The sequence below is a fragment of the Numida meleagris genome, chromosome 4 (assembly GCF_002078875.1).
Source record: "Numida meleagris isolate 19003 breed g44 Domestic line chromosome 4, NumMel1.0, whole genome shotgun sequence".
Taxonomy (NCBI): Eukaryota; Metazoa; Chordata; class Aves; order Galliformes; family Numididae; genus Numida; species Numida meleagris.
Genome location: NC_034412.1, coordinates 44,713,257 through 44,768,415, shown reverse-complemented (window position 1 = coordinate 44,768,415; position 55,159 = coordinate 44,713,257). Strand labels below are relative to the sequence as shown.

The 55,159-nt window shown below is 45.1% G+C and overlaps 1 protein-coding gene across 10 annotated transcripts; it reads right to left on the bottom strand.

Moving 5' to 3' along the window:
• Positions 6,894-50,465, bottom strand: IRF2 (interferon regulatory factor 2). Of its 10 annotated transcripts, XM_021393736.1 has the most exons (12): positions 49,126-49,658; positions 45,915-46,096; positions 35,405-35,551; positions 33,818-33,944; positions 32,789-32,886; positions 26,651-26,750; positions 25,858-26,034; positions 23,292-23,338; positions 19,362-19,473; positions 15,381-15,545; positions 9,516-9,562; positions 6,894-8,263 (listed from the first exon to the last, which is right to left on the bottom strand). In XM_021393736.1, the coding sequence occupies exons 5-12, from the start codon at positions 32,873-32,875 to the stop codon at positions 7,952-7,954; spliced, it is 1,047 nt and encodes a 348-aa protein (XP_021249411.1). In that variant the 5' UTR covers positions 32,876-32,886; positions 33,818-33,944; positions 35,405-35,551; positions 45,915-46,096; positions 49,126-49,658; the 3' UTR covers positions 6,894-7,951. The 10 variants fall into 10 exon arrangements, with proteins under 10 accessions (XP_021249411.1, XP_021249410.1, XP_021249415.1 ...); XM_021393735.1 differs by lacking the exons at positions 45,915-46,096; positions 49,126-49,658 and adding an exon at positions 50,215-50,464; XM_021393740.1 differs by lacking the exon at positions 35,405-35,551.

The window sequence follows — 55,159 nt, the reverse complement described above, 5'->3', positions numbered from 1 at the left end:
CACAGGATGGGAACAGCTCCCTGTAAGATTAGCATGCTCGCTCTACTTCACTAAAAGCCATCTTTTTCAGTCCCAATTTCGCTTCTTCTCTCAGTTTTGTGATGATACGGTCCCAAAAAGCAGTTCCTGTTTCCGTTCTTCTCTGCCTCCTGCTCAGTAGGGCCTGTGCCAGGTCTCAGCAAGCAGCCATGCCAAGGGCTTAAATTGCCTGAACCCGTGGCCGCTTCCATCCAAGCTGCAAAGAAGGAACAGAATTACCTCTATGAAGAGAGAAGGGAAGAGAAACAGCCAGTGTCACCTCCAGTTTGCTGTTCAGAAACTAAGGGTCAACTTAGCAACTGCGAGGACAGCCTGCATGCGTGCCCGTGTGTGTGCACACCTGTTTGTCACAGCGAGGCAGGGCTGTCACAGCCCACGAGCCCTCTATGCCCGGCTTCAGCAGGGAGCTCAGCACCAGCTGCTTTCTGAGCAAGGAAAAGCGGGTGCTGAGCAAAGCCAACCCCTCCTGCCACCTCCTCCGCCCAGTGGCACGCCCGCAAAAACAAATCCTTTCTGTGCACCTGCTTCCTCTTCAGAAGAAGGCAGTGCTGCTCTTCAACAAAAACCAGACAGAGGGGTGGGGAGCTTTAGAAAAGAAATACAAGCTCCAGCACAGGTTTGCTCGCTGCACACAACGGGCTCTTTTGTCGGTGTGGTCGGAAATACAGTTGCAGCAGGCATTTGCATGTGCTGCCTGTTTGATGGTGCCTGCTGGGCTCCCCTAAGCAAGCAGCTGTCTCTATCTAGCACCCGGGTGACCTGCAAACCCAGTGCTCATAGGTGTCAGCTGGCCCCCTGCAGGCTTGGGCCTGTTCTGTGTGCTAAGTGAGTGCAGCTGAGGACTTTCACTTGATAAGGGTTTGCAGAGCAGGGCTGAGGTTTACGGTGTGCACAAACCACACACATGGTTCTGGGGAATGTGAGCACGATGGCACGTTTTCACTTTCACGGCCTTCGTATCTGAAGATCTCTGAGCGCTTCTTTGATCGTTAAATGATCAGGGAGTTGCTCTGGGGCAGGCGAAGAGCAAAGTTTTTCCATACAACATGTAGCTGGATGGCAAAACTCATTGCCGTGGGATATTTTGTTGACTGAAAGCATGAACGGGATCAAGAAGGAATTGGAGAAACTCACACAAAGTATATCCATAAGGACTCTTGAAACCAGTCAAGATACATCCTCCAGCTCACAAATTCTCAAAACCGTTGGTCAATAAATGCTCAGAGGAAACAATTTCCCCCCACCTTGCCCTGGCTTTGACAGTCCTTCCCCAGATGCCTGTTCCAGGCCATCACAGGACGCAGGATACCGGTCCGGCCAGGCCACTGGTCTGACGCACATCCCCGTTGTGAAAATCACCAGTCCCTGCATGGCTGTAATAATTAATCACCTGGAAACAGCCCAAAACCAAAGAACAATACCACAGCACTGAGCACATATTTACTCAGTGAGGGGAAGCAGTGAGAGAACAGGTTCTGCTCCTAGAGAGGGCTCTGGGGAGACCTCATTGCAGCCTTTTGGTACTGCAAGGGAGCTTACAACCAGGAGGGAGACCGACTTTTTAGACAGCCTAATAGTGATAGTACAAGGGGGAATGGTTTTAAACTACCAGAAGGGAGATGTAGGTTAGATAGCAGGAGGAAATTCTTTACTCAGAGGGCGGTGAGGCGCTGGCACTGCTGCCCAGAGCTGTGGGTGCCGCATCCCTGGAGGTGCCCAAGGCCAGGTTGGATGGGCCCTGGGCAGCCTGAGCTGGTGGGGGGCACCCAGCCCACGGCAGGGGTTGGGGCTGGGGGGCTTTAAGGTCCCTTCCAGCTCAAACCATTCTGTGACTCTGATACACCTGTACAGGAACACCCAAGAGAGTTAAGTGAGAAGGGTGGGAGTGCGGTGCCAGGCTGAGGGCCAGAGGCACTCCTAACAGGCAGCTCTTCACCCAGTCATCCAGAGGAGCTGGTCTCACCCAAAGGATGACAAAAACAAGCAGCGCCCTGGGCTCTCCATGGCTAGGCAGCCTGTGCCCCTCACTGCATGGCACCAGGACAAACCCCTCTGTTGACACCGTGCCACTGTTGGACAGACAGTGCATCTGGCAGCAAGGCCAGTTTCCTGGTGAGGCACTGAGGCTGTTTTTGCCATTGACGGAAGGGAAGTCAGTGCACATCCTGTTGGCTTTACCTGGAGCAACCCATTTGGGAGGCTGTTTTGGCACGGGGTGTGTTTACGTGCCTGGATGGTGAGAGGGACAGTGGCCATGGCCATGGGGAGGGTGAGCACTGAGCCCCAGCACCCCGCTGCAGCCTGCAGCTGTGTGCACAGGGAGATGCTGTCACTTAATTAAAGCTTCAACATACAAACACCACCGCTCCAGATGTTCCTTCAGCTAATTCTCTTTGCAGCTTTTTTTTTCCCTTTCATCAAGGCTGCACTGCATTACCCCAAATTAGCATTTGCTGCAGACGGTTGGAGCGGGACAGTGAGATGGGGCAGTCGGTTCCAGCTCCACCTCAGCGATGCCTGCTTCTGACGTCCTTATTCAAAGGGAAGCTTCACAGGTTTAAGCAACCTTGTATCAGCTTTGCTTGTGCCCATCCCTTACCTTTTCCCTATACATTTTGCTTCATCAACCCAGAAGAAGAAACACTTGTAAAGTCTTTCTGTAGTACCAAGAAACTTGTGTTTCCACACAGCAGTCACCAGAGACACAGCAATGCTCTCCCCAAACTAACTGCACCATGGCGCTACAAGGCCTTCCAGCAAAACACGCATTATCTCATTTTCCTCCAGCAAACTTTGGCAAAGGCGAAAGGCAGCTGCAAGAAGTGAGTGCCCTTCCACACAGAAGGACGAGCCATGCTGCAGGCTCTGGGGCACTGAGCGGGCCATCACGGCGGCTCGGGGGTGGTTTGGTCAATGTACTTCCCGTGCTTGTGCTTTGGGACACCAAGATGCAAACTTCATGGCTTCCTGCTGGCTCCAGTAGTGCTGCTCTGTGGGTTTGAGGCCAGGCAGAGTGGCCGAGCAGGGAGAATGGCTCAATTTACTGCTAGAGTAAACAGATTTTAACTTCTCTGAGCTCTCTGGGGCTCACACCGGAGAGTACTGCAGCAGTATTTGTGTGTCAATATTTTCCTGCCCTCAAGAGAAAGGTGTTCAGGAAGGCAGCTTGCCTGCTGCACCCAGCAGGCTGTCAGCAGTGGACTTGGTGTGTTGGGTTTTTTATTCCTTTGGGGGAAAAAAAAATTGCAAATTTGCCTGAGTGTAAAAATACTAACGAAAACTGAAACTTGACAGCGCTGACTGCAAGAGATAACATCTTTAAATGGGCACATGCAAAAGCCCGTGTTACAGCAAACGTGCTCAGCACCCAGCCAGCTTTCTGCTGCTGTGCTAGATCTGACAGCAGGAATGGTGAGGGATTAATAATGCAGCACCTTACAGCCTGGATCTGATGTGTTAAAGCTGATGCTCTCCAAAGAAACAGCCTGAAAAAATCATATGCAGAGGCACGAAGTTTTCAAAACCTGGCTGTATTTTAAAGGACATGATCGGCTGGGAAACCATACATTGAAGAAAAGCATGGAAATGAACCCAAACCTACGAGTTACCTTCCAGAGAGGAGTTGTGGCACTGAGGTCTGAGAGATGTAGTCACAAGGAAATTCAATTAAAATAGCTAGATCAATTATTATTGCTTTATGAAAAGCAGAGCTCTCGCCTCCTTCTGCAGCCCCAGTGGCAGCCAGGGAGTCCCAAGGGACAGAGGGAGGGCCGGGGACAGCCAGGCAGGATGCACAACCAGGAGCCATGGCCACTGCCACGTGCCGGGCAGAAAACTAGGGCCTGGCCCTGGGTGGGCTGAGCTGACTCCGCTATCATTATTTTGAATGAAATTGGAATACTTTTGTGCACAAGGATCTTGCTGTACTCCAGGTGGAAGGCAGTAGTGGCAGCCCCAGACAGCTGCAAGAATCTAGGTTAACACTGTATGACTCATAAACACACCTGGATAAATTTAGGCTTGGGGCTATAGTTTCATTTTTTTCATTCCATTTTTTCGGTAGAGTTTCAGAAAGGATCATCCTGCCTTCACAAGAGTCTTCAAGCAGATCCCTCTTGAAAACTGCAAGAAACAAGCCCAGGAGGGGGATGTTCACAATAGCTGAGGGCAAAGGCTCCTGCAGTAAAAGGGGACCGAGTCCCCTTCTGCTGAATCCACAAATGCAGGAGCAGTCTCTGCTCCCTCTATCCTTTTTCTTAAATGCCACTACTCCTCTTTCTGAGATTCAGAGCAGTCCTCCCCGTGACTGCAGTATTTCATGCAGACAGGACTCCAGCCTTCAGCAACAAGGACAAAATCCTTGGTTTCCTAAGGATCTGAGACTCGTGCTGTCATGCTGCGAACATGACCATGTCAGCCTGTGCCCTTCAAACACTTGTCGCTTCAAAACCACTGGGCACTGCAGCAGAGCCTCCATCCATGGGGATGCTCAAAATTTGATCTAACAAGATTCTGAGCAACCTGACCTGACTTTGCAGTTAGCTCTATTTAGACTCGGCGGTGGTCCAGGTGACCTCCAGAGGTCCCATCCAACCTGAATTATTCTGCAATTCCACAGTTACTGTCAATCAGCTCTGAGAGAAGGAGAGGTGTCGTAGAGGCAAGAAGATCCTACAGGTCTGAGATAGAAGACTGCTTTCAGGAGCTCCTTGCTGAAGAGGCTGCTGTGTAGGTTAACCTTTCACTAGAGACTAGAAAGCTCATAAGGAGCCTAGACCAGGAGGAGAAGGCCATACACATGCCCTAACAAACTGCAACGTCCCCAGAGCAAGCAGCAAGCATGCTGCCACATCCCAGCCATCGTGGATGCTCCAAGGGATCAGTGCTATTGCTACGTTCAGCAACTCCCATGTGTGGACATCTCTTGGAAGAGCTTCAAACACCTAAGCCCTGGGAAGAGGAGAATTTAGCAAGTATGCACGCCCTTCCCAGGCACACGTCTATCTCCTATTGCGCAGCTGCTCAAGCAGGGCGAGGGCTGCTGTTTTTGGAGCTTAGCTGCCTTCCTTGCTTCTTTGAGAGGAACCGGAGTTGCCTGCCTTTCTCCATCGACTAGTCCTACTTTTCAGATGGCTGAAGAGCAGCAAAGCCTTCTCCTTGCAAGTGCGAGTTTACTTTGGAAACAAAGATTTATCTACCTAGAAAAACTCTGGCAGCCCTTCTGGCAATAGCTCCTTGCTTACCAAGCGCACAGCGGAGCTTGTTGAAGCCAGACTCTCACCCACAGCCATGCACGACATGCTGAAAGGCAGAAGCTCAGGAATAGAAAGGGACTTTGCAAGCAGAAGCTATTGCTGAATGGTACAAAGCCTCCGAGACACTTCGTCAATGCCATGGGTGAGGGGTAGGGAGCTTAAAGCACAGGTGGAAACGATAGCCCACTGCAGCTTTCAGTATGTAATGCACAGGGCGCTGCCATCGCCTGGAGGCCTGCAGAGATGTGCCAGCATCTAACGCAGCCAATATGACCCCAGAGAGAGCAGGCCATCACTGGCGTAAACAGAAGCCCTGTTTTTGGAAAAACAGAAGCCCAGAGTCAGCTCTGTTTACTTTGGGAAATGCTTTCCTGTCCCCACACCACTGCATCTCTAGGCTTTCAGCTGTAACTCTAGCGCTAAGCCCAGGCTAAGCCAGAGGCAGGAGAACCTCTCCATCCACAGACTAAATACTCCTCAGAGGAGAATGAGAGCACCAGCACTGAGTTCATGTTACGTGATGCTTTCCAGCCCTGTGCAACTGGGCTGTTCCTTTCCCTCAGCCCTGACGCAGACTCAGTCTCAGCCCACGCAACGCAGCCCTTCCTTTCCCACAGGACGCCTTCCCTAGAGGAGAACTCAAGCCATCAGCCCCCCATTTAGCCTGGCAGCCCTTTCCTAGCCCCAGGAAAACTGCAGCTCTTGGCTCACCATTGTACGCAGCTCTAACCCAAAGCTTAGTTTTGAACAAAGCACCCAATTCTTCCTTGTCCACGATAAAAATTCATCAGATGATGATTCTTCCAGCCCCAAGTTTTTCCTGATGGCCCCTTTCCAGCCACTGTCCCCCTGCAGCTCCCAGACCCAACCACAGCCCTGCCCTGGGCGTGGGCCGCAGGTCAGGGAGCTTGGCACGTGAGAAGTTGAAGCAAAGAGGTTTGTGCAGCTTACAGAAGAGAAGCTCAGAGGGAGTTAATCACAGTCTCCTGGTGCCTAAAAGTTGGTTGCAGAGAAGATGGAGGCAGGGGGACTTGGAACTAGATGGTCTTTGAGCTCCCTTCCAACCCAAGCCATTCTATGATTCACCCAAACCAGAGAAATCAGAATTTGCCATTATGCAAAAGATGTTGAAAGTCTTGGAGAATGTTTGCTTCGAGTGTGTTTACTTGACTTCTGATTCATTCCACTAATATGAAACTACTGTTGAAACAAGAAAACTGAGAGCAGACTAAATAGTTATCTACCAGGAATGGGGCAAGCTCAGCTGAGCCCGCACTGGGCTGCAGATGAACATCCCCAAGTTCCCTTCCATGAGGTGCCTTCCTCAAAGCTAAACCATGGAATAGCACCAGGAGAGGTTCCACGGTTCCCAACCTGTGCACGTGAGGCCAAACTTAAGCTGGTTGCCATTAAGCTCCAGTTCCTCTTTCCACCTCAAGAAGTTTCGAGCAGAGAACTTCCCACTGTCAGATGAGCACTGCAGAAATTGTAAAGGTGGTTCATGCTAATAGTTCCCTCTGAGCGGTCACATCCACCTATCAAACACCCATGCCACGTGGGGCTTCTGGAAGACTAAAAAAAGAGAGACAAACAAGAGGATTATTAAAAATTTAACTATATACCATATTTATTATCAATCCACAGGATAATCTGATTGCTACATGAGCTCATAAAAGCTATTTCACCTTTACAAAATTAAAAAAAAAATGTGCCACAAGGATGTAATAACTGCTGATAACCAAGGATTGAATCTTAAAATTATAAATTTGCTGTAGAAAAGATTAAAAAAAATTATATTCACTTTAGAATTTTATTTTGAATAAAATATTCCCCTGTATAAAAAATAAAAAAGCTTGCTCTGGTTAGAATTAGAGTATTCTTCTTCTTTTTTTTAAATCTGGGAATTTGCATAACACCTCTGTAATAGTTGTTTTTTTTTTTCCCCTATTGTACCACGCGGCATTCAAGCATAGCAGATTAGAAAACAAACACGAGAAAAGCAGTCTTAAAATGTATGAAATCCACATGGGAAGTTTTAACTTTCTTTCCTTTCCACTATTCTTTAAAGACACTTTAGCAAGAATAGCCTTGGAAAAGAATACAGGTGGGGAGGGACCTTCAATGTGCCATTAAGTAGAGCAAGGTAATAAAAGGCCTTTTGTAAGTGCTTTCTTAATAAGGTGCAGAAGCAGACTGCAACGTTGCTAGTACTGCACTATGTACAATATTCACAATAGACTTTTTTTTTTTATTTAAAAATATTCCAGCTAGTTCACATTTTCTCTTCCATTCTGAGGCTTTCAGTTCCATCACAGCCTTGACAGCAAGAAGCGCAGCAGCACCACTTCCCTTGTGGTCAGTTGGTCCTCTTATGAAACACTGGAACCTGCAAGTGGGCCAAAGTTCTTGTGTTTTGGTTTTTTTTTTTCCTACGTAGCAACCTTGCAAGTCCACCTGGGTTCAGATGTACATACTGACGGCTGGAGTCCTGAGTTAAAAACACTCCGGCACTGGAGTCAGACACAGCAATGTTTTATATTGCCAAGGCTTTCTTTACCTTAGATTTGTCTAATGTGCGTCAAGGGATGAACCTCTCCTAGAGAAACATAAGATACAAAACCAAACAAAACAAAGCTAAAAAACACACTGTCAGAGGCTTAGCAGCTCTTGACTCTTGACTGGGTGATGTCTGACGTTTTCTTGATGACGCTAGCCCGTGTCTCGCGGTCTGGCCGGCTGCTGCTCGTGGAGGCTGTGGACACTACTTGTGGCAGAGGGATATCTGGGAAGGGGGGCCAGGAGCTGTTGTAAGGCAGCGGGCAGCTTTCTTCTTTGATGGTGACCTGGAGGTCAGGCTTGTTGGCTACAAAAGTAGCCATGCTGGGAAGCATATGAGAAGTGTTCCGCATTCCCAGATTGCTGAGATACTGTTTGCCTTCAATGTTTTTCTTCTGCCAATGAAGTCGTCCCTATGAAGGGAAAAGAACGAGAAAAGACTGCATGAGTGAATGCACTTTGCAAACTGCTCCCAGTAATAAGATGGAGACAGGAATATCCACAAATTGCACAGGAGTTACCCCATCTCTAAAAGCCTGAGTCACCGGCAGCTGGCTTTGAATGTCTTTGCTCTCTGTCACTTCTCCCTTTGTAAGTCCTCTATCTTAACATTGGTGGCTCTCCAGCACTCAAGACACTCTGCCCATTCTTCCGATGGAAAATAAAGACCTCATACTCAGTATGCCATAGACAAAATTGGACACAGATGACCTAAAACTCAAGAGCTTCAAATGGAAGCCTCCATTACTGGGTAAAGCTGGCATGGAGACTCAAAAGCTCTGTCATCAGAGGTAAGGGTGCCATGAAAATCCCTTGGTAGCATGTCCACCCAACAGAGGGATGAGGTTTGATAAAGAAAAATGAGCATCCTGTTCTTTCCCCATCACACATGCTGCTGTGGCACATCCTGTCAAAGGAAGGTCCTCACTGGATTTGGAGGGACAGGGAGCCCCCACCTCAGCCACAATTGGTGAAGCAGTTGGGGCATTTCCACACTTTTCTCTCTTCCTTGTGACACAAACTCTCACAGGTAGCTTGTTTTCCACCTGCTCATGGGAGCAGGAACAGCTCTCTAGTCCAGGGCAGAGTAAGAAACTGTTACAACCATGATGACAGAAGGTAGCCCCTGCTGTGTGCTAACTCAGCCTTGGCTGCTGGGGAAAGCTTTTTGCCTCACACACCTCAAACATTGAAGTTGCATTTCTATCGCACGTGGAAGCACTTCCTCCAATTGTATGAGTTCACACATGCCATTCAAGGAAAACAAAGCGGGTATGTTTTCAGCTGAGATAAAACACTCACTACCCAGCAATGTCAATGCAGCATACACATGCGCACATGCACATGACAAAGTCCACTGGTTTGCTCCATATTAACAAACTAGCTGGCACTGCTGATGGCTCTGCAGAGCATTTTCTCATGAAAATCAATCTCCTCATAGTTTTGACACGATGAGGAAGAACAAACTTGCAGAGATATCTGTTCTGCTTGAAAATCATCCCAACATTTGTCTGCCCCGAAGCTTCCTAGTTTTCCTTTCTCCCTCAGCTATTAAACACAAATGCTCCACTAGCAGAAAGTTGCAAATGAAGAAGTGGAAAGAATACCTCAGGACACTATTTTGAGATCTTGCTCCAAAGAGTTAAAAATCCAGAAAACACTTACCTCTGCATTTTCTTCATCGCTTGGAACGCTGTCAGTTGTTTCACTTTCTGTCAAACAAAACAGAAGCAAAAATGAAACCCAAGTTATTTTATCTACAGTAGCAAACTCCAGTTCAAGAGGCCTGATCCACTTCAAAAAAGTACAAGCAAACAGAGCCAGGCCAAACAATCAGAAAAGAACAGTAAACCATGGACCCCCTGTGAAGTAATTGAAGGGCTAGACAACAGCATCATTGAACCATGGAATAAATTCATGTGGTTATCATGGTTAACATGGATACACTCCAGAAAAGACTGCAGCAGAGGTGGAAGCAGCAGGTCGGTGTTACTGCTCATACTTCTGGGCAGAGAGACTCCTGCTGGTGGGGAATGCCCCCTCTTCCCTTTCCTGCTCTTGGCAGCTTGAGGCCAGTTATGAGCAAAGTCCTCTGCAAATCCTTATTTTTATCTCCCTGCAAAACCATCAACAACTCCACCCTAGATGAGATAAGTGTAGTTTTGTTTCATAAACTGTTATCTCAGTTTGCCACCTCAAGGCTTCGTTGTCAGTTCTTGAACTTTATTACTGCTGTTACACTTTGCTCTTATTTCAGTACTGCCCTGCCCCCCACCCTATTCCTCAGCCCTCTGCCTACCACTCCAGCAAGAAAAGCAATTACCTCCTGCACTGCAGCAGGGCAGCCCCAGCACATCCCACCTCCAAACAGAGCACAGAGACATACACGCACCAGCTGACACCCCTCTGCACTGGGGGACAGGGCAGCAGCTCCGGGAGGATGGCCACCCTCCTGCAGCTCAGCCCTTGCTTGCATAAGAGCCTAAGCCCCATTGTATTCTCAAGCCCTCTAGGTGGCCCTGCTAGAGGAGGGCATAGGACCAGATGACCTCCCTGCACGTCTCCAGAAAGACTGGCAACTCCCTGCTCTTCTCCAGAGGCTCAGCTAAGGACCAGGTTTAGGCAAATCATAGAATCATAGAATTGCTCAGGTTGGAAAAGACCTTCAAGATCATCAAAACCAACCCCAACCTAACCATACAACCCTAACTCTAACAACCCACCACTAAATCATGTCCCTGAACACCACATCCAAATGGTTTTTAAACACATTCAGGGATGGTGACTCAACCACCTCCCTGGGGAGCCTGTTCCAGTGCTTAACAACCCTTTCTGCAAAGAAGCTTTTTCTGATATCCAACCTAAACCTCCCCTGGCACAGCTTGAGGCCATTTCCCCTTGTCCTGTCACCAGTGAGAAGAGACCAGCCCCGCTCTCACTGCAGTCACCTTTCAGGTGTTTGAAGAGAGCAATGAGGTCTCCCCTCAGCCTCCTCTTCCCCAGACTAAACAGCCCCAGTTCCTTCAGTCTCTCCTCAGAGGGCATATTCTCCAAGCCCTTCAGAAGCCTTGTTGCCCTTCTTTGGGCCTGCTCCAGCACCTCCATGTCCTTTCTGTACTGAGACACCCAAAACTGAACACAGTACTTGAGGTGGGGCCTCACCAATGCTGAGTACAGGGGCAGGATGACTTCCCTTGTCCTGCTCACCACTCCATTCCTCATACAAGCCAGGATGCCATTGGCCTTCTTGGCCACCTGGGCACACTGCTGGCTCATGTTCAGCCAACTGTCCATCAGCACACCAAGGTTCCTTTCCAACAGGCAGCTTTCCAGCCACTCCTCCCCAAGCCTGTAAGGTTGTCTGGGATTGCTGTGACCAAAGTGCAGGACCCGACACTTGGCCCTGTTGAAACTCATATGGTTTACCTTGGCCCATCCATGCAGTCTATCCAGCTCCTTCTGTAGTGCCTTTCTACCTTCTGGCAGATCAACACTCCCTCCCAACTTGGTGTCATCTGCAAACTTACTGAGGGTGCGCTCAATCCCCTCATCAAGATCATTAATAAAGATGTTGAATAGAAGCAGCCTCAGCACCGAGCCCTGGGAGACACTGCTCATGACTGGCCACCAACTGGATTTAACTCCACTGACCACAACTCTCTGGGCCCGGCCATCCAGCCAGTGTTTCACCCAGCAGAGCATATGCCCATCCAAACCATGGGTGGCCAGCTTCTCCACAAGGATGCTGTGGGGGACAGTGTCAAAGGCTCTACTGAAGTCCAGGCAGACCACATCAACAGCCTTACCTTCATCCACTAAGCAGGTCACCTTGTCATAGAATGAAATCAGGTTTGTCAAGCAGGATCTACCATTCATGAACCCAGGCTGACTGGGCCTGATCCCCTGGTTGACCTTTAATTGATCCATGATGGCTCCCGAGATCATCTGTTCCATAACCTTTCCTGGCACTGAGGTGAGACTGATAGGTCTATAAAGGGCCATAAACTCATGGACTCAGTTGCTCTTTCAGACTCAAGGATCTACACTGCATTCAAAGTCCTTCTGAAACAAGTAAGCAGGCAGCTCAGCTACTAAACACCGTTAACTTCCATAGCTGGCACCTTGCCTACTCCAGAGTCCCAGTCACAACATGCAGCAAGGCAGAGGATTGAACTGTGAAGCCCTATGAAGTTAACACTCTGCAGGGCTCCTCATTCACTGGCATAGGTAAAGAGAGATGTGACAACGTGATAAAGTTGGCTAATTAAGCCAGACTGGGAAGGAGGGAAAGGGGAAGGAGAGGCAGAAAGTAATCTGTACAAAAGGAGAAATGGCCCTGGAGACAGTCAATAGGAGGAATCCACACAGAGACAAGAAACAGATATTCCTTGACATGAAGAAGCATGTGGCAACAAAAAACAGTGATGCAGATAAAAAGGAATCCATCCTTGATGTTTATACATAACAAAATGCTGAGCAAGAGAGAGCACTATAGTTAGGAAAAGCCATGGAAGCTAGCCACTCTGTTATGGAAAGTTAGAGAGGTCATTTGAATCAAGAAGGTTATTTGAATCAGTGTCAAACAAGATGAGGTTGACAAGAACAGCCTTGGTACTAAAAAAAATGGATTTCATAGACGTCAGTGGAAATATGAGGAAACTCATAAGGGCCAGAAATATCATTTGCCTGTGTAACCTCAGAAAGGAACTAGAGGTGTTTTTGAAATAAAGCAGATTTATGTAGGACAGCTGATACCTATGGCTACTTTTTTTGTTGTTATTTCAGAAGAGCTAAACTGAGTGCTCCTGTGCAGCTGTTATGGTCATCCTCTTTCCTGCCACTCAGTGGTACCACCTGACAGAGTAGGCAACTGTACTCAGCAGAGCCACAAGGGCAGGTTTAGGCTCCATATCTATATGGTTTTGGGCATAACAAGATAAAGCTAGAAATAGTCACAAGACCCCAAAATTTCAGGGTTCTGAAAAACTCTTTGGTGAAAAATGTAACATTTTTTCTTATATCCACTTGGACCAAGTTCTATTGCTTCAGTTGATGCCTGTTACTTCTCATTACGCACCACTATGAAAGACAGGCTGCCATGAGGTTACCAAAACCATCTCTTCTTCACGCTGAACAAGCCCCGTCCCTCAGCATCTCCTCATAGGATGAGTGCTTCGACTCCTGACCATCCCAGCAGCCTTTTCCTGCATTTGCTCCTGCTTGTTTGTGTCCTTCTTTGACTAGAGACTCAAAACTTGACCCAATACACTGGAAGCAGTGTGACTTAGCACTGAGTAGAGGGAGATAATCACTTGCCTAGATCTACTAGCCATGCTCCTGATGGCTGCAGCTTTCTCTGTAGCCAGAGTGCTCTGCTGGCTCACGTTCATCTCACCGTCACCCAATTTCTGCAGCGCTGCTCCCGATCCCACTGGCCCCAGACTGAATCACTGCAAAGGGCTCTTTCTTCTCAGGCATGAGACTTCATATCTGTCCTTGCTGAACTGCTTGGAATTGGTGATCTCAAAGGTCTTTTCCAGACTAGGCGACTTTATGATTTTGCAAACTTTGTAAGGTTCCTGTTGGCCCATTCCTGCAGCTTCTCTAGGTCTCTCCGGATGGTGGCCCTACCCTCAGGCATATTGACTGGTGTCACCTATTTGGTATCTACTATAAATTTTGCAAGCGTGCATTCCACCACCTCTTCTGCTCACCGATGAAGGTATTAAAAAGGACTTATCCCAGGACAGATCCTAGCAGCACTCTACATCTTACTGGCCTCCAGGTAGAGAAACCAGGATCCTCATCCTGTCTCGGGATGCATTCGAAGGCATGCTGGTGGCATGAAATAATACCCTGTGCTATCTCAGTTATGGTTTATTAGGCCCTGATACAAGTTAGGAAAGCTGAAATCCACAAGGATACTAAGACAACATAAGGGGATAGCAGAAGTACTTCAGTAATGCTTCATTCATGTAGACTTCTCACACTGACTTTTGGAGAGGTAACTCAGGACTTGCTCATGTCCCGGCAATTCTCCTGTCACAGGATCATCCCTCTCTCTTGTCACAGCCCAAGCAATTACAATGACTTTCAGACCTAGATGGTGACTTCTGTCTGCATTCCAAGAGCTTAGATCCTTTAGCTGAGGTCAAAAAAAAGCATCACTGTTGCTTTCACACAGCCAGGAAAAGTTTTGCAAGAAGCATTTGGAACAAGGACAAGTGTTTCAAAGGCCCTGTCTCCCACCGCCAGTAAATTAAAGCACCCCTCCTTATGCTTTGCAAAGCCCTTTTAAATGCTCTGACCATTACAGACTAAACACATGGGGAAGCATGACCGTATATCAATGTTTGAGGCTAATGTTGGAGGCTATTCAATGGAACATCGTAATATTCACCCAGACCCAAAGATAAAAATTCCTACATATATATTTTATAAAAATGCATCTGGAAGTAATTCAGCTTAATGAGTCAAAGGCAAAACCATGTATAAAATAATAAATTGCAGTGGGTACAATTAATACTCAAGTTTGCCTAAAAAGATTACATTTCTGTTTTTGCCTCTGTCTCCTGAGGCTTGCAAGTTAGTAACACATTAAAAAAGGAAGGGCAGGTTGGATATGAAACTTCTACATTCAAACGCGGTTTTGCCCTGTTTCCTACGGAAATAAGGCTTGTATGATTGCAGGAACTCTATAGCATGCCCATGTGCGTCTTTGTGACTGTTCTCCCCTAACAGCTTCTGAACATACTGTCAGTCTTGGATAAGGAATAAATAAGGGCCAAGACTCTTAACTTCCTACCAGTTTTATGAAAATAAGGGGCTGGATAACAACAAGAAACCATTAGCACCCTGACTCTGGGGAAAGCTTGTTATCTCACTCTTTTTAGATATCAGAGAATCCAGATGGGAGACAGACGTTGGAAGCCAGACTTCCACAGACCCCTTCTTATCAGTCACTACATGGCTGTTCTGGTCTGCAGACTATTTGTAACAAGATATACCTACTCCCCCAGGGCCTTCAGATTCACATTTGCATTATATATAATTAATGCAGTCCTTAGCACTCTGTATCCACTATGGCAAGCACCATGGAAACATACAGCAGAGATTATGACCTTTTATCTTTAAAAGATCAGGCTGCCAGGGGGACACAATATATTTGCAGCGCATCGCTTGTACCATTGAAAATGTCCCTCTAATGAGAGATGAAAAGGCCTCTCTACGTTACATCCAAAAAGGTTCTTTTTCCATTAGTCACAGGCTAAAAACTGCAGCTTTTATTTCCATCCTCAGTTCTGCTGAGCTGTTTCCCAATGTAGAATTAATATACAGGACTATGAGTTTTTGAGTTAAAAATACAGAAGCCAGCAGAACAGACATTACTGAATCCATATCTGTGCCAGCTGCCCTTAAAGAGCCTGCTTTTCCCTGGTGACCCTGCCCCTGGGCCTGGCACTCCCTAACAAGGCCAGTGTTTTCCAAACATTTCTTAAAAAGAGCATGAAGAAACATGAGGATGCTTACCTGCATAGGACGAGACAGGGGAGATCTGTAGGGGGTACAGCTGGCTCATGCTGAGAGGCTGTTCATCACTTTCTGTTGTCACCTCTACTACCTGGCAAACGTCCGGAGGATTGGCAACTATCACCTGCTCCTCACTGCTGCCATCAAGGTGCGGCTGTCCTACAACTTACAGTTAGAAGAAAAAAATCGATTATCCATAATATGTCAACTCTGCTGAATCTCTAAGAGCTTGTCCTTGGAGCATACTTGGTATTTGAATGAACTGGAGTCTTTGAAACAGTCTCAGCACTTTCTTCCACATCCACCACTTGCTTTCAATGGGACTTCTTCAGGAAAACTATATGATTTATTTAGTTTCCATCATCTTCAAAGGAATTTCTTTTCCACTTGTGACAACTGAGAATGCCTAACTCTTTCCTGGCTCTCACTCAAAATACCCTTGAACCCGCCCCAACACACAAGCTACCCTGACGCTTTCCAAGGGAACACCATAGCCACACTCTTTCCTCACCAGGACATATAGACCATGGCAATGTCTCTTAACCTGGGAAAGCACCCTCACCTAGCAAGCTGCCAGTACCCCATAGCATCTGGGTGCTCTCACACTGATTATGCACATGAGAGCAAATAAGTCAGAACTGGCACCCAAAAAACTGGCCTCACAGTCACGTAAAATATGGTGAAAAGCCAATTGATACATGACATGAATCTGTCAAAAAAAATGTTTCTCCAATTAGATGCTTATTCTCACCGATATTTGAAATGCCAGTGATGGCAGGTAGAAAATCATAGCTGAACCTATACTCTGTAGGCCCCGTGGTCCACGACTGACAGCTACTGTCTGGTTAGTTATTGATATGTTTTCCTACTCCTGCAGGCAAGTAATATTTAATTCCAAAGTAACATTTTTACTTCTACAAAGTAAAGGTACCACAGATGCTTTACAAGCACCGCAAAGCGCTCTGCAGGCACTAGCTGTGCTACAGAACACTCTTCTGAAATGGAAGAATAAACTTAGAAGTTACTCAGCCAAGAAGTACTGTGCCAAAAGCCAAAATCGCAGTTCTCTGGAGCTGCTAGAGAAATTCCCCATCTTGTACAACTCCCCTTTTGGTCCCAGCAATATGAACGCATGACAACTGCTTTAATCTGGCACTGAGCTAAAAGCCACTAGCCAGATCAGAACAGCAAGCAGGTGAGGAACCACATTAGGGGATGGCTAACCTGAATCCTCAGCTGTCCGAGAGAAAGGGAAAGACTACTGATATTCTTTCACTGCACCATAAAGCATCAAAAGGAACAAGTTGCATGCAACAAATTCCTACCAATTTCAACAACAGTTTGGGAAGATTTTATGCCAGAGGAACTGGTCCAGATTTATCTGCATGTTGTGAACTGTTGTTAGTCTTAAACACACCATACTGCAATAAATGCCTGTTTTAAGTTTTACGTAGCAACATGTCTCAGTCCTTTCGGGCATTGGCAGCCCATCCCACTTGGCACTCTAGAAGTGGCCAGTACTGGATGTTTCAAAGAACAGTCATGATTAATTCACCAAGCTATACTGTACTGAATTATTAGAAATTCAGACAGCACTTTTTTTCTTTTTTTACCAGAACCCATGACGAAGAAAAATGTAGTAAATGAAGCATAGCACATCTTGAAATTCTTCAGTTAAGTGACCTAAGCACTCTAATTATTAATTTAAAAAAGGACAGATGCATCTTTTCCTGGATGAACTCAAATAAATATGCATGAAAACTCAATCCACTCCTGTCTTCTATCTTTTGGGCAAGGTTAGAACATTACTCTTTCAAAAAGAAAAGTGACACGGTTTTCTCCCAGGGAAAAGCTTTGTGAAGTGCCAGCCAACTACTGGAATTTCCCCTGAACCTGGCTGTGCAGTCTATGAGACAATTCCAGCATACAGAAAATGACATACATACCTGATAGCCCTTTTTACAGTTGAATGACTACAATTACTACCATTTTGGTCCAGATATTTTGTTGCCCCTTTTCCTGGTTTTGAAACCATCTGCTTTACATTGCGGGGCAGGAGCACACTCACAAACACACACACACACACAGAGTTAATTTTTATCCAGGAGAAGCCAGTATTGTGCAACCTTTTCAGGATAAGAGCAGGCCATCTGCACTGTTTTATCTTTCTCCTCAGTACCTGGAGAATTCTTACCCATCCCAAGAGATAAGTTTAGCGCAGCAAAATATACTGCTCATTTGGGCAATATGCCACCACTCTCCTTTGAGCTGCACGTATGTCAGAAACAGTGCAGGTGCTGTTTGTCTTTTCTCCCCTCCAGCTGACTTCTGTCCTTTCTGCAGAATATATCTATTTTACCCTTTCTCCCCTGTTTATATTAAATACTGGCTTGGAGCACTAAATAAGGACTTCTCTCTTCAGCTTGGATAAGCAGCACACTTCCCTAGCCATTAATTAAACAACACTGGATCACAGTTATCCACCCAAACCTTGCTGTCATACCTCTGAAAATGGATACTGGGCCTACCCATAGGAGCAAAGGGGAAAAAAAAAAATGCTAACCGGAGATCTCCCTTGTGAGCCTAAAGGAAAATGAAACCCCATCAGGGGCAATTCAGTTCTGCTCCTCTCTTGGTTTCCACGTTAGACGTTTCAACAACTCTTATATCAGTGTATGGGTCCTGTTCTGTAAATTACTGATTTTCCAAGGTGCAGCATGGATTCATCTCATACTAAAATTTAACAGGAGTTCAGGATATGCTGCACTGAAGAAAAGTGAGCTGTTCCAGTAAAATGACTCTCTTGTATGTTTGTGGACTTCGGGGACACCAGGTACATTGCAAAGGCTGCTGTTAATTGATCTCTGTTTAACCTGAAGGTTTTAAAATAAAGCTGAAGTGTAGGAAGCTTCCTCCTCAGGGCTGCATATCAGCCTTAGTGTATTTCTGATTTGGATTTGAGTCAGTCAGTATATATAATTCATTATAGCGTAATTCCTTCAATTTAGAAAGCTCTCTGTAACAGTATGAACAAATTCATGTCCTGATACTCTTACAAAGCAAGAACTAATTAAATAAACTGTAATAAAAAGAACAAAACACTCATGAACTCCTCAACCATGGAAGTATTTGCGGGAATGACTTAACACAGAGCCCTGTGACGTAAAAAATGGTAGAAAAGAATAGTCACTGCATGCAATTTCTGCCACCTTCGCAAAAAGAAGATCAACATTTTTCAAGCACTTTTTTCTCGTATACAGAAGCAGAACTCCAGAGAAAATAGTATATGGGTCACATTTCTTGGAGCCCTCACTGCAGTGACAACCTTAGCCCCAAAAGAGCTGTCAAAACCAGCCCAGTTATTCTACCGAGGACCAATCATTCACATTCTGAGAAGACATCTAATTCCTAATGTACCTGCTTCTAAGACTTCACTGATCTTTCTTGTTAGCTCTGTAATGTTAAGAATTAACTCTGCTACTGAGGCAAAAAAAAAAAGTTCTTCTATTTCATCTTTTTGTATAAATTCACAAACAGAATGTTATCCTATATAAAACTGTTATTTGTGCAAAGGGAAACCATCTTCCAGCTTCAGCATAACTTCCCATGGACACTGACTACGATCTCCTTTACAGCAGAGGACTATACTGTCCAGAAAGCTGATGTCAGGAAAAGCCACCTGAAAAAGTTCCTACATGTTTTGCTCTCAGAGAAACAGCCATGCTGCAGTGGTGCTGCTTGCCATCACTGCAAAGTGGTGGGGCTGGCCTGCAGGCAGGACCTTGCATGGCCTTGGCTAACAAAAAATAAACAAAATCGTAGACACGATTATACCTGGGATCTTCTCCAAATTGCACAGTGCTGCTGGAAAGGTGAGTTTGAAACAGTCAAAAGTTTTTTTTTTCTGGCATCACCCATTTCATGTATTTGTCTTTTAATGCACCTGTATGCTTAGCATATATGAAAAGCATAAGTACTTACCTACAATGTTCACTGTACTGTCAACTTCATTTTTTATACTGGAGGACAGGAAATAGTCAGAAGAAACGTCATTTAGCCCATTAATCCCAAAAGATGATTCAACTGGCTCTTGCTAGAATGAAAACAGTACATTTGGGTCAGGTTTGATTTATTTTAGGAGCCTGGACTAAGTTCATCTCATTGTTCAGAGATGGTAATAAATCAAATTGCTTCTGCCTGCCACATCCCCACTGCTCCCTGTTAGACACAATATCCGAACAAGTACTTTGGTTCTCTGACAGAGAACCAGAGAAGTCAGAGTTTACTTCCAAATCTTCAGCTTTGAAACTCCAGCTATTTTTAATTTTCAGATTTAGAGTGAGCCTTCTGGGAGCAAGAAATTAGAGTGCTATTTATTACAGGAGATCAACATTCAGAACAAACAAGGGAGAAACATTGCTTTCAAATGTATTCTATTTCATTTTCACCCTCATTCTCTTCCAAACACACTCTATCTCTCAGCACTCTCTGAACGGAAGCCCTAGCTTCAGTTTAATAATTACTTAATTCTAGCCTTAATTTTTCTCTGCAGCAAATCAAAGTGTTCACACTAAATACAGTCTTTTAGACCACATCATAAACATTATCATAGGCAATAGCATTGGGAAAACACCACCTGCACTATAAATACTGAGCTGCCCACAAGATGCATACTCTATAGGTCTGGTACATTTGAATGGGAATTGAAAAAATCTCCCTTCAGACTAGACACCAAAAAATGTTAATTCCACAAACTCAGGATTTCTTACAAAAGCTATAAACACTTTTAAAGAACTAACTACATGCCCAACCTCCTCCCTGGTATTGGCACCCATACAAGGTTATCAGATAGAAAGTCTAAAGGCTTCAGCTCTCATTCTGGGCTGGCAGTGCCACTACTGAAAGCCAAGTTCTGCGTCACTGTCGCATTGATGGCATCTGCAGAGAGGTGCAGAACTGCTGGTCTGACCCGTTGCCTTTGCATGCCCATTTTCACTGCTCTAAAACACCTCAGTAAGTGCAGGGCAAAGGCGAGCCTCAGGATTTGTGGCGCCAGCCTTTCGCAGCACTAACTGTATGAAGGGTTATCGTGGGGACACCAGGGACAGGATGACATGCAGTTTTTGGATGCCACATGCAGTGACTGAGACCCACTCATTACGATCTGCCCCTTGGACACACATCTCTGCTTTCCTAGCCCTGCAGCAAGGCCAGAGTGCAGACATGCAGCCTGTTCCCAGGCCCCTTTTTGCATATCAGAGGAGCATAAGGCAGCTTCAGTGCTAATGGCACCAGGTCTTTGATGAACCGTGCTGGTGGTGTCAGCCCACATGTCAAAGACCCAGAAAGCAGGAAAAGATAAAATTAGCTGCTATTGATCCATCCAGGCTCACTGACTGCAGACAGATGAGGACTCTGCACCGGAGCCCCAGTGCCGTGCAATGCCCCGGCAAACACAACAGCCCCCATAGGAAAGCTGCTGACACTATAACTTGCTCAGATTTGCTGAGGCTTCATTACAGGAGAGTTTATTTAGCTGTCCTTTTGAGTTGCAGAAACAAATGTACATCCTAGAACCTGAGTGATGGGGCCAAGTCCACAAACGGACATGGACATCAGCACAGTCAGTGTTACATCACTTTTCAGTGTCTGGATGCCTAGAGGAAGCTGAGCTAAAAGGATGGGGACAGGTGTCACTTAGACTTAAAAATTACCCCAGTGGGGAGCTGCATGCATAGTCAAAATTATGGATCTACCATAAGGTAGAGACTACATCTCACACAGGCAGTTCAACCTTCACCTTTGTTTCAAAGGGAAGAGCCTATTCATGTCTCTTTGGACTACTCAGATACTTTTGGCCTCTTTCCAATTTGCCTAAGAGCCCAGTGACCAGGAGACGCATCTGCAAGGTGGGAGATGTGCCCTATTAACTAGGGATTAAGTACAGGCCAGGTGTCTCACATCCCCAGGAGGGTCAAGGAAGGGAAGAGTCCTGTCTGGGCACCCTGCTCAAGTTCAGCCTCACCAGTCAGGCACGAGCAGGCACTGAGGTTTGACCAGTGGGGTCTGGCAGTGCTCTTCACTCACATCAGCAGTCACCTTAGAAACTTGGGCACCCACAGGGTCTGGCAGCGGTGACATGGGGGAGCTCCATGTGAGGTTCTGTTACACTGAGGTCCCTTTTCTCTGACTCTTAGCTTCTCCCTCTCTTGGTCAGCAGGCAGGTCATGGAGTAGCCACCCACCCATCATCACTAAGTAGAGGTTTTCAAGATGGCTGCAAGGCTTTTAACAAAAAACCATGCAGCTGAGAATTCACATCACCAAGCAAAGAAATTCAAGCATCTTTTAGTGTTCAAAAATGTGCACTTGCATTAACTCATCTGCCATCTTTCTTCACAACGATCGCCTTCAACATTCAATAGCCTACCTAACAGCAGCTGAGCAGGGAGTGAGTATCTACTCTAAAATCCAGGTATATTTGGAAGTCAACTCATCTACATATTTCTCAGAAAAAGGGACAGCAGTCAGAAACAGCACTTGGTCCCAGCTCAAAGCCTACAAGAGCTAAGAGGCCATGTCATAATCAGTGGCTGGTATGCTTGTAGGTATCAGTGCTGGCAGCACAGCCAGATCTGCCTGCTGTGGCTGCTGCCTAACACTTCTGCACAGTTCAGGGTAACCAAGCTGGAAGAAAGCACCCCCAAAAGCTGCAAACATCCTCCTGCAGACACCTTCTCACAGGGATAGCACTGCATGTAATAATCTCCCAGACATCTCACTGTGATACCCTCAGCAACCAGTATTTGTGAGATTCATCTGAATGAAGAGGAAAAGATTGTGCAGGCATCTCTACAGCTTTTCAGATACTTAATGTTTTGACTAAAAGAAAAGTTACAAAGAAGAGGCACAGCAAAGTGCTGCTGCCAGCTTTGGAAGGCATCATGTGCTGCCCAGCTCTGATCAAAGGAGTTTTCTGGATCCCTTGGAATCAGTCACAAGATAACAATCACACATGGCTGCATAATAGAAGAGTTTTTTGCCTTCCAAATCCAACTTTAATAAAGGAATTTTCCCAGCCCTCAGTATTCACCTCTCTGCTTCACCGAGACATGAGAGTCGCAGCCCTTAGCAAGCAAGCAGCAGAGCCCGAGCTGTTGTTCTGTTACAGACACTGCTGCCGCATGCCAGCACGGGCTGTGCTTTCAGCACTCAGATCCTCAATTTCAATGAAGGAACAAAAACTTCTGTGAAGCCTGAAAGCCTGGAAACTTTGCAATTTGCTTTATGGAAACACTGAAGTTGGACTAAATCCTGTGAGTATACTACACCGACCATCTCAGAGGGGCCTCAGCATAACTGCAAATTGTAGGAAATACCATGTTTTGCAGGGAAAGTAAATGTGAGTTTGGGTCTGTGTTCTGAACAAGAAGAAATCTCATGCTGGCTGATGAGCTTTATAGCTTTCTTCTATCTTACAAAGCATGAGCAGAACATAAGGCATTGACAGACTCCTCCCTCTTTCCTAAACAAAAATGTATTTCCAATGTCTTCTGCACAAAAAAACTAATTGCTCCAAAAGGTACTTCTATTGTTCGCAAGCATTCCTTCCATAATTACTGTATTTCTACTTACACAGACAAATGGCAAACGTATTGCCAAAGCTGCCAGTTTTCCAACCTCCGGGCATTGCAACACAAGGGCTGTGTCAACTGATGACGTCAGCCATGGCTCTAACAAGCCTCACATTTTAAAAAAAAAAAAACTACACCAAAGTAACTGTAGCTCCTTAACCAAACCAAAAGCAAGGGAGATTTGCAAATGTCCACCACAAGACACTACTGGGAATATTAAAAAAACAACTGCAACAGATTGTTTTCACACACTCTCAAACTACCAAACAGCTACTTACCTTAATTTGTTTGAACTTGTCATCCTTCTCAGACTTCGTTTTTTTTCCTGCAAGAACAGAAGGAAGATTTCTTAAAGTTCTCTGTGCCATCAATTGTCCTCCATGACTTCTATATTCACTAAGAAACAGCCTTCAAATGTGACTCAAAATAGCAGCAACTCCTAGGAAAGGGAGAACTCCTTTTGCTTAGTTTTAAACCCACTTTAAAGACTGGGCAGTCAAAATTCACCTTGAGCACAGGGTTTTGTGTTTCATTTCTGAAGGACTACAGAAAAGAACTACTAAAGGACCAAAAAAAAGCAATCTCAGTTAAAAAAAGCAAGGTGAAAAATACGAAAGAGTGATAAAGAACCAAGGATTGTTAAAGGAGAAGGAAAGGGAAGGAAAAAATCTCAAAGAAAAAGAATCCAAGCATCTATCTTGGCCCACTTGAGATACCCTCACTGTATGTAGCAACAGGAAAAGGGAGATTGTTCTTTTATTTAACATGTGAAAAGAGATCACAGGAAATTTCAACACATATTTTTGAAAATAGTTGCAACATGGGGGGAGGAATATATATTATAATTTATGCCAAAGTGATCTATGCAATCATGCTGGATTGGAGAACCCAGAATAAAACCCAGAGCATATGGCCCTCACCAAATCTCCCATGCCTTGGAAGACCTCAGCACTGCTATCCCTGCTTTGTCCCGAGGAGACCCTAACGTGGAAGCTCAGAGATGCTGATGAAAGCTCTGCTCTACTCGCTCTTTGCACAGATGTGTCCCAGGAATTCCTCCCATCCCTACTACAAGATATGGCTTAGAATTAAAAATGTTTGCAGACAAATTCTTTTGCCATCACTCATACATAAATTTAGTCACACGTCATGTAGAAAGGACAAATGAGAAGATACACAAGGGCCAAAAGATGTCAGTCACATAGTAGCTGGATTTACAGTGGAATTTTCTCCTGCTATGACACAGAGCTCCAGAATCTCAGTTTTCATTATAAACTGTTCTGGTTCTTACAGCTATGAGAGGAATCTGCCACAGTGGGTCAGGTTATGGTTCATGGATATATGCCTGCATGTACAAAACACAGCACAGATGAGGGATGCAAAACAGTTTCAAAGTGAATATTCTACTTTTTCCAGATTGATCTTCTTTTCATAGTATGATTCTGCCCCAAAAATGCCAAAATTATTCATTTCCATTCACGTCTTAAAATCAAGATGAGCTTTATATGTCACAATTTAAGAAAATAACAAATTGAGCTGTACCAAATTTGATTTTAGAGGAACACCAAGCAGAGAGGTACAATGTTTGGATGGGAGATTATCTTTTCAACCAATACACTTAGGCACTAGAAGATATCAGAGGAATAAGGAAGCCTATTTTCTACTCCATAAGCCAATAACAAAGCTAAAAAAATGCCTATGTTTCTATTCAACAAGAAACCAAATAATCCTTAGACTGGTCTGGTGCTTAGGTCCTCTCCTGGCCTGTAGGAGACCCAACACCTAAACCAAATCTGGGGAATTTAAACAGTTTCCCATTTCACCACTACCATGCTGTGGGGGAAAAGAGCACAGCCTTCTTCCTGTTTTTTCCTGGCCTAGGTTACCTACCTAACTAAAGAAGTGCCTCTATGGTTTAAATAAAGTGTTCCTCCAGGACGCCAAACTTGCAAGTTTGTTCCATGTATAAGAAACCCAGATGCTGAGTTTGCGCTCCCAGTTCCAAGTGGCAGCTGAATTTGGTTCCTATGTCCTACAGAAACAGATCTTCAATGTAGGCAACAGCTATACCTAAGAGTGTACTCTTTCTACTCAGCTGAAAAGAGTGCGAGTTTATTTCTATCCTTGCTTGAAAAAAGATAACAAAATGTCTGCCACCATACTCTGTAAGAGCTTTACTCCATAAAATGTATCGATCTCTAATATGCCCCAATCATTCTCCTTGACTGAAGGAGGCCCAGTTATTTCACGATAGGTAGGGGATAAACAGATATGGCTTTGTGCTGCTCTAATTCACTAGGACACCTCACACAGACTGTGATTTTGAAAGCAGTGCCACAGATATTAAATATATAGGGGTGCTCCTCTGTGGTATTCTCAGCTTCCTAAGCCCGTGTTTTAGTTCAGCACTGATATTAACGCCTCCTGCAGGAAAGATTATTCCCGATTCAAGTTAGGGGTGTTCACTGCTCTACAAATCTTCAGCTGTTTATTCTGTATCGCCGCCCCAAATGAAACTTTGGCCATTTGGCAGCAGTTACTTGGCAGCCCCAAAATTCAAACAAGCACTGTACCTGCAATTAGCATCTGAATTCAGCTCCGCTGGTTTTAACAGAACTATCATCATTTAGGCGGCCCGGTACCCTATCTCGTTGATCTCTCTCAATGCAGCTCTTTCCCTTAATTGAATGCAGCCCATTTTTCACAGAGAAGTTTCTAAATTCCAGGGAACAGCTGGATGAAAAAGTCTGACTTTACAGTAGAAGTAAAACTGGCACATTATGCAGGCCCCATAGCAACAATGCAGCCAACACCAATTTCACACTCACAAGCTCTCTCCTCTACCTTTTTTGGAAGGTCTTTCAGATAACGGCAGCATCCGGTACACCCTGAAGGCATTGTTTCCTTTCTTTATACTTTTGTCCTTCACTTCTTCTATATCAGGCAGAGAGTTCATAGCACACCGGAAGTTTGCCTTCCATGTCTTTGGGTCGGGTTTATCTACTCCTGACTGGTATTTTCCTAAGCAAGAAAAGAGAGTTGAGCATATACAATGAGTAACTGAAAACCTAAGACAAACTAGTAACAACACAGGTTAACTTCAAGTTAATAGCCTTTGGTTGTCAAGACAGGCATTCAAACAACAGCTGAGGTTGCAAGAGAAAGTGAATGTTGTGATCTCATTCTCATGCATGTTTCTAGAACGCTATTAACAGTTTCTGCCCAAGAAAGACCTAGGGCACTGCAGATCAGATGCAACTTTACAACAACGCGGAAAAGCTTGCACAGCATTTACCTTTATTAAGTCTGGCTCAAATCCATAGAAGCACATAAAAAGCCTAAGGGACCAAGTCTACAAAGTGCTGAGCATGCTCTACTCCAAACGATTTTGAACCCGAACTTGTTAACATTTAAATCAATTAAGTTTTACTGTGCTCCTCGATGCAAATGAGTTACGGCCATTCAATAAAGCTGGAGATTACTGCAGACCTTGAAAAAAGCATTTAACCTCCCACAGATCTGGAAACTTCAATTCACTCTCTGTGTTAGTAAAAACAAAGACATGAAAGAAGGAAAATATAAATTTAAAAGGGAAAACTAAGTGAAAATCTGTCCTGCAAAAAGAGAGTTCCAATACCTGTATGAATTGCCCAGTTTCTAAATAAGGGAGCATCTTTTTCAACATCCCACCCATGTCTTGCAGCATGCATCCAGGGAATCTGAAAAATCTTCTTCTCCTGGAAGGGAAAACAAACAGGAAATGCCAGTGCTGATTGACTTGATGGATTTTCTGATGACTTTAAGTCACTTATTTAAAAATGCAGTTCTGGTATCTGCAACTGTTTTGCTTTCTTCTAACACAGTGCTGCTGTTGCTGGGCTCAATAGGAAAATATTCACTGGTGTCAGTGAAAGCAGAATACAGCCCCAAGTACACAAAATACTCAGATGCCCCTTCACACACTGTGAGACTGGCAGCTTTCCAAGCTGACACACAGATAAAACATGCCATGCTAAACATTTCTAAACATTCAACTGAAGGCTAGTTTTGGCAGCACCGACACTGTCATGATTAGAAAAATCAGATATAAAAATAAACAACCATAGGAACAGAGATAATTCAAGGAATTCAGTGAGTAAAACACTAACACAGTGAAAGAAAGGGATACTTAAAATTTACCAGCCAAGCAAATAGAGCATAGATCAAAAAAAGACATCTCTGCAGTGGGGACAAAAAAAAAAAAAAAGGTACACCCATGTGCAGGGGTGGGTTTAAAGGTAGTTGAACTTTTTAGTTTAGAAACTTTGATCCAAAAATAAGCAGACTTAAAGCAATCCAAAGGAAGGGTTGTTTGTCCTTTGTTTACAAACCACGGTGTGCCTTATATAGTGGAAGTATATACTGATTCACAAAGGGAACAGAAAAAACTCATGGAAGATAGTACACTAAGTCACTACTAAGGATGATAGATTTGACAGAAAAACTTGTGGAAGAAAGTACACTGGTGGCTATCAAGGATGATGAATTTGGATGCAGCTCCAACTCCGGAAGCTCAGTGGCTTTCAGCGCTTGAACAGCACAGGAACAGGAAGAATCAAATCCCTCCTGTCATGTTTCAAATACTCTTTCCATTAACATTTAGGCCCACGCCATCATCAAAGATAGGACACTGGGCCAGATGGATACTTTCATGGGCTAGATGTGCTTTCATGTCATACAACACAGCATAAGAACACTTTATGCCCATTTCTGCAAAGCCATGCAAAAGGGTTACGTCCCACAAATAAAATCCTCCTCTTACAGAAGATACACCTTACCTGGCTTCAAATGCAGACATCAAATGCAGACATACTGCACTGTAAGTGCCACCTCTACAGGTTTAGATTCCCTTCACAACCAGTGAAAAGAAAGGCGCTTTCAGGGGACAATTTACCTCAACTCACCAACTCAATTACACCCCAAAAATGCCTATTTCTCTCCATTAACTGCAAACAACTGTAGACAGGCAGCCCTCATTTAAACAACTGCACTGTAGATATCTAAGGTCAGGGGAGAAGAATCCTTTGCCCTTACCCTACCAAGACCATTTCGTCCTCGTCTGTCTGGTTAATATTTCACTAATGTCAAGGTTAGGTTTACTTCTCTTCCTTTTTCTATGATCTTTGCTTTCTTGAGCATGTATTTTTTTGACAACTTTCATCTCTTTTCTTCAATTCTTTCATCTAAATTCACTTGCTCAGAATTGCATTCTTCCCATCTTGCTTTTCTTCATCTTTAATTTGGTAAAAGCAGATTTAACATGATCCCTGTTCTCCTTCAAATTCTCATAAATTCATTCATCGTTAGGAAATATTACTTCTCTGAAAGAGTGGTCAGATGCTGGAATGGGCTGCCCAGGGAGGTGGTGGAGTCAGCGACTCTGGAGCTGTTCAAGGAATGTTTAGACATTGTGTTGAGGGACTTGGTTTAGTAAGAACTATTGGTGATAGGTGGATGGTTGGACTGGATGACCTTGTAGGTCTTTTCCAACCTCGGTGATTCTATGATTCTATGATCCACTTCACCCATTCTTGTTATTTATCTCATGTGCCTTTTGCCACCTTACTCTTCCCTTCTATATAGTCAAATTATACTACAGAGGTGTTCCCCTCTCTCTCAAGTAGAAGAGGTCTAAAGGAAGCTTCAAACCCATTGTCCTGCAGTCCACAACACTACTGTATTCACTGGAGCTAGAATAAGCTCTGTCTTTACTGTCCTAAAGACAATAATCAGTATGGAAAAAAAAAGCCCATAAAAAAAAAATCTATCAACAAGAATTCTAAGAAATGACCAGACTAGAAAGTCTTCTCATGTTTGGTGATGGGGAAAAGTTTGCATAACGCTACACAGTGCTACAGAGGTTATACCACTGATTTCATACGCTGCCTGAAAATTCAAAAACTTATTTAGAAACTTGCATAGACAAGTTGCAAGACTATGGATACAGCACCATGTCACCATCAACAGTACTCCCTGCTTCAAAGGAAGGTATAAAGACTTTCCCAAGAGCAGTGTAAGTGTTCATTACAGAAAATCCTTCCTAATTCCCTGTCTTGAAGCACAAGGACTTACAACAAATTGTAGTATCAATAATAAAAATTATATAATCTACCTGCACTATAACTTTAAAATATATCTAATTTTACATCCAGAAATATTTTCTCATCAACTATGTACATATCTAATCTTCTCTGAAATCCCTCAATACTGCTGATTGCAACAATCTCAAGCGGCTACAAGTTCCACAGCATAAATGGTTGTTCTGCTCTAATTTACCCAGGTTCTTCCTATTTAAATATTGGGTTTTTTAATTTCACTCATTATCAAACATTTTCCCATGTCCTTCTTCACTCCTTGTTCATTAATAATGACTAACAGGAAAAGGCTCATCACTACTTTTTCTCAGACTTGGAAAATGAAGCACTGTTTTGCACAGCACAAGGCATTTTTGCAGGAGTCTTGTGTTTATGCATAAAATTAGGCTCACCAAAGTCAAAAGCACAACCCACAAAACTTATGCTGCATAACGGCCGTTGCTACCACTATCCAATGGGGATATCAAAAGGGAAAAAGGTGTCATATTCTTAGAAATAAGCAGGAAGAGGAAAATAGTATTGAAAACATGAAACTCTAATTGCAAAATGCTCCAAGCAGGGGAATGAACATGAGATCAGACTAGTTAGGAAGTCATAAGACAAATTTTAAATAGTGACCTCCGTCTGGATGGTTATACTCCAAGCAACCATCAAAGCAGCAGGTTGCTTTTCAGCTCCTGTTACAGCTACTTCACATGTTTCCACTCTAATTTCCTTTTCCAGACCCATGAGGGATGCTGACCTCACATTATCCTCCTCCTCACATCACCTCTGCCCTCTGCTGAACTACGTAACTTCTCTCGTGCCTCCCAGTTTTGTCTCCCTGGGATGGTAAAGAAATTCCCTTCCTCCCTTCTGCTGTTCAGCAGGAAAAGATTTTCACTGAGGAGGAAGATATTTATTATTTAAGCCCTTTAGAGAAGGGAGTGTAATCTGGAGGAAAAAAAACATCAACAATGCAGTGCAGAGCAAAGCAGGAGGTACAGTGTGACTGACTGACAGTAGGGGAAGGAAAGAGGTAAATTGGCTGTTACCTGACTTATCATTGTTAACTGAGAAAGGTTTAATTCCTCCCTTGGTCTGCAAAAAATTCCCCAAGAAAAGACAGCCAATGACAAATTTAGATTGATACTCGCTTCTTCAGTATTTAAATCTTCTTTCCTTAAAACCTGTGCACACATACACATGCCATCCTCTTGCTGATCTGCCCCATCTTCTTTTCTTTAATGTGAACCGTACTTTCCCGGTCTCCAATTAAAACATACAAATCCTGAAATCCTACAATTTCCAGAGTCAATTCTGTGCATACATAATGTGCTTTGATACATATGACATTTTATCATAGATTCTATGCACGGCTTTGTTTATGGTCAGTATTTGCAGTAAAAATAGAAACATTTTTGGTTTAATGATTCACTGCTGGAATTAATTTTTCAGCATTTTTAACAGAAACACTCAGAAGCGCTATTAGTTTGTCGAGCTGGGTAAAGAACCAGCTACATGGCTGGGCCCAGAGAGTAGTGGTGAATGGAGATAAACCCAGCTGGCAACTGGCCATGAGTGGTGATCCGCAGGGGTCGGTACTGGGGCCTGTCCTGTTCAGTATCTTAGGAAATACTTCTCCAAAAGAGTGATCAGGTGCTGGAACGGGCTGCCCAGGGAGGTGGTGGACTCACCATCTCTGGAGATGTTCAAGAAACATTTAGATGGTGTACTAAGGGAAACGGTTTAGTGGGGAAATTTTGGTGGTATGCGGACAGTTGGACTGGATGATCTTGGAGCTCTTCTCCAACCTTGGTGATTCCATGATTCTATGAAAAGCAGCTCAAGATGATGCCAAATCTGAAGGTAGAAGCAGAGAATCGGAATCTAATAAACCTCAACGCAGGCCACTTGGCCTGGTGTCCTGGTGCTGACAGGAGCTAGAGCTTTGTTTTAAAAAAAAAAAAAAAAGATTTAAAAATACTTTATTCATGAGATGAGCTTTGGTCAATATAGAATATGCTAGCTAAGGACAAAATTTTGCATGCAAACAGTTTGTGCCAGAAGCACAAGGCAGAAGCTGCTGTAACAACAGGATCAGAGAGCTGCAAACATTAAACAACCTGAAATGCCTTGCAACATGCCTCTATAGGCTAGTAGGCTAAACTTGAACTAATCCCTTAGTACAGGAGCAGTGTTTTGACACCGCAGAACAAGTACGTTCACAGAGTACAGAGAAAGGTTACACGAACATAACCTACAGACACCACCACTATATTTAGAATCATAGAATCATAGAATTAGCTAGGTTGGAAAAGACCTACAAGATCACCCAGTCCAACCATCCACATACCACCAATAACCCCACTAAACCGTGTCGCTCAACACTATATCTAAATTTAACCATAAGATGCTAAAATCTGAAATACTTTTCCTACTGCTAAGCATAGAGAAACGATTTTGGAATCAAACAGAAATGTTCAAGGAAGGACAGGAAAGATGGAATGTCAGTAGGAGAGACCCAAAAGAAGGAGAGACAGTGTAGGAGAAGAATTCTGAATGTGGTACTTAAATTACGAAGACAACAGTAAAATCTGTTCTCTTCCTCCTCTTCAACTGTGACCCCATTATGCAAGAATAAGGAGCTGCTCAAATGCACAGGGCAGCTAACTTGGGAATGGATCAATCAATATTTATTTACCCAGTCACAGTATGTGGGAGTAACTGATGCAGGGTGCTCCTGAGAAACAAAATTTGCAGCTGAAGTTGACAGGGCTGTTGTTAATCGTATAGTCGCAAGTATTTTTAACTTTGTAAACTGAAATTAAAAAATATTATTCTTAATTGTCATTCTCCAGTCTTAAAAACGAACATCTGAGCACCACAACAACCACCATGGAGAGGATACTAGACTTACTGGACTAGAGCCTTAAACAGAATGGCAGATCCTATATTTCTGCACCTACTTTACAGCATTTCCATTGCTTTCACTTTGATAATAAAGTGGTTTCTGTTGCTAAAACTGCACGATTGTCTGCAGGGTGGTGAATAACTCCTCTGCATACTGCATAATTCTGGGGTTTATTACAGCTCAAAGTCTCAAATACATTGTTTTACCGAATCAATTAAAAAAATGCAACTGGGTTCTGATGTGCTCGGGAAGTATCTAGGACTCTGAGTTCTGGATAAGGAATAGTAAGTTGGGTCTGGTATAGGAAAAATTACCTGATTTTTTTCTCAGATTCACCGCTTTAAGAAGTTATCAGAGATTGCATACAGGTCTGAAAGAGATCACTGCTTCAACTCAGAGGTTAATGCAGAACATACCATTCCACTTCAGATGAGCGTTTTGTTCAAAATCCCTCTGACGTTGCTTGGTAAGCAATTTGTTCCAGATAAAAAACAGAGTCTACATTTTTTTCACCAACAGAGTCAGAGGAGGGAAAATGCTTACAAACAAGTCACAAATCTAGCAGGCAAATGCAAAGAGCTTCAGATCTGGAACGTAAGGCCAGAAGAACAGGTTCAGCAGGAAGCATTCAGTGTTGCCCTTCCTCCTTATGTTGCCACTTTGAGAGCTAGGAACACCAATGTACACTGCTATGAAGGAGTTCATTCACACACACGTGCAGGCGCGCTTGCACAAACACACCCCTTACCTTATTTAGCCATTTCAGCCCCGGTATTGTGTTAGAATTTATTTGTTCTTCCAGCCATGGGCGCATCCGCATTCTTTCGACAGGCATTGTTACCTGCGCTGGAAGGAGCAGAAGGGAACAAGGGACAATGTTACTTGTTTTCCTGGCAGCACTCAGCACAAAATACACACAGACCTACTTATTAGCAATTTGCAGGCACTTAACAATCACAGTACTGACTTTGGATCTGTGTAGGAGACTCCCCTAAGAGCAATTGAGATGATAAGGCTTTCTCCATAGCAGAAAGTGGTCAGTCTTGTGGTGCACCTGCATTAGTAAACCCATCACCTGAAGACACATGTCAATGGCAACAGCTCTTCTAATGACATGACACAGGCAGGATACCACAAAGAAAATCAATTATCCTCCTCCAGAAACCTCTTTCATTGGCCTATAGACCTGAATTTGCTGAATACTTCTTTTGCCAACAACAAAAAACAACCGTACCAAAAAACAAACCCATGCAGGAAACATCACTGTACTAGCTAAAATGATATATCTATTAACTAGAGTGTTTTCAAATGGCCGCTTCTGTCGCATAAACTCAATTAAGAAAGCAAAAACTATATTTTTCATCACAGTACTTTATGAGACAGCTTGGTTCTGGTTGCGCAGTATAAACCCTCCAGCTTTCTCTGAGCAACTCAGTCACTGATTTTTTCTTAAAATACTTTTCAATAGTGCTTAGCTAGGAAAGGGGTGCTCTGCAGCCTCCCCAGCTGCACCAGGACATGTTATGCTACTCAGCTAAGGCTCCAACTGACTTCTTTGTCTCTCACACACACAAGCACACGTGACCCTGATGCCACTTCTCCATTTAGAACAGTAAATTATTGACATAAGAGTCCAAAGTCTTGAAGCCAGGACAAATAATTTTAAAAACATTAACCTATCTCAAAGTGCCAAGCAGCACTAGATGCAGATTAAAGCACCGCATTAAACTCCAGCTAACCAGCCTGCAATCAATCATTTCCACATTCAAGTACTTGCATTTAGGCTTCTTCTTCTCTCCCCCACTACACCAGGCTCAGCTCCTTCCTCTCTCCTTTGTTCTTCACATCTGCGTTCTCTGCATCATTCTTAACTTCTCTGCTCTGCTATTCTTGTCACCTTTGATCTTAAAAAAAAAAACAAAAAAAGAGAAAAACAAAAAGACTAGGCCACACATCTGAAAGCACACAGCAATGTCACAAATGTAAATGTGTTTGTTCTTTTTTCCTATGGGATTACAGCCATCAGACAGACTAACAATTAGGCAGCACCAAGCCCACACCCAGCACAAGGGGAAGAAATATGTTCAAAGTTTCCTCTCATTGCTCTGAGGACATGTATTTCCTGAAACTAACAAGGAATTAAAACCTGAGCGTAACAATAAGGCTCTCTGATATACTTCCAGTGACCAGAAAGGTCTAAAATAGCTTAGAAAATGCTTGCAATTGCTCAGCTCGCTTTCAGGTTCACTTCAGATATGAGAAAGCAGACAACCCTGGAGCCCAGCAATGGCGGAATGCTCCTGCAAAGCCCCAGTCTGTGCAAGAGCAAAGCTGTTTTCTGAGTGACAGTGACACAGAATCATAGAATCATTAAGGTAGGAAAATACCACTAAGGTCATCTAGTCCAGCTGTCAATGCTGCTAAAATGCACTATTCTCTTTTCATATATGCAAGAAGTACAAGCGCTTTTTTACAAAGCAGATGTAGCCAGGCCCCTGAAGCCCTTCCAGTACCAACTGTCCTGTATCGAACACTCAGTGCCACCTCCTACCTACCAGAAATAGGGTCAAAGTTGAAAAATGCAAATGACTGCACTAAAAATGTGAGTGCATTTCTATTTAGCTGTCAGGGAAGAAGCACGCAGATGCAACTATCATCTTACAAGCTTTTCTTCATAAGACTTCTTGAAATATACATACACGTTGAGCTAAGCCATGGAAACACTACGTATAATCTTCAGATTTCAACATCTAAGTGCCCCCGATTGCAGCAGGACGCATCCTATGTTGTGGATGACGAGCCTCTAAGACAAATTTCAAGCCTATCTGAAAGAACTAATTACACAAAAAGCAAGAAAGTAACCTCTAAGGTAGCAGAAGCAAATTCCACCTGGGGGAGAAAAATATAAAAGCTGCCTTTGTGAAAAAGTGATGCTTTTCAGGAGAGGAGAAACTGCCGACACCACTGCTATAAGGGAGGAGGCCTTGCCCAGAATGGCAAGGTAGGGCCATATATCTTGCCCCTCTCATGTCCCTAGGGGCTCTGCCAGCTGTTCCCGGCAGATGCTCGTCTCCTTCACAGTGCCTGGAGTCCTCTTGGACCGGCACAGCATCTGCAGCCAGCAGCGTACACCTTCACATCCATTACCTGCACCACATCAAATTCCTCAGTGCTAAGCAGAAAAGTGGTTTGGCTTGTGAGAGGGGAGGAGTGGCTCCCACGATCTGTTTATCTGAAAGTAAAACCAAACCCAGCTAAAAATAACCTGTGGTGATGTCCAGCTGGAGGGAGCTGTGGGCATCTTCTGGGGAGCTGTATTTCACAGAAGGGCAAACGCAACATGTGTGTGTTCATCAAAACATACCCCGAGCTCCTCTATGACCACGAGCTGAAGAAAATAAAGCCTGACGTTTTCAGAAAGCACTCCCGGACCCTTCTCCCTTGGGACAGCACGGACCATAACGTCGCTAAAATGTAGTGGTTTTTTGGCAGCCGCACGTCAACAACATCTCTGCAATGAAAATAACGAGTCAGCTCTATCTAGCAATTCTCTGTGTGAAATGAAGGTGCCATGTCCTCCCTCCAGGGCTGTCAAACGTGCTTTGCTTGTATAGTAAGAAACACCAAGATTCTGCTGTGCCTTAAAAAGTAACCTCTATATTTCACTACTGCCTTCCAGGACGTGTGACACAGTTAAGAGGCAGGGTTAATTGCTGCACCTGGGAGTCTCATGATGATGGCACCTTTCTGTGCTATTTTTATTGTAGCCTTCGCTGTCAGCCTGAAGTCCACCCCTCCACAGTGGTGGGACAACCACCTTCTGCTGTTAAGCATCGTTCAAGTTTGTAAAGGCCTCTACAATTCCCCTGAACAGGCAGCAAAGGCATGTCGAGTTTCACTAGCCATCATTAAACATCAAGTCAGCTTCACCCTAGATCAGAATATGTTAACTACGAAGCAAACACAAAGCCAGAAATGAGGGTGAGCCACACAAAACACAGGGCATGCCAGGTCCCCTCGCTCCTACTTCTCTCTGGTGTTTACCCATCAGAAAGGAAAAAGTAAAAACAGCCAATCCTTTTAAGGAAAACGAAACATTAACATTTAGAGTCTGAAGCAGGCCTGCAACACCATGAGCACATCTGCACCTACCACCCACTGCTGACCAACCTTCATGGTGCACTTCCCTTTCAGACTTACACCCCTGGGGTCAAAGCTACGTGTAGGAGCACGTATTTTGTGCTTTGAGACTGCCTTCAACCCCATCACAATCTCATCGCAACCAAGGCTATTCTCACCCTGATGGCTTTGTGAACGTGATGAGGGAAGTAGCAGGGTTGCAAACAATACCTCCTTCTGTAAGGCCTGTTCATTCGGCTGAAGCCCAACCAACGCTCCCATCCTGCCCAGAACCACACGGGAGGTGGCATCCCCAAAATCCAAAATAGGAAATAAAGACATTGTGCTTTTATACCACAGCTTCAAACTTGGGCTGTAGTGACCTCCAGCACCTCTCTAGGGAGAGCTCAGGAAAATGCTCAGCATTTCCAGAGAACCATGCTGAAATCAAGCTTTCTGGCATGACATTGAGAATAATTTGTTTGGTTTTGCTTCTGGTTTATAATTGTCCTGTGGTGGGGGGAGGGGAAGAATAATTGCCAAGAAACACAATCAACTACTAATGCAGATGGGACCCAAGAAAACATTCTTCTGTCCTACTACACTTGCCATTCTTAACAAGAAAGCACATCAACAAGAACCACAATTTGTAACCATACATCTTCGAAATATATTAAGCGTGATAGCTCTGTTAATATAACTTCCCTTTTCTTGCTCCATTTTCATCACCTACACTTTCTTAAAGGGGGCCATAGTCAGGGCCTGTTGACTTCTCAGCTGTGGGAGCTGGAACATATTGACAGATGTTATTTCAAAACAGCCATTACCCTTAACTCAAGCCTGTGGGGAATAGTAATAGTACAGTAGCACTATACAATAGTACAACAGCACTAATACTACATTAGTATAGTAATAGTAGTTTGACGACTTTTGAAGGTTTGTGCTAGTTCTGCAGTCAGCTCCGTCTTTTATTCTTTTTGCAATTACATACCATGAAAACGCGGTGGAATCTCCTCTCTGACAAGCTATAAACTGTCTTAATCCCACAGATGTGACTCAGAGAGAAGTGTTGTGGAAGAAAGCACAAGTTGCTGAAGTCTGGACAGCACAACCCAGCTACGAACACAGAAACCTGGAGGAGGCCAGCCAGCAACACAGCTCCTACTACAGCACATTGCATTGGAAAATAAGATTCCTACATGAGAATTGTAACGGCAGCCTGGGATCAAGCATACAAGCCAACCTCTCAAGAAAGACAGCTGAAGGAAAAGAGGCACAACACTGTAAGAGACCAAAGCACAGGTATACGTGTTCTTATGAGTAGCGATACAAAGAGCCTCGAGCAGGTAGCTGTCACTACAGTATCCTCAAAACATAACGTATGATTGAATTTCAGCTCCATACTTCTTTGCAAGATGTGTTTTTCTAACATCCTTTATGTAAGACTCTTCAGAAGGAAACCTAGAGCATTTGTTTGTTTTTAAAGATATTAGTAAAATATTGGTTATTCTCAAGAGATATTTCCCTTTAAAGTAATATCAGAAAAGCTGTAAATGATAGTTGGGTTACATTCTATCTATCCTTACAGCTGAAAATATTTTCACTGGGTAATGCTCTATAAACGGCTGGTAGCCCTCTACTGCATGCTAAGACATACTAGTGATTTCCTTGATACTAGATAACAAGGAAATGACACTACTGACATATAGAAAGCATAACCTTTGAGAATGAAGAGCTCTTCAGTAGAATTATGGTAGCTGTAGAAAGAAAGTGAAAGCAACAGTAGAGCATGTAATAAGTCTGAACAGTATAAGATGTTCTTCTCCCTTTTGTTTCACTCTATCAGCCTCTGGATAACTGAGAAGACACAAAGGTTATCCCAAAACCACAAACTGCTCTATACCTACAAGGATAGTTTTTGAACTTATCTCTACGGAAGCAAAATAAATATATGAGTGAATAAATAAATAAATAAAAACAAAGAAAGCAATTCTTCTTTCCCTATCACAAAGTAAAGGTCTGGATATGGAAGCACAGCTGTGAGAAGGTATGGTGAGGTAAGGTACTTTGACGTGTATTTGCGACATAGGTCACAGCCTTTCCCCAGAGGTATGAAAAAACATCTGTTCCCTAGAGAACTTGCGCAGAGTATTGCATGGGATCTACTTCTCTTTCCTCTGTGAATAGAGAACTGGCAATATTTAAAAAAATAATAATAATAATCTGGTATCTGTGCTTTGCTGATAATCTTTTAAAGCATTCCCTTTGCTTCCTAAGGCTGGTGCACATCAGAAAAGCATCAATCACTCTGTGACCAAACATATGCTGAAATGAGACCATACACTAATTTTAGGATTCAGGGAACTGGGTTCTGTATTTGCCTATGTGCCAAGACTGTTCAGGGATACAAAGAAACATGATCTTATTCTGAGGACCAATACTTAGAGGCAAAATTCTGTCCCGTAGTCACAACTTGGACTCTGCCTTCACATAGCATTTTGCGTGTACAGACTCGGAGCAAACCTAGCTTGGAAGCCACCCTATTCAGCAATATTTCCCTGGGTAAGAAAACCTGTTAATGTGACCTGGTCAGAAATACTTCAGAAACATAAACAAGATTTAAGCTGAAACACACTTAACTGAACTGCAGTTACTCAATTGCTCTGATTTCAGACATCTGAACTCCATTGAACTGCATTCTACAAGAGACCTCTACCTGGGTGTATTTCATGTCTTCCAAAAGCACAAAGAAAATCTTACCACTGACGCTGCCATTGCAGAATTAACGTGCCTGCTTTCTGACAACCCCAAATTATGCAAATACACGTTATCTTTCTCGGAACCTACAGCAAAACACTTAATTAAGGTAACATTAGTAAATGAGTAAAAGTGCGCATATCTGTTCTCACAGGGTTAAGAGTTCCAAATAAAACCCTGAAGCTCTTGGAGTTGTAAAATAGAGATACAAGGCAAGAAAGCACAAGAAACCCTAGAAAAGACTTCCTAGACTCATGGATAAATTCACAACAGACAGCAAAACCAGTACCCTTTCTGGTCTTTTCTTCTCATGCACTGACGGTGCCTCTCTCTTCTGCTCCCTACAAATACTGACACTATTAAACAGAGACAGCGGATACATCCCAACTCTGCCTTGTGCTCTCTTCCATTTAAAGCCTACCCATGTCCCACTGCTGCGCACCCCCTGGCCATACTTCTTGATCCACACTGCTGGAAAGCCAGTACTTTTCCTGCTCTTTACTAATGCTTTGGCAGCAGCAGCAAACAAAGTCCACGTGAGCGTGCTATGTCCTTCCCGAGCATCACCAAGAAAAACAACTCACAAGAGCCAAGGAAGGTTGTATCTCACTTGCTCAGGTGCCTGCAGGAAGGAGGAGACTCCATCAAGACAGGCTGGAAGGCCAACTATTTAAGAGCAGGCAGGCTGGTAGGCACAGGTCCTCACAGCACTGGTTGGCATGACCTGGCCATTAGTAAGGGCAATCACAGAGAAATATTCACCTGCTTACCACAGCTCCTAAACCACAGGCCACACAGGGATCATGGCTGGAAATCTGTGGGATGCTGCCAGCAACAGCTACACAACTTCCAAAGCTCCTGCTCAGCACAGGCTGGTGGTGCTCACCTTGAGCTGTAGGGAGGTGTGACTGGATGGAGGAGATAGTGGGGCATTCAGCATTTCCCTCTTGTGCTGCTGCTGCAGGCAAGGATGATACAGAAAGGTGGAAGCAAAAAAAAGTCTTGTGTCCTCAAGGGCTGGAGGGTGGAAAAACTCCCCAACCAACCCAACATTCCTTACCGAAGAACAAACAGAACGAAAGAAATACCTCAAACGTGTACCAAAATCAGCATTATACACTGCATGACAAACAAGCCCAGGAAAACATACAATGGGAACTCATACTGTATAGAGTGTATTTCATCAGCCCTATAGCATTTCTGTTCCACCCAAAGGGTGTTAACATGTCCTGGCTGGGATTCAGACATTACACATCAAAACAGACTCTTTCCTTTGGTTTCCATGCAAAGCTTATTTTCCCTCAGCAGCAAAGACATGAGTTGTTGTTTTGCAGCGATCTCAGGCATTGTTAAAGGTAGCCCAGGGATTTGCAGACTAGAACTGCACCAAAGAAAAGCAGAGATATTTTAATACAGCAGAATCAGGAGCCTGACTTGTGCTTCTGCACTGAGCTGCTATGAAACAATGCTTCAGCTTCTCGATACCTACAACAAGGTTTCCCTTTCACTGGCTCTTATGCTGAATATTAACATAACGTAAGATATCATGCCTGTTGCTGAGCCCATTCGCTTCTTTGGCAACACAGTGACTTACATCAGCTGGGAACTTGGCCCAAGCTTCTAACAAATAGATTGTTAAAGATCATCTCTGCAGTATTTGTGCCACCAAGATCATTTCCACACCCACAAACTTCCGCAAGTCTGGTGAGAATACAAAGCCACTGCTTCATTTTCAAATGTAAAGGAATACTTTGTTTCCTTCTTTTTTCGCCTTGACTCAGGATGGAGATGCCAGCTTCAGATGGCGTCAGGATGACAGCAGGTCTATGCAAGCAGGAGCCAATGGCACGTGATTAGAGAAAATTCCCCGCCACCTTCTCTAGAAGTCTGGAATACAGCCACAATTTTTACCTGATTTATTTACTCCTTAAGCTTTGTGTCAAGTCTGGTGATTGCTCAAGATGTGTTTTCAGCACCTGGGATGCGTCACGATTTTTCCCCCAAAAGCTGCCAGAAGACAAAGTGGTCATTTTTTCAGTAGTAGTTCAGTCCTTCACTCAGACAAGTTTAGAAAGGGCTTGTTTACAACAAGAAAAATCACAGGCGTGGTTGTCAGGCAACAATTAATTCCTTGCATCGGGGAGCAGTTATCCCCAAATAAATCAATTCTAATCAGGAATTAACTGCTCACACACAAATTCACTCCCGCACACCCACATATAATAGCTGATGCGGCTCCACTGCTGCCAAACCCTGCACATTCTTAAATCTATCAGGAAAATTCACTATTTGACAGCTGATTCGTAAGGAATTTTCCAGGCTGATGAAAACTAGAAGGCTGTTAAGGCTCAAACAATTATCGAGAATCGCTTCTTTTATCATACTAATGCAGCTCAGCAGCATTTTTTCAAGTCCCTCCCCAGCTCTGTTAGACTCAATGCTCTGTGAGGAGGCTTACAGGAGACATCCCTAAAACATCTGCCAAGCACACATTTCCTACACGCAACTGGTCTTTATGAAAGCAACACAAAATCATACATGCAAGTATCTAAAAGGTGGGGGCTATACACTGTAAAAATCTTTTTAAAAGCCTGGGCAGTCTTCGTCTCCTGCCCTGTTTCTCCTCTGACTAAATACATGGTCAGGGCTTTATAGGACACCACGAATAAGAAAAGCAGCTGTTGTAAACCAGAAGTCCTTAATCTCAGTGTTCCCACACTGGTGGCTTGCGAGGCTCGGGCAAGCCTCCAGAAAAGATGGTTACGTTTTAAAGGCACTCAGAGAGGCAGAAAAATTATTTCAGACAGCTAACGCTGAGAAATGCGTTCAAGGAAGAGTTTTCACATTTACTGGCCGTGACCTGAACCTGATGTAATCCACCTTGCTCAGATTTGATTCGTTTCCCACAGCTAGCCTTGTTTGTATAACGTACTGTTCTGCAACACGCAGCAAAAACTATTTGCACACTACACTGAAGTACGATTTAATATTTGTTTAAAGCTTTCACTTTATTGTCTGGGCAAAGGCAGCCTCTACCACCAAAGTTAATAGCTAACCCACACCTTCTTTTGCTACCCTGACTTCTAATCGCCAACACAGCATCCAGAACCGAGAGCAAAAGACAGAAACCATCCCTGCCTAACTTCTCACTGAGCACCAAAACCAGCCCCTCGTGAAAGCAGTTTCTCCCTCACTTTCAAGAGAAGGGAGGGCTCCCAAAGGCCTCGCTAAGCTGGATCAATTATTAAAGAGAAATATATGCTATTTTGGATTAGTAAAACACACTTCTGCCACTTACTTAGCACGCTTGCTTTAAGGACAGACCACAGAAGGCAGAGGCTTAGGGGCTGGGATACTCTGAATCATCCGCACGGCAAGCTGGAATCATGTCTGTCACATGTACTTATTTATGCTTACAAAAATAGCACCGTGAAAGAAGCAGATGTGTGAGAACAAAAAATAACTTAAATCGAGTTAGTTATTCTAGAGATACTGGCAGACATTGGTGAATTTAACAGAAAAAAAGTCCATCTTTTGTACGTAAACTTTAAAGGTCTCCATTTCAAGAGAACTAAGTAATAAAAGCTTCATAGAGACACATGTTGAAACGGTATGTTGTAATCCTGCTTTTTACAGAAATGTTGCACTTTCCACCACCACAGAACATAAGGGAACTTCTTAACTCATTCATGTTGAGATATGAATGGTTAAAGGGATTGCTTACAAAATATGTTCTTCCTCTAATGTTTGTGTCAATCACAGACTAACAGCAATGAGACAGCCCCAGTTCCCGACCTGCAGCAGCTATTTCTATCTTGGAGGTTTCCTAAAATACTACAGAGCAAGAGTGAGACCACTGAACTCATCTTCATTGCTATTCTGAGCCAGATAAACAATATTAAGCTAAACAAAGCCAGTCTTCAGCAGCTTCCCTCACGAATCCCACATCTCCAGAACAGGTTTGGCATCCAAAGAACTAAGTCCCGATACACCTGAACACAAAGCTCATCAAGTGCGTGAGAATTCAGACTCTGGAGTTGAATTCCTTCATTTTGCACTCGCACAGCTTTCCAATACCCAATCAACATTTTGTTTGATACAGGCCAGGAACACGTGCCTCTACATATGAGAAAGATACGCATTCAAGTTTCCCTGACATCCCAATGCACGGCCACCTTTTGACTAATTGACCAACTAGGTCTCAGTGTCACAAAGGGCCTTCAAACTGCTGACTGGCCCATGCAAAAGGAGTGAGAGCCATCCCCAAAAAAGCTGACATGAGGTACATCCTCTGTTACTGTTGAGCTGGCCCAGATCTAAGTGGATGACCCTGAAGGCAAAGGGAAAGGCAAACAACACATTTTACACCCGATCCTATTAACAATTCCTGTCTCAGTGCCAATCAATCCCAAACGCACCTGCCAGCTGAATGACATTCACGGTGCTGATGTTACCACTTCTTTTTCTCTTTGCCTTCCCCTTTACTATGACGTTTCCAAACGTTACTTCCCCGCAAGAAGAACAGGGCCGCGTTTAGCACCGCAGGGTTATCACACGGAGCACTAGATGGGAAAAGCATTAACTGGAAAACCAGTGGGAAAAGCTCTTACTCCTTATCCCCTATTCGGTTAAAGGAGTGTTGTCCCATAGAAGTCAAAATTTACCAACAAATGAAATAAATAACAACATGGAATTACATTTTAAGAAGTCCAGCTCTCACGCTTCCTTGCTCTGTGTTTATTCTTTCATTTTTGCCAACTGGGAAATGAAAACCAATGGAGTCAGTTTCACTTTTGTTTATAGTTGGTTTCAATTTTATGCTCAAGTTTTGCTTTCACGTTTTTAACATAACAGCATGTAGAGTCCAAATCCTGCAGGGAAGAGTTCAGCAGCTTTAAAGTATTTGTCTCCTATCCTTCCCTTTTCTCAACTGTGGAATTATTTTTATTGTAGATAAATTACCTAAGACACTGTTACAAATTTGGAATGCTTTCGGCAAGAGAACTGACTTATTCTGTTTTTAAAAATTTATATGCCATGCTGAATTTAATTCAATAGTTCTGTACTTTCCACTTGTTTCATCTCTCAATTAAATTAAAATGAAGCACATCTGTACAACTCAACAAAACATCTTAAGAGTAAGAGCAACCGGTGCACCAAGGGGACAGAAAGCCTATAGGATGCTCTAAATGTATGTTCTATATACACACCAAATGTATACATAGACCTAAACTTGCTTCTGCTTCCCCTTACTGATGAATTAAGGCGTTATGTTGCTTAGGTAATACTGTAAGAGCTTCACCTGTAACGCTGTCAAACCATGTCCAACATCAATAGAAATACCGCAGCACAGATTTTGCCTTCTGTGCACTCACTGAGCCCCTCAACTCACAGATATCCCTCTATACATACCAGAAAGAAGAACTTCCTTATAACAAGCTGTAAGCAAACCCTCCTTCTTTTGTGCTGTACCCCTGCCAAGCACGTCAGTCTTTAAAAACTACTGAAAATGATTGTGTAGAAATGGCTGTGGGCAGCCTGGTCTAGTGGTTGGTGACCCTGCACATAGCAGGGGGGTTGAAACTACATGAGCATTATGGTCCTTTTCCACCCAGGCCATTCTACGATTCTATGAAATGGTTAGACGACATCGACTGCAAATACAGTTCAAACTCTGTGACAAATGCAAATCTGCTTTTGCCACAGCTTAGCTCCATTCCTAACACCTCGATACGTTGAAAACACATCCAGCAGTAACTGCAAAAGCGAGTTAAGTGTTTTATAGCCTATCAGTAAGACGTGTGCTGTGCAGTGTATTCATCATGCCATTTACAAAATGCGTAATTGTATATGTTAGCTATAAATATGTAGGCATTAAACTCTTAACTATTAACATGCTTAATTTGTAACAGTTAATAATCTATACGGGTTCTTCCTACTGGCTATTTTAATCCTAACACAATAGCTCTCACATCATCAGCGCAAGGTAGAACCTCACAATGTTCATAAGTAATGATTCAATGTATCTGAAAAAGAGAAGGAAGTTCTTTAAATACATTGAATATTTTTTCCCATAAAGTTATTCTTACATGAGGAATATGCAACATAATAAATCTGTTTTCCTCATTCTTTTTGATTTGCTCATTTTTTTTGTTTTCCTTTCGTACTTGTGATCTCAGGAAAAACCAAAACGAAACATCTAACACTAACTACAGTTTATGGCAGCACAAGCTATAATAAAACTTCTGTAAACACTACCTTATGGCTTATATCCTCAATATAACAATTACTGAAGGCCTTTGAAGAACTAAGTTCTAAAAGGTCAATCTTTAACAAGTCACAGAGATAAGTAAGAGTCCCACAAAATGAGTAACGTGTGATTAGTTCTTCTTTATCTACAAACAGATCCTGACTTTCAGCACTGGAAGTCCACAAGTGGAGGTTCTAATCCAGCAAACCTCTGAAGAATTTTGCTGGAAGACCACTCCTATGCAGCGCTAGGTGTATGCACGATGCATTTAACCTTTGTCTTGTTAACAAGACCAGGTGTAACTTGCCTTGATTGAGTAGGGGCATCTTGGAAACATACGTTCTTTTTTCTGAAATTTCCTAAAAAGCTACGGCACAAGATTCACGTAACAAAGATCAATGCACAGTCTTGCTTCTCTAGGTAACCTACAAATGGATCACTTCTTCGGCTTATGCTTATCCTTATGGAGAAAGTCTCTACCTGCAGTTAGTTCTCAGAAAGAATTCTTGATCGGTACCTGCTGTAATTTGTGGACATTCAGTGCTCAAAGCTGGAAGCTGACCTGCACCGACTGCTAAGCCGCACGGCAAGTTTCTCTCCCACAGGCTGCCTAATCGCCTGTGAACCTGCTTAAACTCCTGGCACTCACAGCACGCCGGGGCAGTGAGCACCGCAGTTATGGGCTGCTCGACAAACACCTCCTCCTGTATTGAGTGCCTCTCAATTGTTTGCTGTGTGTTGCGCTTACCCGTTCCCCATTGCCTGTTCGTTCTCCTCATTACAGTGATGATTTCAAGGAACGTTCCCATATCCTCCTCAGCCACCTCTTGGCCAAGCTGAGGCGCCCCGATCTTTCACAAAAGCTGTTCTATCCGCTTGATTGTCCTCAATGCCCTTCTCTGCAGCTCTGCAGGTTTTACTGCATCCTTTCTGAGATGGGAAAACAGAAATTGTTAATGCTGTTTGGGGGAGGGGAGCAACAGGGTTTATGGTGGCATGATGGTGCTTACTATTCCATGTTTTACTCCTTCCTAATAATTCCTAACCCGCCTTCTGCTTTCTGAGCCACTGCTCGGCACAGAGCTTATTTTTTCATAGGATTACCTACGTCCTGTGATCTTTTCCCCAGTAAAAACAGTCAGTTCAAGCTTCCCTTTTGTGTATCAAGTTAAAGTTACATTCCCTTTCACGTGCATTACATTTCACTGGTCTGTACTGAATTTCATTTGCAGCCTTACAGCTGGGCTTTCAACATAACAAGATCCTTCTGCAGGCTTTGCAGTTCGGCCTTTGGAGTTTTACTGCTGGGAACAACGGGTGAATCCAACAAGCGAACTTGTTGTACCACCACCCAGCCCCTCCTGCATCCGCTGACCGGCGCAGACAACCAGCACCCTCCTTCCAGCCAGCATGCTGGCCGTGGCAGTGCCTGGAGCAATCTGATCCCACGCTGAGACCAGCCCTGCTCGGGGAAGGGCGGTATCAAGGAGACCGCAACAACAGCTCAACAACACCTTTACAAACCCCACAAGACTTGTGACGCACGAGGTCTCCTCAACAAAAGCCAGGCCTATTCTTTGTCAAGATATCACATTTATACCTCCCGTTCACTAATCCCATTCACTAACTACTGGCAAACAAACAAATACAAAACCAACTGCCCTAGAGTTCCCGGTCTCTCCAGAAAACTTGAACAACTGACAAGTGATTTGTCACCTTCTATTCCTGGAACACCAAGGCCAGCTCTAAGCAACAAGTGACACACATCGGGCAATGCAGCAGCAATTTCACATTTTAAGTGTCACCTCCTCCATCTCATCCTTCATCTCCAGCAGTTTGTTCTGATACCCTCTTATAGTCACCCCTATTTGAGAGCAAGCCCCTAACACGCTCACCGCTTAAAAAAGTAAAAAACCTCTAACAAAAGAATCTTCCAAAACTCTTCCTAGTGTGGCATGACTCAGAGACCTTGTTTCAGTCTTCTGTTGCAACTTTATCTTCCTCAAGCACTCCTTCTGCACATGGATCATTTATCAGCAGGCTTCCTGCTTTTGATGCACTTCAAAGAGGATTTATTGTTTGTTTTCATGCTTCTAGCAACTTGTTCCATGACTCTGTTTGGCCTACCTTATTGTGTTTAACACAGATTTTACGTTCTTTTCCATCCTTCTCACTGAACACAAAACTTTTAACTTGCTGAAAGATGTCTTTTTACTTCTGCTGAACTGCTTCACTTTGCTTTCCGGCTTCTTCAGCTCTTTTGGTATTTCTGGCAGACACCATGCAACTGCTTTGAGCCTCTGTTATACTGTCTTTGAAGAATTACGTGCCACCTGCAAGTATTTTATACTTTTGACTGCCTCTCGCCCTTATACTTACGTAATTTTTTCTTCTTTCATGAAGATTTACCGTGGAGAATTAACATCACCACAGTAGCCCCTGGCTTTACTGCTCCTGAAACAACAGTTCTCTGCTCTGCCTTAACATATGACAGTCAGTCAACACCTTGGTAGGACAACCACGCTGCCTTAATCTAGCCTCTTCCTATTCAGGCCTGGAGCAGCGATTCACAAGATTCTGAGCTACTTCCTGAAACAGGCGGTCTTTAACAACCAGCACCTCACTTCATACACGTGGAAGCTACCCTATCCTCCCTAGGCCAGCTGAAGTTTGTCACTACAGTATCTGAGCTTCTGCCGTTTCCGATACTCCAAGTACCGTATCATGGAGATGTATTAACAGCGGTTTTAATGCCACGGGATGATCCTATCCAAGAGAGGTTATTTCATGGCAAACTTCCTATCTTCACGTATATGCTGTCATTCTTCACCTACTTTCCCCTCAGTTTTGGTTTAAAACTTTTATTTTTATACACGCATATGACATATACATAAATGTATACTTCAGCTTAAGGCACGCACAGATTTACTTAGATAAATTCCATTTTTCTAATGCAAGCTCTTTCTATTCCAAATATATTTCCAGTTCCTCTTGAGTCTTAGCTCCCTTCTTCTGCATCATTCTAATGCATTAAGACTGCTTCTCTGACACTGTACACAATTGCAGGCCTCCACACAACGGAGATTTGGGTCCTCAGCCCCCTGTCTAACAGCTGTATTTTATTTCTCAAACCTCTTAGTTACTCCTTTCTATGCAGCATGGCCTCTGACGAGCAGCCTTTCTTCAGGAGACTGGCTTGCTATATTCTAACAAAGATATCATCAATATACATGTGTCAACACGACTCTGAACACCTCTGTCTACTAGCTGTGACGCCCAGCCGCCCCAAGGGATGCCACTAGCGCCAGAAGACTGTTACCTGGCTGTGTTTGTAACTAGCAAAACACATGGAATATGGTCTCAGTGAAGCAATACCGCGTCAAAGGGCTCACTGCACGCTATACTAACCACACTGAGTTTTGTCAGTGAGAAGGAGCCATGGCATGCTGGTGGCACATGGAGCAATTCCCTCGAGAAACACTACCAGTACGGGACAGAGAAGGACAATGAAACCTCAGAAGGGGCCAGTGGCATGGAAAGATTGTGATTCAGACAGAAACCATTTGCCTCACAGACCACTCGTGCTAGTTTTATAATTGTGTCACCATTTCCGCACCAGGGCAAATTTAAATTTTGTTGCTACATTCAACTTTTTTTGGTACTATCAAGGGCATTCTGCAAAGGATACTACATGCAAATCTATTAAGATTTAGTAACTATACTTCTAAACGTGAAGTATTTCATCTCAAGAAACGGAAGTTCTAGTTTACAAGCGCTCCTACGTTCAATAGATCACTGTCCAGAAGACCTGAGCACAGTATCAGTGACAACCGTACATCATCTGTGAGCAACGTTCTGGGTGCTGAAATTGAAATCGATGCAATTCTGTTATGGGAGCTCCATGTATAAACACATCGGCCTGAAACGCTCTGGTGCATTTGGTGCTCCCTCGCACTCACCCAGTGGGAGTTAACGACCTGAACACTGCTGGGATCCGGGCTCGGAGAGGCAATCCTTCAATCCCCGCAGCCTGGATCCCGGGCGTTTGCGCAGACAGAGCTTGGTGCTGCAATCTGGCCCTCCTCGCTACGCGCCAACAGAACTCCGGCTCCTAACTTTTCTTCGGGGAAGATGTCCGGGTCTCGGCCCTTCGCTCGCTGCTGATCTCCCAGCAGGGCAGAAGAGCAGGATCGGCGCAACTTGACAGCGCCCCGTATAAACAAAAGGCCGCTATTCCCGACGGATCGGACGGGAAGCGGAGCTCCAGCGCTGTTAGGTGCCGCTGCTACCGGCCCGCAGCGCATTCCGACCACGCACTAAAAGGACGGGCACCGGCTTCCCACAGCCGCGCTTCCTCGCTGGATATTTACAGCCCATCCGAGCGCCGGGGGAACGGCCCTGAGCACCGCGGCCCGGCCCACCATCCGCGGCGGCCCTGGCCGAGGCCGTCCGGAGCCGCCCGGGCCCGGCGGCAGGGAGGCGGCACACGCCCGTCACAGGAAGCCCGGCGAGCGGGCAGCGACGCGGCCCGAGCCGGGGCCGAGCGGAGGCCGCCGTGGCGGTTGCGCCGCCCGCCGCTGGGCGTCACCGCGGCGGAGGGTGGGGGGGGGAGGCGCGGCCGCCGCTTGTGTAACGGCCGGGAGGGGCCGGGCAGCGCCCCCCGCCGCGGGCCTTCCCGCAGCCCCTCGGCCCGCACCGGCCGGGCCGCGCCCACGCCGCCGTTCGCGGCAACAAGTGCGGGTCGTAGGGCGCCGCGCGGCCGCGGGGCTCCGAGCGCGGCCCGCACAGCGCCGAGCGCCCCGCCCGGGCCCGCGGCCTCCTCTGGCGGCGGGGCTGCGCTCGGTGCTCCCGTGCCCGCTCCTTTGTCCCCGCGGTGAGACTCGCCCGCGCACCGGCAGCCCCGCGGCCTCCGTGCCGCTCCGCTCGCGGGCCCGGGCGCTGCCCGCAGCCCTGGCGGGACGCGCGCACGGCCGCCGCGGCGATCTCAGGGGGGGAAAAAAAATAAGATAACAAATAAATAAATAAATAACGCTATCAGCGCTTTTTACCTTCCCAGCGCGTCTTCGCGGCACTTATATAATTCCTCAAGGTTACCGCCGTTGCCAGGGGACGCGAAATGGAAATGAAAACAGGCGCTGAATAATCGCGGGAGCAAAACTAAAAGTTACTCCCTCCGCCTCGGCTGCGAAAGGTCCAGATCGAAAGCAAAACAAGGAGAGGAAGCGGCGAGCCGCCGGCGCTTGGAAATCCCCCCGCCTCCCGCCGGGCCGGGCGGCCGCGCAGCGGCGGGGGCAGGGCTGCGGAGCCCGTCATCGCGCGGCTCGGCCCCGGCCCGCCCGCAGCCCGCCCGGCAGTGCCGGCCCCGGGGGCGGCCGCGGGGCCCTGTGCGGAGCGCGGCCGTCCTGCGGGGGCTGGGCCCCGCGCGCATACGAGCGGCCGCCGCTCGCCTCGGGGCGTTCGGACCCGGGGCCCGGCTGCCGTGCTGGAAGAGCTGTGCGCGCCTCGAAGTGACTTCACTCTCTCGCCGAGCCCTGCTTGTGCGCGCGGAGCGCTGCCGTGTCGGGAGTGCGAACACCCGGGCTCCTCGCTTCGAGGCAGAGCTGTCCCCGAGAGCCCTGGGGAATCCTTCCTGCTTTGGGTCCCCTCTGCCCAGGGAGGAGTGTTGGCCCCCACGCTTTCCTTTGCTGCAGCGAGGGCAGTCCCAGGCCAGGTGCTTAGAAGCCGCTTCACGAAAGCTCTTGATTTGCGGCAGGTTCTGCAAGCTGCTTTTGGTCACGGCGTCTTTGGAGACCAAAGGTGGCTCACAGGATTCAGCTCACCCTGCTGCACGCTGCAGAGGTCCGACTGGCCGAGGGGAGGCTGTGTGCGTCATCCCGGCTCTGCCCAGAGATGATGAGGGAAAGGCCTCGAGGACAGCGGGAGATTAGGAATTACTAATTGCAAAAGGCCCTGTGTAAATACAGAGAGTGGCATCCACACCTTTCCTGCATAGATGCACATCTATACATTCCGTATACATTCTTGCATGTGCGTTCAGGTGAGCAAGTGGTATCCACAAAGTCAAACCTACTAACTAGAAACTCAAGCTGAATTTTTATAGACTTGAGGTCTCTGTAGGAAGTGGTGGCACACAGCTGGCAGTACCTACCCCGAGTGGGATGGAGGCAGTCCCTACACCAGGAATGACCAATAGGAGAATACACCCGGCTGCAGCTCAGTCATCATCACTCTGGGGAGGGTCACCTGGGTGCCCTACAAATATCACAAAGCTGGTGGGGAATTGCAGAACAGAGTGCAGCAGGGAGCCCCTCCATCTCCCAGTGGGCACAGCAGCAAAGGCTCAGGGGAGAGCAGCAAAGACAACTGAAAACATGGGGTGTCCCTGGGGCCTGAGTGACTGCACAGCCAGGGGTCTTTTAGGCTGTAGAAATGGTAGTAGAAAAGAGTAGGGATGGATTGCTTGCTTTCTTTTCTAATATAAGAACTAGAGAGCATCAAATGAAACTAGCAGGTGGCGGGTTAAAAGCAGACAGGAGGAGGCTTTCTGCACAGCAGTTAATTGAACAGTGGTATTTCCTGCTTTAAGGTTCTAAGAGGTCATGGGGCATCAAAAAGCACCCGAGCATGCTCACAGAAGGAAAAAAAATATGAGGTGCTTTTAAATGTAAAGTCTCCACATCAAGCTGCCCCCTAAGCAAGAGATTTCTAGAGGCTGGAAGCTGTTTTGTGGCTGCAACAGTATCCGTAGGTCCTTGCATCTCCATCCCAGCAGGATGCATTTTCTTAATACATTTTGCTTCAAGCGCTTTGTTGTAGGTGTTGCAAAAGGCCCAACCGTGAGTGCCTGCAGCCTGCCCGGTGCCACTTGGACAGCTCACTCTGCAGAGGGAAAGGCCAGCCGGGCTGGTTTTGCAGTACTCTCTGTCTGCTGGCATTTCCAGTGTACACTTGTAATTCATTTGTGGAATGAGTGAGCTATGAAAGTCTATAGCTGATGTATCAGCAGATGCCGTGGGAAGAATGCTTACAATCACACTAATAATTTAATCTCACATTCAGAGGACAACTTATTCACAAAATGGCCAGGCTGTGAATGACACTCATTGTTTTTGGTGACAGAAAACACAGTTGCCTTCCTGGAGAAACAATAACCGGGCCCTTCCGTAGAATTTGCAGCTCTCTCTTGCTATTTCTTCCCACTGCCTTCCTCTGATCTTGAAGGAGCTCACTCAAAGGCATTAACAAAGACATTCCTCTCCATATCTTCTGCCATGAGAACTTCATGGGATGCACTAGAAATCTTAAGTCTTCTGCTGTGATACTTTCACAGTGCTGAAAGGTAATGCGAATGTTTTTTGACACGGAGCTTCCAATGATTACTTCATTCCACCCAAAAGAAGAGAATCATAGAATCATAGGAGGGCCTGGTTTGAAAAGGACCATAATGATCACCTAGTTTCAACTCTCCTGCTGTGAGCAGGGTCGCCAACCACCAGACCAGGCTGCCCAGAGCCACGTCCAGCCTGGCCTTGATTGCCTCCAGGGACGGGGCATCCACAACCTCCTTGGACAACCTGTTCCAGTGCGTCACCACCCTCAGTGAAAAACTTCCTCCTAACATCTAACCTAAACCTCCTCTGTCTTAGTTTAAAACCATTCCCCCTTGTCCTATCGCTATCCACCCATGCAAACAGTTGTTCCCCCTCCTGTTTATACGCTCCCTAGAGTTCTCGCTTTCCTGACTTAGCTGTTTCAGTAAGACCTGGCAATGTTAAAATCAGAAGATTTAACCACAGAGTGTTAAATATTCAGAGCATTTTCTCTCCAGAATTGCCAAACTTTGCAGCTTACACTATTCATCATCTTCCATGGGAATCAGTTGATTCCATTAGCATCCTGCCTGCCGTTTGCAGAAGATTAACTGTTCTGTCATGGCCTTGATTTCTATGAGAAGAAGAAAAAAAAAGAAAAAAAATCCTTGAAAATGGGAATCCATATAGTTCCAGAGGATAAATAAACCATCCAGCTTATTTTTGAAGTTCAATAATATTTAGGAAACTGCTCAGTACTGCATGCCAGCAGCACCACCCCAACACTATTCGCGTTTTTTAAGGCATTTCAGTGCAAACTTATCCATGTGATATCTCTGCTCTCAGCTAGGTGCTGCTGGCCAGGAGCTCTGCCCCCAAGAGTCTGAAGAGAGTGTCTCAATTACAGAGTGCTCCTCAGCTTGTGTGTTTTTTTAGCTGTGCTGATCTGATCGCTAAGAATTTAGCGATTGTTGTTGGTAATAATGATACAAAACCATTCCAGGATGGAAAAAATCTCGTTGCTATTTTAGTATTGTGAAAGGATGTTTCAGGGTGACTTCAGAACAGGAATGTCTGAATTATCTAAAGAAAGTGCACTTAGCAAGATATTTTTAATCAACACTGTAAACACAGTCTTCCCTAGCCAGCAGTGTGTGCAGTTCACAAAATGTGCCAAAAAAATGAGCCAAAAAAAAAAAAAACAAACCCAAACAATGTGTGAATAAAACTTTTCTTTTGCAACACAAAGCCTCACATGCTTTCTGTAAAGGTAGGTGCCCTCATTAATTAAGCTGCTGCTTTACCCAGCTGTTAGAAGATTTGCTTAGAAAGAGCCCAGAGACAAAATAATAACCCACAGCAGGAATGGCAGAAGCACAGGACAGCTGAGGCGGGCAGGGCCCTCTAGCCCCTCTGCCCCAGTCCTGCTCAGGCAGGGACACCTGGAGCAGGGTGCCCAGGCGTCTTTGGGAGCTCTCCCCGGAGGAAGCTCCTTGCTAGGGGTGTTGAACTGGAGGGCAGAGGGTCAGGGGGAGCAAACCACCTGTGGCACCTTCCCAGAGTGTCACCTGGGGAGATGGCCAACATGGACTAACCAACATCCCACCTCTCATGCCTCCATAACCCCTGTGCACCTGCACTGGGCAGCAGAGCAGCAGCACAGGCCGTCACCCCATCAGCCCCTACCCCAGCAGCACAGAGAGAAGAATTTGAAGTCTTCTTAGCCCGCTACTGGCTCAGGCTGCCTGCTGATGGCAAACTAGGCTGTGCTCTGTGCCCACACATCTGCGGGACTAGGTACAGACAGCCTGAGCCTTTCTTCTTTGGCACAAACCCTGTCTCACCCTGCAGCACAGACTGGGTGATGGCTGAATGTGATCCTGAAAATAAAGGAGCCAATTGTAAAGGAGCCAAATATAAATGTTTAATTTTAGGCTCTTCTACCTTAAGTAAAAATGGTCACTGCAAGATACAGAACCATTTCCAAGTCATAGAATCACGGAATCACAGAATGGTTTGGGCTGGAAAGGACCTTGAAGCCCCTCAGCCCCAACCCCTGCCGTGGGCTGGGTGCCCCCACCAGCTCAGGCTGCCCAGGCCCCATCCAACGTGGCCTTGAGCACCTCCAGGGATGGGGCACCCACAGCTCTGGGCAGCAGTGCCAGCACCTCACCGCCCTCTGAGTAAAGAATTTCTTCCTAACATCTAACCTCAATCTCCCCTCTGGTAGTTTAAAGCCATTCTTCCTTGCCCCATCACTATCAGACCATGTACAAAGTCGCTCCCCCTCCTGCTTGTAAGCTCCCTTCAAGTACTGGAAGGCTGCAAAGTCAGAACCACCTCTGAGGCTCTGGCTATTTTGCCTTTTCTAATCAGTGTTTAATGATTAACAGACGAGTAAGCGCTGTATAAGGAGTGCTGCTTGCTGCCTGCGTTGGAGCTGCCTAGGCTGACCTCCAGAGCTTCAGGACAGCCTCTGCACACCCGGCTGCCCATCTTCCCCAGGCACAAATGGATCCACCTTCTGCGTGTGCTGAAATAGCTGAAGCCAAGCTCATTCACCACACCTCTGTTGCCAGCCTGCAGAGCCCAGTAAGTTCTTCTTCTGAACAGCAGCAGCAGCTGGCTCTGTGAGCTGTTTCTGGAGCGCAGCTCGGCAGTGACTCATCTCTCCTGGAGCCCA

Excerpts from the sequence above, each read along its gene's own strand:
- IRF2 (XM_021393742.1), bottom strand. The coding sequence starts at position 32,875 with ATGCCTGTCGAAAGAATGCGGATGCGCCCATGGCTGGAAGAACAAATA. Across the intron at positions 19,474-23,291 it reads ACAAGTTCAAACAAATTAAG|CAAGAGCCAGTTGAATCATC; the intron begins GTAAGTAGCTGT and ends TTTTCATTCTAG. Across the intron at positions 15,546-19,361 it reads CAGTACAGTGAACATTGTAG|TTGTAGGACAGCCGCACCTT; the intron begins GTAAGTACTTAT and ends TCTAACTGTAAG.